The 72,089-nt window shown below is 38.2% G+C and overlaps 1 protein-coding gene across 2 annotated transcripts; it reads right to left on the bottom strand.

Moving 5' to 3' along the window:
• Positions 1-22,810: 22,810 nt before the first annotated feature.
• LOC131062607 (uncharacterized) lies at positions 22,811-28,959 on the bottom strand. 2 transcript variants are annotated; one of them, XM_057996304.2, is made up of 4 exons: positions 28,850-28,959; positions 24,568-28,188; positions 24,111-24,201; positions 22,811-23,176 (listed from the first exon to the last, which is right to left on the bottom strand). In XM_057996304.2, the coding sequence occupies exon 2, from the start codon at positions 28,007-28,009 to the stop codon at positions 24,725-24,727; it is 3,285 nt and encodes a 1,094-aa protein (XP_057852287.2). In that variant the 5' UTR covers positions 28,010-28,188; positions 28,850-28,959; the 3' UTR covers positions 22,811-23,176; positions 24,111-24,201; positions 24,568-24,724. The 2 variants fall into 2 exon arrangements, with proteins under 2 accessions (XP_057852287.2, XP_057852286.2); XM_057996303.2 differs by lacking the exon at positions 24,111-24,201.
• Between the last annotated feature and the right edge of the window lie 43,130 nt (positions 28,960-72,089).

Below are 72,089 nucleotides of genomic sequence, written 5' to 3' on the forward strand. Positions count from 1 at the left end.
AATTTTCAAAGGCATGATAGACCCAAGCTGCATGATATGCCCTATAATATTGTAGCGTCGTAAATTATACGCACTTGCTAGGGTGGTACAATTTCACACCTAGTTTAGCACCTGCCTTGGCGCATTTTGCATTTTGCATTGCATTTCCCCTTTAGAACTTAATTAATCAAATTAATTAGGTCTAAGGTTTTATTTCATCATCTTCCACATCATAAAGTTGGGCCTTTTCATTAAAGTGTGCCCCTTTCATTTTATTCTTCCAATACATCATTTAATCTAAAACCCTAATTAGGTCCTATTTTGAACTTGGGGGCTTGATTTCGGGGGTCAAAACATCTTGAAATCACCTGTAACTTTGGGATTCTCTCTAAAATCATCATATCCGACGGCCCTAAAAATTTGGTGAAAAGTTGTCGGGACTGTGGTGCCCGGTGCACATGGTCCCGGACATTTTTCCCGAAATTTTGGGAGCACGATCCAATCATAAAATAAAGCTTAACCCCAAGAAATTGGCGGGATATTCAATCTCTAGGTCGGCCAAAAGTTGAAATTAAGACCTAGGGTTTCATATATAAGAGCTCTCTTTCTTCATTTGAAAGGATCCGATTTTTGTTTTCCAGGACCCTCATATGCAGCGAAAGAGCAGATGTTTGAAAACTTCAACAACATTCAACATCCTTCTATCAAGCATTTATCAATTTCATTCATCTATTTAGGGCTTGGAAGACATTGAAGAACAATAGGAGATTACCGACTGAAGATTGGCTTGTACTCCTCCCTTGAGGGTTGGGTATGATTTCATGTTGTTTTCATGTCTTTGCATAAGCTTCAACATATCCTTTATTCATGCTTTAGATCACTTTGCATCTTGATTTAGAGCATTTACATTATCATTTACAAGCAATTAGGGTTTACTTTCTAGGTTGCTCTAGTTTGCTTTCTTGCATTTAAGGACCTTGCACACACACTAGGTCTGCATACACAATACATTTTACAATACAACTTGGCTATTTGTGGAGGTGGAAATCACCGAAGCGGGGGTTTGACTAAGGCAAAACCCTATATAGCCGCCCAAACACCTTTTCAGATATAAGTGCAGGTTTCGGGACTCGAACGACGTCGCAGGGTACAGATCCGGGAAGAGCAGACTGAGACAGAACAACACACCAAATTCCAGCCCAGAAAGCTAGGACAGGGGCGTGGGGCGCCCTGGTCCTGCCAGGACAGGGGCACTGGGCGCCCTGGTCCCTGGGACAGGGGCGCTAGGCGCCCTGGTCCTCCTGACAGACAGCATTTTCAGCATTTTTGACAACTTTCCCAGAGTGCAAAACAGCAGTTTCCGGAGCAGTTTCAGGGGCAGAATCAGGACAGTGGCGCCCGCGCCCCCGTCCTGAACATTTTCACTCAGATTTTAACTCCGAGTACGCATTTGCATTCTTGTCTTGTCCTTGTGCTTACAGCTTTCCATCATTTAAGTTCAATTCTGTAATCTTGTTATTTGTTCATACTTGCACTTTGGGGTTAGGGATTGAACTTGCATCATTTCATCTTTCAATTACAACAAAGGAATAGAAATCCTAATAGGTATCCCGTGGCTCTCTCTTCCACAAAAAGAAGTAGCCAATTGTGTGATACCTCTAGGCTCTTTCGTATTCCACAAGTGTGTGGTTGAAAGTGAGATTAGGGCATGTTTGCTTAGTGTCACTTTTTCTCCCACACATTTTGGTGAACCTGACGTGAACTCCAATCTTCTCTAATTCTGATTTATGTTTTCAAATTTGAGTGTTTTCAAATTCAAATTTGTATTTAAAAGTTTTTAATTTCTTGCAAGATTTAAAAATTTAGAGGAAATTTTTGCTAAAACCCTAATTTTTCAATTCAAAGTTGAACTTGTGGATAGCTTAATTGGGATCAATAATTTCAAATCTGATTTAGGAACTCATTTGAATCATAAATTTCATTTTCTAAATCTACATTCTAAGTGCTTGCATTGAACATTTTCTTCTATTTTGCATGTGTTATCATTTGAAAGAGGAAAATTGTTGTCATGATGCATTCATTTCATAGATGTGATAATGGGTTGGCTTCCCTTGTTTCAATTTTTCCTTCTCCTAAAGAACCTCCCCTCATCTATAACAACATTTTAGTGTCTAAAAGAGTTGCTACCAATCCCTTTGAGACTCTCCCATGCTCTAAGGATGAAGACTTTAAGAGTGATCTTGACAACTCTCCTAAAATGTGCCCTTCCTATTTAGCTATCCTAGAGGAAGAGAATGATATCATAAACACCTTTCTTAATGTTACTTCACCTTCCCTACATGATGCCTCTCTAAGTGAAAAGGTATTGATGGACATTGACTTATTTTCTCCTAAAGTTGGTCCTTCCAATGGGGGCATGTTAGTGCAACAAGAGGTTATGAACACTTCTTTCAAAGATCTCCTTCCTAAGCATGAATCTTTGGAGAAATATGTTCATGTTCCTCCTAAAAAACACTCCCTTCATGAGGATCCTTTTGTGCAAGAAGATGACATTATCCCTACATTTCCTAGTGATGGCATTTCCTTTTCCAACAAAATTCTCACTAGAGATGATGAATTAATGATAAATGCTTATCCTTCTCCTAAAGTTTGTCTTACCCATAAGCATCCCTTAGAGAAAGAAGATGAAATAATAAGCAATTTCCTTAATTCTCTCTCCCCTAAAGATCATATTGAATATATTTTGAGGAAAGAGGATGAGTTTAACACATCTATTGATGCTCTCCCTCCTAAGGATGAGGAATTAATAAACAATGTTATCTCCTCTCTCGAAATTGACAATACTTCAAACATTCCTTTCAACAACCTCACTATTTGGGATGAACCATTAGAAGAAGGTGTAGATTATTCTCTACCCCTAGCCAAAGGGGATGAAATCAAGATTGAAAATTCCCTTGATAGTTTCTCACCTTCCTTGAATCTCAATTATTCTCCCTCTCCTCAACTTGGTTCTACTCATAAGGAAACCCTAGTTCAAAGCAAGATGGTTAACATCTCTTTCAAAGATCTCTCTCTCAAAAGTGAGACTTTAGAGAGAAATGTTGATCCTTCTCCTAGAGAGTTTATTCCCCATGTAGATCCTTTGATGATAGAGGATGATATGACCTTTCCTAGTATTACTCTCCCTACTAGAACATCAATGCCTATTCCTTGTCTCTCTCCTAAAATTGATTTAATCCATGATAAGATTTTAGTGCAAGAGAAGACTATCAATAATTCTTCCAACACTTTCGTTCATTCCTCTAAACCATCCTCAATCAATTTGATACATGTGAATGAGACACCTAACAAACCTTTCTTCACTGTCCAAGGTGCTTGTCCTTCTCAAAATTCTCAACCTTTAAATAAGCCTATCTTAGTGGTTCAAGGTGGTTATGCTAATGATTCTTTTTGCACTCCTAAGAAACCTATTATTATTGTGCAAGGAGGTTACTCTACTAAGAGCCCTTATGAGTATGCTAAGCAACTGACTAGAGAGAGTTATCATGCGGTTGCTCATACCTATAACACAAGAAACAATAGGCAACCTAATCCTCCTCCAGTTATCCCCACTTCGCTTCCTCCTTCCCAACCAATTCTTCCGCAAGCTCCTCGTATTTCACAAATGCTTAGTAAGGACTATGATCTCATAGAACAACTTAAAACTACTCCTGCTAAGATATCCCTTTGGGATTTGATCCAAACTTCTTCTGCTCATCATGGAATGTTACAAGACGCCTTGAAAGATTTGAATGTTCCTCCACCTAATACATCTAGTAATATAGTATCTTTGGTTAACTCTGTGATGAATCCTAAAGCTCAAATTGTGTTTACCCAAGATGAGTTGCCTACTAGTGAAATTCAACATCAATATGATCCCTTGATGATTGTGGTTATCATAAATGACACTGCTATAAGACGAACACTGGTAGATAATGGTTCTGGCCTTAATGTGTGTAGCATTAATCTATTGCATAAGATGAATGTGGATACATCCCTTATTGAGCCTGACTCTCGTCCCATTCGAGGCTTTGATAATGTGGCTAAGTCTTCATTAGGTATTATCACCTTACCAATCACAGTGGGACCTGTTACTTTGCCTACTCCTATCCATGTTATGTCGGGAAATCTAACATACAACCTGTTATTAGGGAGACCTTGGATTCATGGTATGCAAGCTGTCCCCTCTACATTGCATAGACAAGTTAAATTTATTTATAACAATAAGACATATACCTTCATAGGCGATACTATTTTCCAAGCTTGTTTGCAAACATCTACTTCCAAAGGGAGTTCTTCTAAACCTTCCTCTTCTAGTGATGACTCTTTAAACAAGATACCTATGAACGAATCATCATCCTCTGATAGTCAAAATTCTTTGGATGAGTCTAAAGCTCCTGAAGAAGATCCTTCTCAACTTGAGTCTACACATGAAAAGGCTTTTGATCCTGAGAAGGTTCTCGCAGAAGACAATTGGGGATCTCTTGATTTTAATTCCACCTTTGTAGGTGAGTATAGGGTTTCTCCTAGAGATCTTAAAGGTAAAAAGAAGGAAGAAACTAGAGATCAATCAGTCTTACTTGAACCTATGAGCAATAATTTTGTGGCCGCTTCTCAAACTTCTTCTCCTCACACCTCTAATTATGAAGAGTTTGATTCTTTGTCTTATGAAAAACCACCTTCTCTTCCTGAAATGGCTGATCGTTATGGTTGTGGTTTTCACATTTTTGCTAAGCATGGGTATCATGGAAATGGTTGTGGCACTCATGAACAAGGGATAAAAGTTCCTCTAGAGACTAATTTTCACAATTATGCCTTTGGACTTGGCTATAATCCCTGCAAACACACTAAAGCATCTAAAAGACCATCTCTTAATGTGAATGCTATATTTAGTAGTGATGATGATCTCACTTCAACTAAATCATCTTCTACTTCTGTCAACTCTCATGCCCCTTATAAGGAAATCTTGGCGATGAACAAATCTCTTTATGACTCCCCTCAAATTTCTAAATCCACTTATGAATCTTTATCTCCTATTCATCATAAAGTCCTTTCCTCCAGGGATAAGGCTCTAATAAATTACACTCATCCCTCTTCTAAGATTTCTTGTGAATTTTCTTCTTCAATTTTTATCACTTTATACATGTTTTTTATCTCACTTATAGTTGAGCATTTAGCATGTCATATTCAAATACCTCATTCAATCTATCATGTCTTTAAATAACATTAATGGCTGTTATGTTGCTCATCATTATGTGACATTGGTAGCTCATTTACTGGGGGCTCATTGTCATTCATGATGGTACAATTTCAAGTGCAATCATATTTTTGAAGCAACATAATAGCCTAAATTTTCTATGTTATCTCTTGTTTCTATGGGGACAAGAATGATTTCATACATCTCTTCTTTTGCTTATGTCCAAATCTCTCCCTAGAAGATTGTGTAAGTCCTTCTCATTGTCCTTATCCTTGGGAGGCAATGATCTTTCCTTATTTTTATCTAAGGATCCACTTTTTCCTATTTTGTGGATGGTGTGGACTTTATTACTTGATGTTATGCCTTGTACGCATTTGTTGTTGTTTGTTCAAGGGTTCTCTCTTACAAGAGGTGTAAGTCCTTGACTACAACCTCTTTTGCACTTGGTAAAATACATCCATAATGAATTCACTCTCCCAATTGGGTTAAAAAGAGCATCATCCTTCATTAAGAATCACTTTCACCTCGCAAAAGAAGGAAGTATTGCATTCTCATTCCCTTCTTTGTCTTATTCTAGAAGATGTTATATTTGTCTAAGACAATTCCTCTCAGGGATAGATGTCTTTTGTACAAAGATCTCTTCTCCTCTAAGGATCTCCTTTACACATACTACAAGATATCCCTTTTCAACTATCTTATCCTTTCCTAAGGAGTGCAGAACTCTCTTGCTTGGATCTATGACATTGTTGCATTTTTGGGGTATCTTCTTGTGTGATGAAGGTAGGTATCCTTGTTCTACTTTTCTTATGACATAAAACTTACACTTTTTGAGCAATGGGTCATTCTCGGAACTAGAGCACAGACTCTTAGAGCGAGATGTCACGCTTTTGTACTATACATGTATAGGTTGTAGCATACTCAGGCATAGACTCCTATGAGGTGCTTCTAACCTCCCTTACACACACATGCACGAGGTTGAGTGGAACTAGCGGCATAAGACTAGACTTTCTCACTCTCCTCCCTTACATGGATCACCTAGACAGACTCTAGGGGCTAGTTTTCCATGTCCTTTTTCACATGGATCACCTAGACAAGATCTAGGGGTGAGAAGTCCGTGTTTTTCTCTCTCACTATTCTTCTCATGGATCACCAATGTGTGTATTCATGCTTTTTTCCTTTCTTTTCTTCTCTTTGCATTTTGTTTCCATTTACATCCTTCATCTTGTGTTAGAGAACTCTCAAATCCTCACACTCCTTGTTGTGTTGGAATTGAGATTTAGTCCTCTTTCTTACCAAATGATTCTCCATTAGTTTTTGATCTCATATCAAATCTTCTTGTGAGCATTTTTCATCAATTTTCTTTAACAATTCGAAGTGGTAAACATGATACCCTGTTTCAACTCACTAAAATTAGCAAGCCGAAACAGGGGGGGGCATATAGCTACCCTCGAATTTTCATCACCTTCCTTAGTAAGCATTAGGTGATTTTGTGATCTAACATGTGGTTTTGTAGGTTGTGGTTCCTAACTGTGTACTGCAGATACCGCTGGGGGCTTCGTTCGACAGACTTATGGATATATCCTTTTTCAAATAATGTTTACTTTTCTGTACTTTAGCTTGCATATGCACGTAGTGTTCATATGACCGCTAAAGTGGGGGCTAAATGTAGCATCGTAAATTGTATGCACTTGCTAGGGTGGTACAATTTCACACCTAGTTTAGCACCCGCCTTGGCGCATTTTGCATTTTGCATTGCATTTCCCCTTTAGCACTTAATTAATCAAATTAATTAGGTCTAAGGTTTTATTTCATCATCTTCCACATCATAAAGTTGGGCCCTTTTCATTAAAGTGTGCCCCTTTCATTTTATTCTTCCAATACATCATTTAATCTAAACCCTAATTAGGTCCTATTTTGAACTTGGGGGCTTGATTTCGGGGGTCAAAACATCTCGAAATCACCTGTAACTTCGGGATTCTCTCTAAAATCATCATATCCGACGGCCCTGAAAATTTGGTGAAAAGTTGTCGGGACCGTGGCGCCCGGTGCACATGGTCCTGGACATTTTTCCCGAAATTTTGGGAGCACGATCCAATCATAAAATAAAGCTTAACCCCAAGAAATTGGCGGGATATTCAATCTCTAGGTCGGCCAAAAGTTGAAATTAAGACCTAGGGTTTCATATATAAGAGCTCTCTTTCTTCATTTGAAAGGATCCGATTTTTGTTTTCCAGGACCCTCATATGCAGCGAAAGAGCAGATCTTTGAAGACTTCAACAACATTCAACATCCTTCTATCAAGCATTTATCAATTTCATTCATCTATTTAGGGCTTGGAAGACATTGAAGAACAATAGGAGATTACCGACTGAAGATTGGCTTGTACTCCTCCCTTGAGGGTTGGGTATGATTTCATGTTGTTTTCATGTCTTTGCATAAGCTTCAAAATATCCTTTATTCATGCTTTAGATCACTTTGCATCTTGATTTAGAGCATTTACATTATCATTTACAAGCAATTAGGGTTTACTTTCTAGGTTGCTCTAGTTTGCTTTCTTGCATTTAAGGACCTTGCACACACACTAGGTCTGCATACACAATACATTTTACAATACAACTTGGCTATTCGTGGAGGTGGAAATCACCGAAGCGGGGGTCTGACTAAGGCAAAACACTATTTAGCCGCCCAAACACCTTTTCAGATATAAGTGCAGGTTTTGGGACTCGGACGATGCCGCAGGGTACAGATCCGGGAAGAGCAGACTGAGACAGAACAACACACCAAATTCCAGCCCAGAAAGCTAGGACAGGGGCGTGGGGTGCCCTGGTCCTGCCAGGACAGGGGCGTTGGGCGCCCTGGTCCCTGGGACAGGGGCGCTGGGCGCCCTGGTCCTCCTGACAGACAGCATTTTCAGCATTTTTGACAGCTTTCCCAGAGTGCAAAACAGCAGTTTCCGGAGCAGTTTTAGGGGCAGAATCAGGACAGTGGCGCCCGCGCCCCCGTCCCGAACATTTTCACTTAGATTTTAACTCCGGGTACGCATTTGCATTCTTGTCTTGTCCTTGTGCTTACAGCTTTCCATCATTTAAGTTCAATTCTGTAATCTTGTTATTTGTTCATACTTGCACTTTGGGGTTAGGGATTGAACTTGCATCATTTCATCTTTCAATTACAACAAAGGAATAGAAATCCTAATAGGTATCCCGTGGCTCTCTCTTCCACAAAAAGAAGTAGCCAATTGTGTGATACCTCTAGGCTCTTTCGTATTCCACAAGTGTGTGGTTGAAAGTGAGATTAGGGCATGTTTGCTTAGTGTCACTTTTTCTCCCACACAAATATAAATTTGAAAGATGGACGGTATGTAGTTGGAAATCAGAGGCGTACAAACAAAGAAACACCAGACCGATTGAAAAGACCAAGTGCTCATCTTGTAGAAGATATCCCATGGTGCATGGCATGTAATTTGCCAATACACAAACCCAATGTGTAGTAGCAAAAGCCAGGAAGAATATGAAGATGTCTATGCTAGCTGCATGGAAGATGGATTCACTAATCACATGGTGAATATGATTTCTTTTTGAACTGATAGTGAGTCTGAGTATTCAGCCTCTGAAGAAAATAAAGCAGAAATAGATGTGGATGCTCAGAGATTATGGAGTAGCATCCATCATTAGGAAGTGTTTTTTGATGAAGAAAATAAGGAAGATTATAGGGTCAATGAAGATTATATGGTCAATGCTTCTAATGATCAATCTGAAAACATCAATATGAGGAGACTTTCTGAAGAAGAAATCAAAAGAATCATTGTGGCAGTTGTCACCCAAATCAAAAGTGAGTACAATTTGAGGCCGAGGGGTGCTTTTCCCAACCAAGGAAAACCCGATAGAATGTTCATAAAAGACAAGCAGCCAGAACCTAAGAAACAGACTCCTCCACCATCCACATAAGAAAAGAACAAGGTGGCAAAGACCACCCCCACCCAACAGTATGTGGCAAAAGGGAGCACTAAATTCAAGAAGACTAAAAAGGAGATCATTGTTGAAGCTCCCCCAAAAATAGAAATAGCTAAGAAGGAGAAGCAACCAAAGATGACAAATCAAAAGGAGGTTAATCCAAGTACTTTTACAACACCTTCTTTTGATATGATGTAAACATTAGCTCAGATAAATATTCATGTCCCTTTGTTAGAAATGATGATTAATCCCATAACATAGAGATAATGCTTTAGCTTTGATAAATGGAGTTCCTAGTACACCCCAAGATGCTTTGCACAACAATGTTTTCTTAGAAAATGAAAATAATTGTACACAAGGGGAACACTCTGGAACAATGCAAGCTCTTGAGGTCTATCTAGGGAATACTATCACTAAAATCTCTTTACAAGTAGATCATTTTTATATGACTTTGTTGATCAATGGTAGGCACATAAAAAATTGTATGATTGATTATGGGGCAGCCATTAATATCATACTTATGGGATTCATAAACAAGCTTGGGTTAAATGTTGATTGTAACTATGGGAGGTGTTATGCCATGGATAATAGATCCATACCTATAATAGGCATCCTTAAGGACTTAGAAGTCAAAATAGCAAATATTCCTGAAGCTGCTTACAAAGTAGATATAATAGTTGTGGATGTCCCCCCAAATTATGGCATACTTTTGTCAAGACAATGGACGATAGTGGTTGGGGGAAACGTTCAACTGGATTTATCATATGCTACTATCCTAGTTAATGGACAAAACGTTAGGTTAGAAAGAGAGTTCGGGTCTAATACTACTATTGAGCAATCTGAATTAAATAACATGGTGATGTTTTGTGACTTTGATATGGGAAACTTCAAAGTTGAAACTATTAAATCATCCTCAGAAATTCTAGACCCTGTAGAAACTGAAATTCAGAATATCCGAGAAGATTTATGGCATGTGTATTTTGACAGAGCCTGTTGTAAAGAAGGTTTAGGTGTTGGTGTGGTTTTTATTGCCCCTAGTGGAAGAACATTCAAGTATTCTTTCTAGTTGCTTTTTGAATGTACCAATAATGTAGCAGAGTATGAAGCATTGTTACTGGGTTTAAATCTTGCCCCTAAGCATGGGATAAAGAAACTGTCAGTATGGGGGGATTCAGAATTGATTGTATCACAAGTTAGATCAGTTTATTCTTCCAAGAATGATAGATTGAAGCAGTACAGATCAGTTGTGTGGGATTCATTAGAATTTTTTGATGCCTTCAACAATAGATGGATAGAGAGATCAAAGAACATTATGAAAGACTTCTTGGCAAGTGTTTCTTTGAAGAGTGATGATATCACCTTGGCTAGAATTTCAAAGGTGGAGGTAAAAACCAGGCTTGCCATACCTAATAATATCTACAACTGGCAAGTTTTTAATGATGATGATGACTTGTTAAGGTTATTGCATTGCATAGATGAGTTTGACAGTCAATAAATAGACTTTAATGCTTTTGTGGAAACTATAGATTGAAAGAACATCATTTTTGGGAATGAAATAGTGTAGCTAAAGCCAAATAAAATCCCAAAAGGATTGGTGGCTCTAGAAAGAGTGTTTGATAGTTAGGATAGTCAAACAATGAAGTAGTCCCCTATGAACAAAGCGTATCTTGAGGAGATTAACTTAGGAACCGATTCATCTCCTAGAAATGTCTACGTTGGTAGAAAGATTAGCCCAAATATCATATCCATGTTGATTACTTAGAAAATATAATCATGTTTTTGCATGATCATATGATGACCTGAAGGCTTACAGAGAAGACTTGTTCCAACATGAAATCCCTTTGAACCTAGCTGCTAATCTTTTTAGACAAAATCAAAGGCCAATCAACCTAGTGCTTAGACCCAAAATGCAAGAGGAGCTAATGAAGCTTAGAGATGGCGGTATTATCAAACCCATCAGGAATTCATTATGGGTTTCTAATCTTGTCCCTATCATGAAGAAAAATGGTGACATTAGATTGTGTGTAGATTTTAGAAATCTCAATGTGTCATCATTGAAGGATAATTATCCCCTCCCCAATATGGAAGCAATGTTACAGAAGGTCACAGCCTGTGAGTTGTTATCCATGATGGATGGATTTTCAGGATACAACCAAGTGAAGGTTAAGGAATCCAAACAATACAAGATTGCTTTCACTACCCCATGGGGAACCTATGTTTATATCAGAATGCCTTTTGGAATGACTAATGTTAGAGCCACTTTCAAAGAGCTATGGATGTAGCTTTTCAGATTTGATAGACATCATTATGGTTGTTTACCAAGATGATCTAACAACATTCTCCAAAAAGCAAAGGAGCACTGCTTGTGCTTAGAAAAGGTATTCATCAGGTTACTAAAATATGGGATTTCTCTTAATCCTAAAAAGTGTCACTTTGTTGTGACATAGGCAAAACTGTTAGGACATATTGTGTCCAAGGATGGGGTAAGAATAGATCCTGAGAGAGTGGTTTCTATTAACAAGATACCCATCCCCAAAACTGTGAAGGTCATCCAATCTTTCTTTTCCCAAACAAACTTTGTCTGTAGGTTTATATCTAACTTTGTTGAGATAGTAAAACCTAGTTCTAGGATGATAAAGAAAGAGGTTGTAATAGACTGGACAAATGAAGCTTTAGAGGCCTTTGTGGCTATCAAGAGAGCAATCAAACAAGCTTCTATTTTAAAGGCACTAGATTTTAGCAAGCCCTTCAAGGTTTTTTATTTTTCTTCATTCCACACTGTAGCTACTATTATGTTATAGAAGAACAATGAGGGGTATGAACAACCTATTGCTTTTTACAGTAAATCCCTCCAAGCAGCAAAGCTCAAATATAACATTGTGGAAAAGAAAGTGTATGCTTTGGTCAAGGTTGTAAAAAATTTCAGACCTTACCTTGAAGGCACCCAAGTCATAGCTTATGTGCCTAATGCTGTAGTGAAGGACATCTTTGTCCAATCAGAGGCAACAGAAAGAAGATGCAGATGGATCAACAAGATCCAAGAGTTCAACATTGACATCCAGATTACTAACTTGGTCTGAGGAATGGGCTTAGAGAAGCTTATGGCAGAGGAAAATCTAGAAGTTGCTCGTATAAACACTCTATTTGATTCACAGGACATCATCTGCAGTCTGCAAAGAGCCCCATGGTACAAGGAGATCATTCCTTTTCTCACACCAACCATATATCCAGAAGGTTTCATGGAAAGTCAAAAGAGAACTTTAAAGTTAAAACCACAAAAGTATGTATTCATTGCTGGAGATTTGTACTATAGAGATAAAGATGGTTTTCTATTGTTTTGTCTGGATGAACAACAATCTCAGCTTATGTTAAGAGAAATACATGATGGGGTATGTGGAGGACACTTCACAGCAAATACCACAACTCATAAGGTGTTAAGGGCAGGTTATTTTTGGCCATCTTTATTCAAGGATGCACACACCTATGTAAGAAAGTGTGAACCTTGCCATAAGTTTTCAGGTAAGTTCAAATATGCAGGAGCACCACCTCTCATACCCATGCAAGTAGAGGCTCCTTTTCATTATTGAGGTATTGATTTTATTGGAGAGATTACTGAGAAGTCCAGTGGTGGACATAAATGGATATTGGTTGCTACAAACTATTTCACTAAATGGGTAGAAGCTATCCCCATAAGGCAAGCGACCAATAAGGTGGTTATTGATTTCTTGATAAACAATGTTGTGACCAGATTTGGAGTACCGATAAGACTCATCATGGACAGTGCCATGTGCTTCAGATCCGAAGAGTTCACGGATTTTTGTAAATCATATAGGATTAGCATATCATATGCAACTCCATGCCACCCACAAGGAAATGGGCGAGCTGAGTCCAACAACAAGAGTATCACGAAGATCATGTCAAGAGAACACTTTAGAAAAACAAGAAAGATTGGGATTCTAAGTTGAAGATGGCAAAATGGGAAGATAGGATCACTGTCAAAACGGGCATAGGCATGTCTCCATTTGAGCTGGTGTATGGATCTAAAGCATGACTACCTGTGAATAACCTGCTGCCTATGTACAAGTTCATCCAGGAAAATGACATTGAAATGTTAGATTCATTGAAGGAAAGGATGGAGCTTCTTGTAGAGTTGGATGAGACCAGAGAAGATGCTCATAGGAGGAACCTAAATCTGCAACAAAAAAAGTAAGTACCTATTTGATAAGAAAGCATTAGAAATAAAATTTGAGATCAATGATTTGGTGTTGCTCTGGAATGCTAGAGCTCGAGATAAAGGCAAGCATGGCAAGTTTGAAGCCCTGTGGATGTGTCCATTTGTTGTTGCGAAGAAAAATGGGGAGGATTCATATTTCCTCATAGATATGAATGGTGAGAGGAAGGAACTACCAGTGCATGGACATTTCCTTACACACTTCTTCGTTTGATGTTTTTCCATGCACAATAGGTTTAGGGTTTGTAAATAGGTTATATTAGGGTATTGTAAATATTTCGACATTTTTTGAATGGTTTGTTGTCCTAGAGATCTAGTTCCTCACTTTAACCTAGTGGGTCAAACATCCCCAAGCTAGGGCCACTGCTGGAAATGTTAAAAATTGGTTTTATGTGTGCCCTACCTACGTGTTGAAACTTAGGGTTTAGGGTTTTCAAAAGGGGTTATATGCCTGTCAAAGTTCTCCCCTTTGTTTCACGGCTTAATCAATGGGTTTGATAAAGACGACATCGAGTATCTTTTGTAGTTCTACTTTGACAAGGAGAGAAATATGAGGATGCATCTTGTGAAGTTTATGTTTAATTGGTTTTGTATCTAGTCTGACAGCGAGGTTATGTACTACCACCTCTGGATTTAAGCCTGACATGTCAGCGTAAGATCAAGCAAAGTTGATTTGCATATCCTTGAGGAATTTTATAGTGTTTTGTGTTTCTTGATCTATGAGGGTCTTAGCAACAAGCACATTCTTTTGATTGTCTTCAATACCCATATTGATGGTGTCGATCTCTTCAATGAGGAGTGATGATATTTCCGATAGCGGAGGAAACATGGTAGGCAGGTCAATTCCCTCATCTTCTAGTGCTTGATCTAGGTTTTCACTAGAAGATACATCTTCATTTTTACTTTTTATGTGTCTGAAGGTGCCTTAGAGAGGTTTTCACTAGGGGACTTCTGATTTTTGTTTTTGTTTTCACTTTTGCGACTAAGGGAGTTGACTTGACTGCCAAAGTATGTCTCCCTGTCGAGTTGAATTCCATTCACAATTGTGTGATTTTCAAGGTCTAGCATATTCAATAATGTCAAGAGGGCATAGTCATCAGCACAAATGTCGAAAGCCAGTGGCCCTTGTTGGTCCCAACTGAGTTCTAGGTATACAAGTTGTAGGTCTAATGGGGTGAAAGGAGTGATAAGGGTGATGGTGTTTACGTAGGCATCGTTCAAAAGGTCATCGTGATATTTGAAAGGCACTTTGTGGAATTCCTCTTCATTAGATTTTTCGATGTCAAAGGGAGGGTTTGTCGAAGCACCTGCGATGGTGACCTTAGGCATTGGGGAGTAACCCAAGCCCTTGTTGTATTTGTATGATTCTAGTGAGATGGGTGCTTTCTTGCCTTGTTCCTTAGGTCCAAGACCATGTCATTTATAGCCCATCTTGTCTGCCATAGTTGATGCCTTGGGATACATTTCCTTATGAAAGTCTGTTGGTGCTTCATTTTCCTCTCTATAGAGCCAGGAGGTGACATTAGTTTCAAGATTATCTTCGTCAAGTGGACCTCACTGTTGAAGGGTGGTTTTCTTACACTTCATGGTAGGCTTCTTCTTAATCTCAATTTCCGTAGGCCTACTATAGGATTTTGGAGGAGGGGGATGTCCCAACCAACGTGCCAAAATGAAGAGGGGAAAAACCAAGACAAAGGTTAATTGCATAAACCAAAATAGTCAAACACAAACAAGCATTCAAAGTAAAACAAATAACCATATACCTTGCTTTCTCTTCTTCCTTCGATTAAGCTTGAAGTGGATGTGCGCCCAAATGCTCCACTTGATTTTCTCTTTGAGATGGTGGATTGTGGATTGCGATCTACTACACAACAAAAGGATTTGGATTCGATTTGGATGATTGAGTGATATGGCTTAGATGAGGCATGAATTTGGCATTATGAGGGTGCTATGAATGGATTTGAAGCTAAAATGGACAGCATAAACTTGCTCAAAAGGTGGATGATTTGTGAGGAGTGGAGACTTCAATTTATAGATTAGAGGGGGCCAAAATGGAGGGTCGAGATTGATCTTGAATGAATGGTTGGGATTGAAAGAAATTTGGAGAGGATTGAGAGGACAAAGTGGGAGATCCAAGAGATTTGTCATAAAGGCATTTCTTGTCTCTAAACTTCTCAAGTAGATGGGGAAGAGTTCCCCAAGTACATTGGAAAGAGAAAAAAGAATATTAAATTCCTTGGAGAGGGGGATGAGCCCACAATGCAGCGGTTAGTTGCGAGCCTCCTACATGGGAGGTCTTGGGTACAAACCTACTCGAGGCCTATGTGTCCCATAAACAGGTAATGGAGAGATAAGGTGATGCCTGAACATAGAAGACAAGACGACACAAGGAGATATAAAGATGTTATTGTCGAACAAACATGAGGATGAGGCCCCTCAAAAATGTGGTCTCACTGGTTCATAGTTCCAGTCAAAAGTGAATACTGCTTTGGCTATGATTGATCCAAAAAAAAATCCTTGGAAAGAACTAGTGGAATTAAAAATTCTAGAATAATAGATGTGCGGGAAGACCAAATGGAAAACACAATTAAAAATTCCTTGGGAAGAGGAGGCACGGGGAGATTCAAGGAATGTAACATTCCTTGAATGGACCAAAGTTGGTGCATTTAAGGTTTGGAAGGTGAAATGAGAAAGCCATTTATGGCAAGAGGTTGACTCACCCCTAATCATGATGATTAGGGGTGTGTAAATGATTAAAGGGATTGATTATGTGGGTTAATGAGGGATTAAGAGTGCAAGTGGCAATGTTAGGAGGATATGACATGAGGAGAGAGAATGAGTGGAAGAATATTAAATTAGAGAAAATGATAAGCATGATTAGAGTAGAATTAATTGGACTATATGATAGGATTAAAGAAGGGTGATTTGTAAGAATCAGATAATTAGCTTAGTTAATTGAAGTTAATTAACTAATCAAGGTTTAGAAGAAATAATGGAAACTGAAATGATTTTGATGAATAAAGAATAATTAATTTTGATAAATTAATCATAAGTGCTATAGTGGTAAAATTAATTTAATTTAATTTAATTAATTTTAAGAAGAAAGTGATTAACACAATTAAGTTAATTAATTATGTGGAAAGGCTTAAATTAATTAAATATTAATTTAATTACTTTTGGACATCTACACATGTATTCAACTAAGAGGTGGTCTATTTCTGTAGTCTGATCTAGTTCGTCTTCTCCACCTACTTCATCTTTCAAAAGATTAGCTCAAAAATTTTTGACTAAATTTTTCTCACCATTATTGGTGGACTTATCCCCATTGGAATTGCTCCCTTCATCATGAGCGACTGATTTCCCGTTATTGGCAGCACTTTCTTTACTCTTGTCACTAGTTCCTTTAGAGTTTTGTTTAAGCCCTTTCATACTGAGATGCAGCTTCTCAGATCTCCTAAAGAAGGTCCTTGCCACTTCGTCAGTGTCAACCATGTTAGAACCTTTTTTTCTTTCTCTCGATAGGTACCTCTATTCCTTCTCACTCATCAAACAAATCCACAACTGGTAGGACTATGGCCTTGATACCACTAAAATATTCCCACTTGTGCAGATAGGAAATTTTATCTAGTTTTGACAATGTTATTCTTTCATGTCATTAGAACTAAGCTAAACAATCTCAGAACCAAAGACTTAATAATTCTAAATCCAATACCAGCATTTATGGACAACAAAATTCATTAGTTTTATTTATTAATCAGACTAGAACAAAATTGGAACTTTTACCCCAACCCGCAATGTCTATTAGAAACAAAAGGGAGTCATCAACATACAGATTTGCAAACTTCCTTCCCAGGAGGACTTGAGATGTAATAAAATGATTTAGTGCTTGTGTTCCCAAGCGCAAGCAATGATTTACCTAAAAACTATCTCCGTCTAATGCAAGTTGATATTCCTCCAATTCTAAGCACGGGCATATCCTTCTTGATCAAATCAATTTGTTTATCGATTTGGGACTCTCCTCCTTAAGCCCAATATTCCTATGTTCCTCCCATAGTGCTCAATCACACCTTGCCAGTATATCAGTTCTATTGTATCACTCTTGGTCTTTTGCTTGTCACAAACAAAGGCAAAGAATGAGAAATTGCTTTCTATGTACACTGAAGAGACCCACAATTGCTTCCTAGTGAGACACGGTTTTGTCTTGATCCTGGAATTGTCTTGCTAGCTTGATTTGTTCAATAATTCGAGAAGAAGAGATATTAGATGGCTCAAAGATTATTAAGAATGCTTAGACAAAACGAATGTGAGATCTGGGTTTGTTGTCCACGCCCAGTCATTCACAAACGCAAAAAGATGATTATCCAAGCATACTGAAACAACAAAGGGCTCACAAATAAATAACATCCTATGTCATGTTAAAAGACATCGAACCAAGGTCGGCTAGGAAACAAAATTTACTAAACTAAATTAAACAAACAAGGGTCGACCTAAAACCACTATTGAGAATTTAAACAATTTCATGTGTTTAAAATTCCCAATCTTTATTAAAATGACAAAATAACAAAAATAATAAGGGTGTTAAGAAACATCGATGGGCCCCATAGCCCCCTAGATTGGGTTCATTACATAACATCTTATGAGTAAAATACTTAATGATACCTTAGGAGGGTGGTGGTTGTGTTACAAGATGTATTCTCCTAAGTTAACCCCCAAAAAGATGTATAAAAGATCAAAGACAATTAGAGAAAGCTCTAGAATGATACATAAAGACTCATTACTCATTTGAGTGCTCCAAATTCAAATGTTTCACCGTTGATTGTTTCTTTTAGGCTCTAGAATGAGAGAGGATGTGTGTATTCTAGAAGATGTAATGTTGAATTTTGTTGTTGCTAGGATATGTTGTTGTCATTGATGTCAACATATTCCTGTGTTCTTGTGCTCCGATGTTGCAGAGAGTTGGTTTGGTTGTTTCAGTTGGTATGTTGCAGATGTGCTAGTGCGGATTCGTGATTTCAGTAATGAAGTATCTTTAGTTGATTCAGTGTTGGTTTCATGATGCTATGTGGTGATTTGATTGAGTTATGGATTCTAGTATAAAGATTGGTTTTTCAGTGTTCAGTGTTGCAGTGTTCTAGTATTTGATCCATTGTGCTATGGAATGATTATATCTTGAGTTGCAGATTTGGGAGTGTTTGGGATGTTCATGTGTGTATTTTCAATTCATATGATTCGTGATTTGGTGCTCCGCAAGTTATCTTTCTAGTCCCAGTTGTTATTGTTGAGTGTTCCTGAACATTAGCGTGTTTATCGATGAAGATTTGATTAAGTGGTGTTGGTGCAACTATTGTGGATAGTTCTAACATGCTTGTTGGTGTTTCCTAATCGTGTCCTATTTGTTTTGTTGGTTCGCATTGATCACTGTGTACATTATTGAGGATCTTATGGGTCTGATGATGTTCTTCGTGTTATGCGACATTTTTGGTGGTGTAGCGTGTTGCAAATGATCTTGGCGAGATTTCTAGTGGTGTTGCGTGTTTGAGGATTTGATTTGGGTCCATGATATGTCATCATAGCATTGTATTGGTCTGATGGTTGATCTATGTATTGTGTGATGTAATTTTGTAATTAGGTCTTAAGGGTTGAGTCAACCTTGTAGTCAAGGTTGATGATTTGTATAAATAGGTGTTATATTCATGTAATTTACAGAGAGTGATGTATATGCGAACAAACGAATTCATCTTTCGGTGAAAAGTGTAGAGCAAAGAGTGTTGCAGAGTAGACAAATGTGCTTGACTAGAACTATCATCAAGCATTTGGAGATGTTATTCTTTCAATTCATTTAATCCAGATTGTTGTCCGATTTCTATAAGGCAGTGAGTCTTCCCTTAAGGTTGTAGCCTTTCTAGGTTTCTTATTTTGAGCAAGGAGCTCTAGGCAGTGTACCTGAATGCATGTGCATTCCCCATTGTAATATTTACACATACTAATGCAGAGTATCATCTTATTGTGGGTAGGTTTTCACCGTGGTTTTTCCCTTAACCGGGTTTTCCACGTCAGAGTCTTGGTGTTGTGTGTTGATGTTATTGTGTTTATCTTTGTTCTTACTATAGTTGATCGGATTTGAAGTTGTGCTTAAATAGTTAGATCCAATGAAAACCGATTCACCCCCGCCTTCCGCCCCCCTCCCCCTCTCAGTTTCCTTCATTATTGTTGTCAACAATTACTTCTTACATATGATGCTTATAAAAATTTCAAAGTATATCAAATGGATGTCAAGTTAGCCTTTTTGAATGGCGATTTGGAAGAGGAAGTCTACATTGAGCAATCAGATGGGTCTTCATTATTAGATGAAGGAGACATGGTATGCAGATTGAAGAAAGCATTGTATGGACTTAAACAAGCCCCTAGAGCTTGGTATGCTAGATTGGACAGGTATTTGATGAAGTTGGGATTTTGTAAAGGTATTGCTGATAGTGATTTATACTTTAAGGCTGATAATGATAACATTTTGATTGTTGAAGTTTTTGTTGATGGCATTATTTTTGGAGGAGATGATGATTTGAGTATGAGGTTTGTTGATGATATGCCAAAAAAATTTGAGATGTCTACGATAAGTGAGATGAAATTTTTCTTAGGATTGCAGATTACACAGACTGATAACGACATTTTCATTTCTCAATCTAAGTATGTGAAGGAATTGTCGAAGAAGTTTGGGTTAGTTGACTCCAAACCTGTTGGAACTCCTATGGTGATTGGATGCAAGTTGTCTAAGCATGATGAAGCTCTAAAAGTTAATTTGACCTTGTATAGATCTATGGTTGGTGGACTGCTATACTTGGACTCAGACTAGACTAGATATTATGCATGTTGTTTGTCTTTGTGCAAGATTTCAAATTGATCCTAAAGAAAGTCATGTTATTGTTGTGAAGAAGATATTCAAATACTTGAAGGGAACATTTGACTATGGTTTGTGGTATCCGAAGAATGATGATTTCATGTTATGTGCTTATATTGATGCTAATTGGGCAGGTGATGTTGATGATCGGAAGAGTACCTCTGATGATGCATTATTTTTGGGAAAGAGGTTGGTTTCTTGGATGAGTAAGAAGCAAGATGCTATTTCTCTATCTATTGCAGAAGCTGAATACATTGTTGTTGCTAGCAACTTTACTCAAGTAGTTTGGATGAAGCAGATGTTGAAGGACATTAAAGTTTTTTATGATGAGTCTACTGTTATATATTGTGATAATTTAAGTGCTATTAATATTTCCAAGAATCTTGTACTGCATTCTAAAACAAAGCATATATCAATCAAATATCACTTATTGAGGGAGAAAGTCAATGAGGATGAATCAAATTGGAGTATGTATCTACAAAGGATCAAATTGTAGATATATTTACTAAACTTTTGCCTACAAATACATTTGTATATCTGAGAGACAAGTTAGGGGTCTCTACCCCTCCTGATGAGAACTAGATACATAGAGATGCATCAATCCGATGGACTCCATAATCTTATCTTTTTATCCAAATTGATGAGCAAGTGCTACTCAACAAAAGTAATTAGTGTGTGGGTCAGATGTTCAGATTTGTGAGTTTGTTATAAAGGGAAGAAAAATTGTCCTTCTTAGAGGGAGAGATGCATTATTTGTATGTGTCTTTGGCATTGTTGTCAAAAGAGAAAAGAAGCATGTGAAAAATTGTCTTATCTTGGAAGCTTTGTGTGTATAATCTCAAAGGAAGATTGCTAGTGTTGATTTATTTCTTTGTATTGAATTGTTTTTCACATTCATATATTGCCATCAATGCCAAAGGGGGAGCTTGTTGGATATTGCTACTACTAGGATATGTTGTTGTCATTGATGTCAACATATTCCTAAATTCTTGTGCTCTGGTGTTGCAAAGAATTGGTTTGATTGTTTTAGTTGGTATGTTGTAGATGTGCTAGTGTGGATTTGTGATTTCAATAACGAAGTAATTCTAGTTGATTCAATGTTGGTTTCATGATGTTGTGGTGATTTGATCAAGTTATGGATTCCAATATGAAAATTGGTGTTTTTCAATGTTTAGTGTTGCAATGTTCTGGTATTTGATCTGTTGTGCTCTGGAATGATTATATCTTGAGTTGTGGATTTGGGAGAGTAGTTGGGATGTTCGTGTGTGTATCTTCAATTCAAATGGTTCGTGATTTAATGCTCCGCAAGTCATCTTTCTAGTCTCAATTGTTGTTGTTGAGTGTTATTGAGCATTAGTTGTTTATTGATGAAGATTTGATTAAGTGGTGTTGGTGCAGCTATTGTGGATGGTTATAACGTGTTTGTTGGTGTTTCCTAATCGTGTTCTATTTGTTGAAGTTTTTTTTTGTTATTCCCCCCTGCGCCCCCGCTCCTCCCCCTCCTCTTAGTTTTCTTTCATTGTTGTTGTCAACATGTAAAAAGAACAATAATGGGTGCCTTTAAATACTAACACATGGCATTAAATTTTACAAAACAAGTACTTAGTCAACTCAATGCTAGAAAATGAAGGACAATAGACAGCAAGAGTAATTCAAATTTTGCAAAGACTTGGATCAAATTTGCAAGCACAAAAATGGCCCTAGATGGGCAAACATTCAAATCAAATTGGATGCCAAATATACTTTGAGCCTGTACAAATAAATGTAATAAATGCTTAGATAAGATGAACGTATCTAAGTATGTGTGAATAAGGATAAGTTGTGCACTAAATATGTGAAGATATGTGTGTATAGGAATGAGCTCAACTTCACAAAAACTGCACCATTTGTCGATACATACAAACATAAAGACTTTTCCTCAAAATAGAAACAAACCTAAATGAGAGATGGCATTGGCATGGGCATGCAAATTTCACCATTACAAGTATATATAAATAAAGTCTTTATAATATATTTTTAGCCCGGTGGTCCTAAAGACACCACCACTCACTCTAGGGCCTGGGTTGTTCCATTTTGGGCGGTCCTGAGTTAATCATAATTTCTTTGGAAACTCATCAACAACGCCTTCAGGATTGATAAAGGATAGAAGTCCCTTCCAATATTTAGCTATCAATATCCAACTATCTTTGATAACGAAATTTGATTGCTGGTGAAAGAGAAAATCATAGAACAAGATCAGTACAATTTTATTAGTTTAATTGCATGTCTTTTATTCATCAGTTTGTGCTAATGTATCCGCAGTAGTGCCTTTATCTGGAGAAATGGACTCTCATACGATCCCTAAAAATAACAAACCCCTTTGGTTAACAAAATCACTGAAAAATTACTCGATACACTATTAAGGTAACTGCATACACCTGTTAATTGAATCAATTCAATCTATCACAACTAGTTCAAAGAAAACAATGGAGCACTATGCATGCCTGACTATGGCAAGATCTTAGCAAAAGACAGGATCCAACAAGCTAAATATATTTAAAATGCCTGAATATGCAATTTGTTCCTTGAGAATTTAAAACCCCGCCTTGGTTTAGATCATTGCAAAATGGATACAAAAATGCTCAAATCTTCTGGAAAGACTAATACAAATTATTCCCAAATGTGAAATTAACTCAAGACAGAGCAACATTTCAACATATAACAGGTTGAAGGAAAAAGGGAAAATTATTTTTAGGTTAGTCTTATCTTTCCATTGGCCGTACAAGTACATCTTGAAATTCCTTGAAATTGTCCAGGTGGCTGTACAAGTACATCTAGAGCTTCCTTCAAATTGTCCACAACATTTCTTCATGACATTCAGATCCTAATAATATCGCAAGGACCTGTCAAAAGTAATTTCAGGAATCAGCTAGAACTCTGCTGAAACGGTGAAAACTAAGGTTTGCTTGGAAACCATTCTTACATTCATACCCACTTATATACCGACCAAGAGGAACACAGTGATACGCACCTAAACTTCAAAAATATTTGTAACAAACAAAATTCTGTGAAACGATATCAGATTAATATGAACTTGTCATCATATGGAAAATAATACATGTATAATCCTGATGATGAATCACAAAATGTGATCCAAAATGTCAATGATGAAAACTTCTGCAGAGCTGAATCCAGAAGCATTCTATGTTCGCTATCATGGACTGAAAATACAATGTCTCTCAAGTATAATCCATTTCATTTGTACTGAATAATGACGAAAATCTCATCACATCTTCACTTCTTTCTGTCTAACGTATGAAGCACATTAATAAAGCAGAGTAATGATATCATCAACAAGGACAAATTTAAAAAGGCAATCCTAGAAGTTCATGAAAATATCTTATAACTTTTTGCAGACAGCAATACCCCTAGATCAGACCAACTAAAATCCATTAAAGATTTTGCAATATTTCAAAGAATAAATTTACTCAAGTATCATTAAATGAAAACCTTCATACACTCTTTCCAAAAGCATAGCAACAGAAAATAAGTGAATGTTACACTCTCCCCAAAAGCATAGCAACAGAGAATAAGGGAATGTGTTCCTCTTTATCAGACCAGGTTAATAAAAATCTTAAGAATGATGAAGCTCCGAGGAAACCGAAGAGCAATATCCAAATAAATAAAATATACTCCCATCCACGGGGGTCAATCTCGCTATATCAGATACATAAAATTTGACATGATTGAAAAGAAACAAAATATTTTGTTTTGTTTTGTTTCAATAAGAACATTATATAAATTTTGAGTACTTCATCTATCAATCCACTAACTTACTCAGCTCTAGGGTATTTGGAAATTGAGATACTCAGTACATCACATGAACTATCAAATCCGTACGTCCAGTGTCTAACAGAATGCAAAAGGTCTGCAGCAGAGACAAATTGGACCTTTTAAATAATTTAAAAACAGACGAAAGCATAAGAATCCAAGCAAAATGGCAAGAGAACTAGCAACCAAACTACTACAAAGTCTGATAGACAATGGTTTTGCCAGTTACAACTAAAAGAAGTCAGCTCTACAAAAGATCTTAGCTAATTTTGCTAAAATTATCCAGTAAGGAAGCTTGACATTCAAATTTGGATTGAGCCTCACTTGGAAGGCTAAGAAAGCCTCAGCTGCGGATGTTAAGAAAAACAAAAGAAAATATACACACCCATCAACACATTTACCAAGTTCACTATAGCAACAGATTTTAAGCTTTACATGTTTGATTCAAGAAATGACAATATACCTTACAGAAAGTTGCAGAATAAGATTTCTTCAGTGCAATTGTAGGAGAGGCTATATAGGACTTCCCAAAAGTGCGATGCAACCGCAAAAGAATAGTGCCAAAGAACCAACTCAAAAGTATAAACTGTGATGTGAATTCGTGATGTGTATATCCTTACTCAGGCTGCTTCTTCAAATAGCTGGTTTTTGTAGCAGAATGTCCAATCAAGGTCACCAGATGATGTGATATCCTCTGCAAATGTGGACTCTGCTTCTAAGCCTTGAGAAGCAGGACTTATGAAGGACCTTACTAATGACTTGGAGAGAACATTCTCCTGAGACAGACTAGAAGCCAATAGCACAGATGGATCTGACACGTTTGCATCGGCCCCCGTCATGTATTCAAAGGAACCAAAAGGTGCATCTAGTTGCAAGTCATTGCTGAACGGGCAAGAATACTCGAGATCCGTATTGTTTTCAGGGTTCAAGAGATAGTTTTCTCTGGAAACAGATTCAGTCTTATGTTCCTCCTTTCCACTCCCCTCCAAGGTCAAATCACAGCTATCCAATTCACTAAATTTGAAAATGCGGCTCATCAGTCCATCCCGCCATGAAATTCTTACCTGAGTAAAACCCTTGGAAGATGGAATGGGCATTTGAATTTCCTGTCTTAAATTATCCTTGTCCATTGAAGAAACCTCCGAATTAGAAGGTCTGCCTACTTCTGGACCGCCTGTGCATTCAGAAGGAAGAATTGCATTTGCTGAAGATAAACGAGCCCTGTGTGAATCGTTGCCTTGTGGGAACGTCTTGGGAATGAACTCAGATTGGGAACTCATAGATGGAGTCATCCCCTGGGACTCACAACACTGATATGGACCATTTGGATGGAACCAATACTGAGAAGAAATATCTATATCTGACTTACAACAAGATACAACCTGCGGACTAATGCCACATACTGAATTGGCCTCCATATTAGATATTTCTTGATTGTACTCAAGAGTGGAAATCCTTCGACCGTTTCGAAGTTCTGGTGTTAACCCAGATGGAGTAGTACAAACGTAATTTTGAAATTTAGAACTATTCCCCGATGGAGTGCTTTCAAGATTTCCAGTTCCTGTTGTTAACATAGGTGACAAAATGCCTCGAATATGTGGAACTTCTTGAACAAACGCGGTTGGAAGAACTGTACTAAGATTTTGTGTTACTGGAGTGACACGAGATGAAATAGTAGATTCATGATTTAAAGGTTTTGAAGAGAGTCCAGACCGAGTAGTAGCTGGAGTCAAGCCGTACAGAGAACCTGCTTGAGGAATTGGACTTGAACTAAATCCCGAACAAAAACTTCCATCAATCCCAGATAGTGAAGTGACTTGAGGACTTGGACCTTTGGAATTCGCATCTGTCCCGGATAGAGAAGTGGCTTGAGGATTTGGACTTTTCGAATTTGGAACGCTTGAAGGAGTGGTCTGAGTAAACCCGGGGGAAGAAGAGGCTTGGGAAGTTACATATTTCGAACTGATTGAAGAACTGGGTTGTGTGAAGCCCGAGGAAGGAGTGGCTTGAGCACCTGGCAGATTTGTGAGGTTTTTTGCATCCCTTGGAGATATCCACTTCACAGAGGCCGCCATAGGCACTGGATCCAACGAGAACCTTCTATTTTTGTCTAATAATATAGGTGTTGCTTCCCCTACAGTCAAAATCCCCCTAGGCCTACACTTCCTCCTGTCTCTGACCTTGCCCAGCACTGGAGCCATGACATGCCCTGCACCAAAGCATCTATGACCATCTTTAAGCTCATCCAAATTCTGAGAATGTATCTCTGGCGAGATGGAGGGCTGAACTGGAGGGGTAACCTGTGTTCTCTGCTCAGGAGTGGCATGAACGTTATGCTGAGCAGGAGTAAAATGCCCTCTGTTCCAATTTGAAGCAGGATTAGGAGTAAAATCTCCTCCTTTTCCATCCGAGTTGGAAGAAGGGGTAAAATCTCCTCCTTTCCTCAATAAGGTGGGAGCAGGAGTGAAATCACCCCCGTTTCCAATTGTGGTAGGTGTAAAAACTGCATCTTCTCTTCCCACTAATACATGTGCAGGGACAGGATCTTGGTACCTTCCTTTGAATCTAGTTGCGGGAGTAGCTCCTCCTTCCCCATCTGGATTGGAAGCAGGGGTAAAATCTCCTCCTTTCCTCAATATGGTGGGAGCAGGAGAAAAATCATACCCGTTTCTAACTGTGGGAGGAGTAAAAACTGCATCTTCTCTTCCCACAAACACATGTGTAGGGACAGAATCTTGGTACCTTCCTTTAAATCTAGTTGCAGGAGTAGCTCCTCCTTCCCCATCTGGGTTGGAAGCAGGGGTAAAATCTCCTTTCCTCAATATGGTGGGAGCAGAAGTGAATTCACACCCGTTTCCAACTGTGGGAGGGGTAAAATCTGCATCTTCTCTTCCCACAGATACATGTGTAGGGACAGAATCTTGGTACCTTCCTTTGAATCTAGTTGCAGGTGTAGCTCCTCCTTCCCCATCTGGGTTGGAAGCAGGGGTAAAATCTCCTTTCCTCAATATGGTGGGAGCACAAGTGAATTCACACCCGTTTCCAACTGTGAGAGGGGTAAAATCTGTATCTTCTCTTCCCACAGATACATGTGTAGGGACAGAATCTTGGTACCTTCCTTTGAATCTAGTTGCAGGAGTAGCGGAATGGTAATTATAGACTTTGTCAAGCAATTTTTGAGCAGGGGTTGCATAACAATTATTCAAATATACCTTTTGTAAAGGAGCGGTTTCAGGTCTCTGGAGGGCAGCAGCTGATGTGGGCTTGGGCGATCCAACCATTGGCAGACGAAGTCCAGCTTCTTGAGATCTTCCACGTAGGCTATCATGGCCTTCCTTGTGGTTATCATGCCGCTTTCTACCTGCCGATCCAAAACTTCCACTCCGGCTCTTGGGCAGATTCCCAGAGTGTAGACCACAATTCTTCTTCATCCCATTCCCATTCTGAGATGGCGTTTTTCCAAGTTGAAAAAACGTCCGAGAAAGAGCCTTGTCCTTCATCCCATATTGTGCGGAGCCACTGGATCGCTGTAACTCCTCTGACTTGTCGAGCTTAGAGCTCCGGGTGCAGCTAGTGCTCCTTGGGGTTCCAGTGGTCGGAGTGGGAGAGGGACTGCACTTGCGGAGAGGTAGCGGCGATGGTTGGTGATCCACCCCTCTCCCTCTCCCTCGCCTGGGGTTGGGGTTGGGGCTGGAGTTTGAAGTGGATAGGAGATCGTTGAGAGGCCTTCGTCCTCTGTCATTGCCCACTGTTGACGGGGGGGTTGCAGCCCGACCTCGCCGCTGCGTTGCAGAGGTATACAGACTCTCCGCGCTCCCACCATTGATCTTGTTGCCCTCGTTCTCTTTGTTCCCCGCAAGCATGGGAGACTTGCTGCGCGTTATGGGAGGAATTTTAGCCCTCATTTCAACATCCACTCATCCTCCCCAGTTTTCATTGCCTTTCTTCCCCCGATTCCAAGATCTTCTTTGGCATCCGGGCGAGCGCGGATAATGCTATATTTTTGAAACAAAAAGGGGGCAAGAAGCTCTACATACCAAAGCTAATGGACTTATAACGGTGATCCGCCTTATACAAATGCACCCTGATCACAATTTAATACAGTAAAAAATTTAGTAGCAATAATTCACAAATCCTCCCTAGTTGATAAAGAGATAAACTTCGTTAAGATTAAAAGAATCTTATTTTAGTACTAAGTAGAAACAATTTAGTACTAGTAATTCACAAACATTATTTTTGTGTCTGCAGTAAAGTTGCGGTACGATGAAGATTGCAGGCTACCTAGTGAAGAGAATATTGAACTCGGGAGGGTCAAGGGAGAAAGAAAAGTTAAAAAGTTTATGAAAATTTAGTGAGGTCTAAAATGGACGCGTATGAGAACATGGAAAAGAAATAAAATCGTAGAGGATTTCGGAAGGAATTTCAACGAAATATTAAATTTATAAAGAATATTATAGATTTTTAATGGTTTGACTGTGAAAAATTGTTATATGAATGACAAGAAGATAAAAACAGCTTTCAATAGTTAATGTAATGGTTAATCTTTTTTTCATAAGTAATTTTAAAGAAGGGATCAAAAAGTTAGTGGTGGGTAAAGCACATGATGTATATGGTGTATATATTGAAATGTAATCTTATTGTAAACTCATCAAAAGTTCAACCACAAGTCTAGAATCTACAAAACAAATCAACAACACCAATAGAGCTCTAAATCAAGAGCATGTAAACAAAATAACAAAGTATACCTTCACACACATAATAATTTGACTTTGTCCTTCTCTAATCCTTTGAGACAATGTAATAGAATTGCTCTCAGCATTCTAATGATGCAAGTATGATTATGAAAGCAATGAAGGATGCATACACTAGTTGTAGATATGATGAAATGGGAGAAAAAGTCTCTTATATAGAAATCTCCAAGAAAATCAAGGGCTAAGATTAAGCAGTTAAAAGATTAATGGCCATGATTAAGAGGTTAGAGGAGAATGGATAGGATTAAGAGGTTAAAATGAGATGGAGGGATGAGATTAAGAGGTGTAAAGAATGTGAATAGGATTAAGAGATTAGTTTGAATGAAGGGATGAAATTAAGAGGTGGGTTGACTTTTTGAGTTCAATGAATCTAGATATGTGAAGAAAGGACAAAGTGATACACTTGTCACATGACTAAAAATTTAAATTATGATCCACGTGAACAAGTTGGATGGCTAAGATTAGAAAGAAGATGATAAAGTAGTAATTAAATAAATAGGATCATTTATTTAATTAATAATGGAAAAAGGTGGGATTCATAATTAAATAAATAATAAATAATTATTTATTTTTAAGAAATAAAAGGCTAATGAATCTATTAATTAAATTTATTTATTTTTCTTTCAGTGAATCTATTAATTAAATTAAATTAAATTAAATTAAATTAAATTTATTTAATTAATGGAGGAAATAATGGTAAAATAATTAAATAAAAAAATAAATATTTATTTAATTAATGGAGGACATTTTTAGGTGTCAACATTTTGCCCCTCTTTGAGTCAATATGGTTTATTGCATTATTTCAAAGACAGAAAATTCAGGTGGTACATGCCCCAATATGCCCTGGTAGGGAAGTGGTATGCCCCCTCAACAGATTGGATGAAAAAATGGAAAATTTTGGGTAATCTCTTGATCGGAAGAAAAAGAAAGATTAGTAGGCTAAGATGTAGAAAACAGGGCAAATGGGAAGAAAAAGGGGACTAAGGTAATCTAGGAAAGACTAGGGGAGACCACAACAATGAGACATGGAGGGATTAGGACTACGGAGCCTATATATAAGAGGTTTGGGGTTGGTTTAGGTTCCTTTGCACCCTTCATTTTAGAGAGCACCTTGTTGTAGAGTAGAGAGAGCTAGCAGTGAAAATGGTTGGGGTTCTAGTTGTAGATTGCCAATTTGAGCACCTTCGATGGTTCAAGCGGCTAGAGGAGTTTGGTGAACCTGTATGTATCTAACCCTTAGGCCCTTAGGGAGTCATAAATGCATCATACATAGGTTAGAAAGTTGGATTTTACAAATGTGCAAGATGCTTGTTTCAATGCAATTATTACCAGAATCGACACATTTGGCCCAATTCTATGCAATTGCAAGATCTTGTGGCACAATTATTGTGCAACTATGCAATTGATTACTAATGCAATTGATAAAGTTGCACAATTGTCCAAATGCTATGCATTTTTTATGGATTTCTATGAAACTGTGTAAAGTTGCGATATTGTACTAGGAATCAACACATTTGATGAGAAATGGCATGATTGTTTGACATAATTGTGCAATTGATAAAACTATGCGATTGTTAGGGGATTTTGCACAATTGATGAAATTAAATAGTTGACCAAGTTTGATTGATTGATAGACTAATAGTTAAGTTTGCAATAGGTTTGATTGGTTGACACATTGGTTGGTTTGATTGCAACAAGAGCTAGATATGATGATGTAGTGAGAGAGGCACCCTTCGATGTAGAGCATGTGGCCCTTATTATCAAAGACTAACCATGATGTACTCGGCTTAACTGGTCTATCGCATGCAATGTTTATGCCTAATATTTTGGCTAACGTCTGATTATCGATTGCATTGGTGAAGAGATGGTACAATGAGCATTGCTCATTTCACCTACCTTAAGGTGAGATGTTAGTGATGGTTGAGGATGTTTAGAGGATCCTACGGATATCGATCTTTGGAGAGCGGGTCACTTATGATATTGCGAGAGGTGAGGAGGATTTGTGACAAGATTTTGGAGTTGAGGATTTGGATGCATGTGGTGGGGAGGTTAGTTGGAGGATGATGGTATTATACTATGTGTCGTTACCATCAATATTAGCAGGGGTGATTGAGGGTTGATTTATCAAGATAAGAGGTCACGTGGATTATCCATAGGTTGTGGGCACACTCTGGATCGCATGATCATTGATAGGGCTTGATTTGCATGGGGGTTGTGTCCATTGTCTCACCTCTACAATGACTTACATTCTTTTGTGTATCATGATGAGGCAATCTTAGCAATAGGGGTGACTCTACTACACATGTGGGCTTGGGAGCACATTATTGTGACTAGGTCAATGTGTGTGAGATGTAGGGGTGTTGAACATCCATATGTACACATGTATGGACACATCATGTCCCAACCAAAGCTGGGAAAGCTAGAAATTGGCCCTGAGTGTTAGAAAATGTGGATATAGTGATATGGAGACCCTATATAAACTATGAAGATTGGAAGGATGATGATGTAGAGTTTCCCTATGTGTTACAAACTTCATGTTTGATAGGCAAGACATCATATACTATTGAAATACATATACTAGGCATTGCGGCAGTTTGATCGAGTATAAGAGATTCTCCAAGGATCAAGTCGGTTTTCATAAACATATAGGGAGAGGATTTGGTGGGATCCTACTTTGTCTTATGAGGTGGTGATAGAAAAGTTTAGGGCCTTAGAACCACAACCATGTGACATGAGGTGAGATGTGGTGGATACAAGGATGACAATCAAGTTTGAGGCTTGTTTCACAACACACAACTTTCCTTGTTTGACAAGGCTAGGAGAGATAGTACCCAAATTGGATGAGGGAAGGATTCACAACCTAGGAGGTGGGTTAGGAGGAGGAGGGAGTAGGATAACTAGGGAGGAGGGGAGGTGGTATTGATAGTTAGGTAGGAGGAGGAGATGGAGTCCAAGGGGGAGGGATTAGATAAGTAGCGACCCATCAGGTGGTGGTGCTTCCACTACCACCTAGACCACATGTGAGATCACTAGGGTAGTCATAAGATGATAGGGATGGTCGCATAATCACTTTACAGGAACAGGTGGTAGCATTAGAGTTATAGGTGGTAGCACTATAGTGATAGGTGGCTGGTAAGGATGCACAAATTACAACTCATGTTTTGAAGAGGGACATAACCATTTCATAGCTAGCTTGAGTAGGTAGAGGTAGCAATATTAGGAACCATATTTGACCTTGTATAGGAGGTTATGCAGGTTGGCTGAGAGATGCAGTACTTGAGGATGTTGTATGAGTAGGTAGTACCACCTGGTATACAAACTCTCTGCATCACACCATTGATCCTATTGCCCTTGTTTTCTTTGTTCCTCGCAAATATGGGAGACTTGTTGTGCATTATGGGAGGAATTTCAGCCCTCATTTCAACATCCACTCATCCTCCCTAGTTTTCATTGCCTTTCTTCCCCCGATTCCAAGATCTTCTTTTGCATTTGAGCAAGCATGGATAATGCTATATTTTTTAATCGAATTGGGGGCAAGAATCTCTACATGCCAAAGCTAATGGACTTATAACTATGGGCTACCTTATACAAATGCACTCTAATCATAATTTAATATAGTAAGAAATTTAGTAGCAATAATTCACAAATCCTCCCTAGTTGATAAAGAGATAAACTTCATTAAGATTAAAAGAATCTTCTTTTAGTACTAAGTAGCAACAATTTAGTACCAGTATTTCACAAACATTATTTGTATGTATGCAGTAAATTTGTGGTATGATGAAGTTTGTAGGGTAGTGAAGAGAATATTGGAGAAGTTGGGAAGGTTTAAGGGAGAAAGAAAGTAAAAAGTTTATTAAAAGTGAGTGACGTCTAAAATGGAATTGTATGAGAACATGGAAGAAAGAGCTTACCTATATCTTTCAAGGAATATAATCTTAGAAGATTTTGAAGGGAATTTCAATGAAATGGTAAATTTATAAAGAATATTATAGATTTCTAATGGTTTGACTTTGAAAAGATGTTATATGATTCAGAAGAAGATATAAATAGCCCCCAATAGTTAATGTAATAGCTAATTTCTTCTCCACGAGTAATTTTAAAGAAGGGATTAAAAAGCTAGTAGTGGGTAAAGCACATAATGTAGATGGTGTATATAAATAATAAAGTATACCTTCACACACATGATAAGCTTGATTTCGTTGTTCTCCAATCTTTCAAGGCCTTGTAGATAATAGAATTTCTCTTAGCATTAAGCACTAGTACAAGATGGCATAAAGAAATGGAGTATGGTTGATTGATGATGCAAGGATGATGCAATTATGATGATGAAAGCAATAATGGATGCTATGAAGGCTCTAAGAAAATTTCAACAAAATAGATATAGACACTAGTTGTAGGTATGATGAAATGAAAGAAAAAACCCCTTTTATAGAAATCTCCTAGAGAATCAAGGGCTAAGATTAAGTGGTTAAAAGATGAATGGCCATGATTAAGAGATTAGATGAGAATGAATAGGATTAAAAGGTTACAGTGAGATAGAGGGGTGAGATTAACAAGTCAAAGTAGAGTGAATAGGATTAAGAGGGTTGAGCCCTAATACCACTTTGTCTCGCCGTCATGGTCTCCCCTAGTCTTTCCTAGCCTACCTTAGTCCCCTTTTATTCCTTTTTGCGAGTTAGTTTTTGCATCTCAGGAAACTAATGTTTCTCCTTCTTCCTATTGAAAGATTCCCCAAAATTTTCAAATTTTTCGTTTAATTTCTTGAGGGGGCATACCGCTTCCCTACTTGGGGCATACTAGGGCACGTACCACTTGATTTTTTTCCCCTTTGAGATAATGTAATTGAAACAATGTGATAAACCACACTGTCTCAAAGATGGGGAAAACGTTGACACCTAAAAATTTCTTCACTTAATTAAATAAATTTTTATTTTCTATTTAATTATTTTACCATGATTTCCTGTATTAACAAAATAAATTTTATTTATTTAATTAATTTATTAGCCTTTTTTCTTAAAAATTAAATAACTATTTATTATTTATTTAATATTGAATCCCACCTTTTTCTATTATTAATTAAATAAATGCTTCTATTTATTTAATTAATTTATTATCATTTTCTTTCTAATCCCAACCATCCAGCTTGTTCACGTGGATCTTAATCTAAAATCGTAGTCATGTGACAAACATCTCACTTTGTCCTTTCTTCACATGTCTAGTTCTAGTTTTGAGTTTTTGCTACTTGTTCTAGTTTTGAGTTTTTTTTTGCATTGGAAGCAGATCTAGGGTTTCAGAAGTTTTTTTTGTGCACCTAGGGATAAGCCTTTTTCTGAGCACTTTGGGCCTAAATGGACCTCACCATCATGCTCAGAAGGCCCAAAAAACCCTATGGTCATATAAAGCTTGATCATTTTCGACACCTGAGCCTCTGGGGGTATTTTTTGTTCTGTACCAGGGCGTACGACCTTGGCATGCAGTTCGAGAAATATTTTTTTGCTTTTTTAAGGCATGCAGGACGAAATTTGTTTTTTTTTTTTTTTTTTAAAAAAAATCCTTCAAAAAAATTGTGCAAAAAGTTTAAAAAATAAAAAAATAAAAAAATTGGGTCAACTCACGGTATGCAGGGTACCGTGGGCCCCCTACCTTGTAGCAGGCCCGTACCTGCACCACCATCGGCCCTGACAGGTTGGGCCTTTGTTGCCGCCGAACCCCGTCCATTGGCCACTTCCCCGTCGGCCCTGATAGAGCGGGCCTCGCCGCCGCCGGCCTCCACCTCATCCGCCACCGCTGCACCTCCTGCCCACTGCCCGACCCTGCCACCAGACAGCCTCCCTCTTGCCTTTGTAGGGGAGGTTGGTTTTTTCTTCATATCTTGAGCATACGGAGTTGTTTTTTCAAAAACGAATAGGCGTCGGAAAGCTGGTTCCAAGCCGGAGCTCATGGTATTGGATTTTTTTTCCAATTTTTCTGTTTGACTATACTTTTTTCCAGTCAAAGTGGGGTCACTTTTCTGCACTTCCAGGACCATAGAATGCGCATCTGAACTCCATTTTTTGAAAACTTTATATTGTTGGAAATCTTGTTCTGTGTACTTTCCATTCATATGAGTTTTCTTTCCAGATTCTTCTCTAGGTATATTTTATTCAGTTTTTTGTTTTTCTGTACTCTGGTGAATATCTTGGATGTTTCAGGTCTTGGGATCTCCTTCTCTGAGTAGGATGTCTTATTTTTTCCTGTTCTTTCTATTTCCAGTCTTCTTATCATTGTAGCATTTTATTTATGTAAACGCATTGAGATAAAGTGCCATCATGTATTGTATACTTGGGATCTTGCACATCTTGTGCCTTATTGTACATGCACTACTTATAAAGTGCCATGGGGGGGTTGATGTTTGCCTTTGTTTGTCATATACCTTTGTCACGTGAGTGTTCCTTCCACGACATTTGCCTCATGATGTGTGTCAAGTGAGTGTTCCTTCCATGACACTATGTACTTTCTCTGCACCTTCAATATTTCTAGTTCTTCGTCATGCAGTTCTTGTTTACCGTCATTTTCAGTGTACCTATCCCTCTCCCTTTTTTAGCATTATGGGGAGGTTTGTCCTGTGGGTTCTAAAGCTTCCTTGGTTTGATTGATTAGCTCTTCAGGATTTGGTGTTTCATGCCATCTGTATCTTCGAGTTTAGTTGTTTGTCTTGTTTGCCATCTGATTCAAGTAGTGTCATTTGAGGGAACTCATGCAGATTACAGTCTTCTCTACCTAGTCATGTTCTATTTCAATGGAGGTTCTTCAGATCAGCAGTTACTCCTCAACAATGTTTGCAGCTATTTCATGCTTCAGTGGTGTTCTTCTTTCTCTTCCTTTGTTCCTATCTTCTGGAACACTCTTGTTTGGAGGCTTCTTAATCCTTCACTTGAGCTTTCATCTCTTTTTGGAGAGGAGTTTTTTTCCCAATAGGTTTTCTCCTTTTTCTTCGTTTCATAGAGATTTCCTTGTATTTGGGTACCTGATCAAGCCATGTTGTTGGGACCCATCTTTCCTGCTTTCAGTAGTTGTTCTAGGTTTTATCTTCTCCCTAAGTCTAGCTTAAGGGGGGGTGTTAGAGTAATTGGGTCTTTACTTGATTAATTAAATGACATTTGTTTAATTAATTAAGTTCCCCTTTATCTCTTTTACACTTAAGTAACATTAGGTGCAGAGTATTTAATTCTTTTATTAATTATTATGTGCAAGCCTAGGGTTTTCCCTTTTAGGGTTTTTTGACCTATTAGAGGTTGAATTCTTTTCTTTGTATCATTATTCTATCACACATTTTTTTGTGAATACAGAGCTCTCATATTCTTGAGCATTTTCCTGTGTCTATGATTTTCTCTGTTGCTTTCTTGCTTCTCCTTGTAATAGGTTTATTCAGCTTATAGAGATCATTTGGGCTCATGTGGTGTTGTATTTCTCAACTCTCACACATAAAACTATGCAACTATTGGGGATTTTGTGCAATCAATAAAATCAAATAGTTAACCAAGTTTGACTAATTAATAGGCTAATAATTAAGTTTATAATAGGTTTGATTGGTTGACACTTGTTTGGTTTGATTGCAAGAGGACCCAAATATGATGATGTCATGAGAGAATCATCTTTTGATGCAAAGCATGCAACCCTTATTGTCAGAGATTGACCATGACATTCTTAGCTCGACTGGTTAATTGATTTATGCCTAAGATTCAGACTAACCTCATATTATTGACAACATTGGCTAAGAGATGGTATAATAAGAATTTCTCTTTTCACTTGTCTAAAGGTGAGATGTCGGTGATGCTCGAGGACATTTGGATGATCCTACATGCATTGGTACCATTAGTATTAGAAAGGGTGATCAAGGGATAATTTGTCTAGATAGGAGGTCAAATGGATTTTCCACGGACTAGGAACATACTCTAGAGCACATGATCATGGATGAGACTCAATTCGTATGGGGGTCACATCTATTGGCTCACCTCTACAATGACTTACATTCTTTCGTGTATTGTGGTGGAGTGAGCTTAGCAACATTTGTGACTCTGCTACAGTGTTGGCATTTTGATAATGTTTTGTACTTAGTTGAGGTGGTTGTTGGTATGTTTAGTTGTGATTGTCATTGATGGACACACACTTATTTTATGTATAAGTTATTCTCCACTGGTAATATGTGTTGTATTGTTCACACCGGTATTATATGTCATTATATGTATAATCTTTGTTTATAGAAGACTATAAGTGTTTTACAGAAGAAGCTTACCGGTCAAAGCATGACCGAAGACCTCAAGCGGTATGAAGACATCAAGTGGTATGAAGACCTCAAGCAGAACGAGGACCCCTAGCGGCAGTTAATTTTTTTTATCGGAACACTATGTTCCAGTTTATCAGTCTTTGTTTGTTTCCGAGTAATCGATATACTATATTAAACTAGTAAACCTGTAAAGTGTGATGAGTTATCATCCACCAACACCAATGCGGTGATTCAACTAGTAAAACTTGTAAAGTGTGATGAGTTATCATCCACCGATACTTTGACGGTGTTTCTGTGTTGTGTTACCAAATGTGTCTAGATGCCTTGAACCTAGGAAATTGTAATTGTTATAGAAGCATCGTATGATAGAGACTGAACATAGAAGACTGAAGTAATGTTGCAACATTAACAGGGAGCAGTCAAGGATCTAATCAAGCATTTTGTGCTACTTTCTAGATCATTCGCTTGTTGATTACTAATCTCTTCAACAAGTCTAAAACCCTTAACCGGGTAGGCCCAATCAAGCCTATTGTAAATCCTCTAACAAGGTGGTTCACAGTTGTGGATTTGAAATCCTTTAACAGAGTAGTCTTTAACAAGACTTATCTCCTAACAGAGATTGTGATTCCTAACAGGATCTGTTCTGGTGAAGAACATTGTAAGGCCTTAACCAGTCTGACCTTAACCGGTCTGGTTACTATTTTGTAGATAGTTGACTAGTGAGTTTTACTCACCGTGGTTTTTCCCATTTGGTTTCCATGTCAAAATATCTTATGTTATGGTGATTGTGCTTATATGGGTGAATTATTTATTTGCTATTTGGCTCATCTGTGTTTTAACCGGTTTGTTGTTTAAACTACTATACCGATCTGTAGTAAAATTGCTTAAGAGTTTGGTTAAGTTTTTGGGCATACTAATTCACCCCCCCTTAGTATTCATCAATTGGTATCAGAGCCAACCTTTCTCTAAGTTTAACCACTTGAAAGGAGATATGGGGGAATACAGCATGAGGGAAATCACTCACCGTTTGGCTGAATCTGAGAGAGCCTATGATGAACTTAAGATCAAGTATAAAGCCTCTTTAGCCAAAAGAAGAGAGCTTGCTGAGCAAATGATGGAAATTATTGAGAACAACTCTTCTGATGAAGCAGACATGGATACCCTAGTCCAATAAGTGGAGAAACTGAATGAGTCCAAAATTAACCTAAGGAGGGAGTTGGAAGGACTGACTATCAGAATGAGTCAGGAGCTAAAAAACATAAGAAAAGTTGAAGATCTAGTGAAGGACAAGGAGCATGAGATCTTTAAGTTAAACCAAGAAATTGGCACCATTACTGCTTATCTGCAAGAGGGTAAGGAAGAGAAAGAAGAAATAAAAGGAGAATTCAATGCGGCCATTTCTCATAATGAAACCTTGATGAAGACCAATGATGCTCTTTCCAAGGAACTTGCTGAGACAAAGGATATACTTGAAAAGTTCAATCGGAGTGCTACAAAGTTGGACCAAAAGCTAGAATCAATGAAGCCATTAGAGGATACCTCTAGATTGGTTTCTCTACATATGAGGAAGGTGAAACCTCTAGAACCAAGACTAATGCACTAAAAGAGAAACCAGTACCTAAGAACAACAGTAAAAGAAAAGGTAAGCCAAAGTTCAAACCTGTATGCTTTAACTATCATAAGGAAGGACATACTGCCAATGTGTGTAGGAGTAAGACTTACAATAATTTTCCTTACATGCAAAATAATGTGTACAACTACAATGCTAGAACCGGTAGATTTAATGGTCATTGTTATGCATGCAACAAGTTTGGGCATAGATCTTTTGAGTGCAGATCAGTTATGAACAACCCTGGAAGTTATGCACCAAGATCTAAAGGAGTTGTCCCAGAACCTCCTATGAACCGGAATCCAAACCAGTACAGAACCTATGACCATTGGTCAAATGGTTATGGAGCGGCAAACAGTTGGAGACCAACCTGTTTGATCTACCGTGGTAGAAATCACACTGCTGCAACATGCAGGAGGAAGAATGGAAATGTGAACACCAGACCATGGAGAGCACCTGGTATGGTATGCTATCACTGTCACAAACCAGGACATATTGCCAGAACATGCAAACTGAAAAAGAATCTACTGGAAGACCGACCGGTCGATCCTGAAGGTAAAAGGAAGGTCGATGTTGAAACCACTCGGGCTTATATGAACAAAACTTGGAAGAAGAAGTCTGAAGAGATGCCACAAGATGTACCCGTTTCTGCACCCAGTGTGGATACCTCTGAACTGACAAATTAAGCTTCGAAAAGCTTAAGGGGGAACATATCAGTAACAATGTTTCAAACCCCCGGTGTATATCGGTAAAGTGTTTTTATTGGTATCGGTTACCTGTCAACTGACAGAAGAAATGAAGTGGTAAAGTTAGGGTTTGTACCCTATCAGTGATGCATTTATTATGGTAGGTAGGAGAATGTTTAAAAGTGACTTTTATCATCATTTTTACTTACCTATTTTCAAAGAAGAATTTTTCTAGCTTGAGCAGCGCAACAAGAGCGATTCATCTTGCATTCGAAAGAATCCAGAAAGAAATCTTGCACAAGATTTTGCAGCCATTTCAAGCTATCAGTGTGGAAGTCAGATCGGTAAAGTAAGCTCTTGGAGAAGTGTGTTGTGCTCGACATCGGCGAACCCTAGTTCAGAGTGAAAAGGTATTTTTCGTCGAATCACTCATCATTCAAAATTATTTAGACATGGCTTTTGCATCCAAAGCCTCTTCTATTTCTTCTGCACTAGAGGAGTCATCTGAATCCCTTAGGAAGAAGGTGAAATACAATGCCCTATCTCAAATTCTCGTCAGAGTCATTGTCGAAGGGGATGTTTCTGGTTATATTGATTTCAGACTGGAAGACCTAGGGTCTTTAGTGATTCACTTCTAGTTAAGTTTGTTCTGTGGGAAAGATAAGAAGATTAAACTAGAATATAGTGTGATCGAGAAGAAGAAATTTCACAATGCAGTGTATTTTCTCAAAGAATTCATAGATGATCACATCAGAATCATTCTCAGCAGGGTTCATGGTGACAAAATGTATCTTGAATGAACTCATGATATCACACCTGAGGCAATCTATGCCATGACCGGTTTCTACAATGTTGGAGAAATCCCTATTCCTCGCAAGGTCACAAAAACCAAAGTGACAGAGCTCACCGGTTCTATGAGCAACAAGAGGGCAATGACTGTTAATACCATTAGAGATGATTTGGTGAAGTATGCATGCATGGTAATCGGGTATGGAGTATTCTATGCTAGCAGAATGAACTCTGTTCCTATAGCTGTGGTGCATGTCGCTTATCGGATGATCAAGGAGAATGCAGAGTATGACTTGTGTACCTGTATCCAAAAACAACTCATGGAGAATCTGAAGTCCATCAAAGAGGACAAGTCTCTGAGGTTCAAATTCGGTCAACTGCTTGTCAATTTGTTTTTCTATTTTCAAGGGTATTTTCCAGGAGTCGATGATGTTCAATGGTTAAGTGACCTACCAGTCACAAGACAAATCAAGGAGAGTCTGCAAGCAATAGGATCTACTTATTCAAAGACTCTGAACAGGTATTTTGATGAGTTCAAATTGAAGATGAACCAGAGAACAAGAATATCAGGTGATCTGGTTAAAAAGTATGAAGATGATATCTGTTTCACAATCAAAGTGGATCATTGCATAATGGAAGTGGTTGAGCCTAGACAAGATGAAGTTGAGCCTATGGGCTATGAATTGGTAAATGATATACTCACAGGGTATGCCTCTACCATACTTGCTTCACCACTTGATCCAAAAAAGAAGAGGACTGATACTTACTAAGAGAAGATCAAACCTACTAAAGTACCAAAGCAGAAGAAGAGGAAAGTTGTGCCATCGGCATCGGCACCGGTTACATCTGTTGCCAGTCCTAAAGTGACCAAGAGGTCACCAACCAAGAAGAAACCGGAGGCTATTCCACCAAAGCTATTTGAAAGGAAGAGAAAAACCAACAATAACACACTAGGTTCAAAAGACATTGAACCGGAGTTAGAAATGAAGAAGACAAGGCAACCAAGTAAGAAGACGAAGACAACTAGTAATGTACCTGCAACCTTTGCACCGGTAAATATACATATTGCTTCTTACCAGCCTATGACACATTTTTAAAGGATTATGAAGAATATTAGAATGAAAATTCTTGATGATCTATAAGATTATTTTGATGATCTTAGCGATATTGAAAAGGAAGAGATAGAGCTAGAGGTCATTAAATATTTGTGTGATAATGATCGATCTCCAACCAATACTAAGTCTATTGTTTCTAATTCTTTATATGATTATTTGGATAATAAATGGCGCATTGTCATTGAAAAGGAGCAAGAAATTAGGGAGCAAATTTTTGCTCAATATTTTCCAGATGCCTCTAATTCTAAATTATTTGAGCTTCTTAATCAGTAAAAAGACATCTTCTTCATGCGAAAGAGAAGACTTCAGTTACTTGGAGGTAAAGTCTCTGAGGTGGAAAAAGACACCCATCTGCAGGCTAAAGCAGCTGTCAAGATGCAGAAGGTATCCAAAGCAAATCGACGGGCTGAGCAAGAGCTTGACCTATCTACATATAAACCAGATGAAACCTTCAATGATCAGGGAGAAAGAGTAACTAAGCAGAATGACCCTATTGATGTGGATGCACTAGATGTTGAAGGTACTCAACCAGAGGAAGTAGATAAGGAGAAAATGGAGAAAGAAAAGGCAGAGAAAGAAAAATTGGAGAAGGAGAAAGAAGAAAAAGAGAAGGTCGACAAGGAGGCTAAGGCAAAAGAAGAGTAGGAGAAGAAGAGACAAGAGGAGATCAAATCAAAAGGAGGAAAGACTCCCAAGGAAACTAGAGAGCAAGATTAGACTAAACAGGTTGATCCCACCGATCGCAGTGATCTGACTCTTGCCCATTTCACCGGGTCAGAAGATGAAAATGAGCTACTTCGAAGCATTCAACTGGCTTAAGAACGATTGGAGGAAATAAGGAAGAAGAAAGAAAAGGATGTTATCCAATTTTCTATTGATACTCTCTCGAGATTAGTCCCTGATTCCACTCTTCCCAGTACCGATCCTTCAATGGCGCAGCTAAAACTCCTCTGCACTATAGTAGGTGATCAAGTGCAATCTTTAGAAGATGTTGCCCAGGTTTCTGCAGAGAAGAAGCATGAAAAAGCTCTGAAAGTTGCATTAGTAAAGCAAATGGATGAAGACAGAGCAAAACTAATTAAGTAGAAAGATGATATAAATTTAGCTCTGGGTGAAGGCAACATACTCTTGAGAAAAATCTACCAACCTCACCTATTTTGTGATGATGTTTTAAAAAAGAAAGGTCAACTCCAATCGGAACTAAAGTAGTATGTGGAGACCTTCAAAATTTCTTATGATTCTTTCACTGTGTATGGGCAGATAGTAAAGACTTTCAGTCAACAGATAGCCAAGATTGACTCTGAGATCTACAAGCGGAAACATGATCTGCAGGAGTTACAGATGTTGTTGCTACCGAAGTTGCAGATTCTTTAGAGGTGCTTTCTGAACATGGAAGCTATCATTGTTACTCAGGAGATGAGTACTATGGATGCCATGGAGGAGATAGCCTTTCAGATGAAGACTCAGAGTGAAATTGTGGCCTCACTCCTAGACACTTGGTCCATAGACATGAAGGCATTCCTGAAAGACTTCAAATTTATTTTTGAGAAGTTTTTTTTTATTGTCATAACCTTATACTCTATTTTCATGCTAATGTAATATGATTTTGCATTACTTTGTCATTGTTGGCAAAGGGGGAGTAGTATGAATTTTTTTATGGGGAATAGTATTGAGTTTGCACATGCTTATAATTTTTTTTGGCAAAGGGAGTAGTGTATATGCTTAGGGGGAGTAATTTTGATTATGACATCTATTTTTGTTTTGGAGGCACTTAGATGTCAAAATTTTCCTAAGTGTTGCCATCAATGCCAAAGGGGGAGATTGTTGGTATTTTGATAATGTTTTGTACTTAGTTGAGGTGGTTGTTGGCATGTTTAGTTGTGATTTTCATTGAAGGACACACACTTATTTTATGTATGAGTTATTCTCCACCGGTAATATGTGTTGTATTGTTCACACAGGTGTTATATGTCATTGTATGTATATTCTTTGTTTATAGAAGACTATCGGTGTTTTGCAGAAGAAGCTTACCGGTCAAAGCATGACCGAAGACCTCAAGTGGTATGAAGACCTCAAGCGGTATGAAGACATCAAGCGGTATGAAGACATCAAGCGGTATGAAGACCTCAAGCAGAACGAGGACCCCTAGTGGCAATTAATATTTTTTGATCGGAACACTATGTTCCAGTTTACCAGTCTTTGTTTGTTAATGGGTAATCGGTATACTGTATTAAACCGACAAACCTGTAAAGTGTGATGAGTTATCATCCACCGACACCGATGCGGTGATTCAACTGGTAAAACTTGTAAAGTGTGATGAGTTATTATCCACCGACACTTTGACGATGTTTCTGTGTCATGTTACCAAATGTGTCTAGATGCTTTGAACCTAGGAAATTGTAATCCAATCTCATTGGACTGCCATGAAATCATCTTCCTATTTAAGGACATCATGTCTAGGGTTTTAATGTGTATGTGTGTTGAAGTGTGAAGTTGTTAGAGAAGCATCGTATGATAGAGACTGAACATAGAAGATTGAAGTAATGCTGCAATGCATTAACAAGGAGGAGTCAAGGATCTAATCAAGCATTCTGCGCTACTTTCTAGATCATTCACTTGTTGATTACTAATCTCTTCGACAAGTCTGAAACCCTTAACCGGGTAGGCCCAATCAAGCCTACTGTAAATCCTCTAACAAGGTGGTTCACAGTTGTGGATCTGAAATCCTTTAACAGTGTAGTCTTTAATAGGACTTATCTCCTAACATAGATCTGGATTCCTAATAGGATCTATTTTGGTGAAGAACATTGTAAGGCCTTAACCGGTCTGACCTTAACCGGTATGGTTACTATTCTACAGATAGTTGACTTGTGAGTTTTACTCACCGTGGTTTTTCCCATTTGGGTTTCCACATCAAAATATCTTGTGTTATGGTGATTGTGCTTCTGTGGGTGAATTCTTTATTTGCTATTTGGCTCATCTGTGTTTTAATCGGTTTGTTGTTTAAACTACTATACTGGTCTGCAATAAAATTGCTTAAGAGTTTGGTTAAGTTTTTGGGCATACTAATTCACCCCCCCTCTTAGTATTCATCACTACGCATATGGGCTTAGGAGCACATTGTTATAACTAGGTTCATGTGCATAAGATTCAGAGGCATTGAACAACCATACGCCCACATGTATGGAGACATCATGTCCCAGCCTAATCCAGGAAAGATAGAGTATTGGTGTTGGGTGTTAGATTAAGTAAATATAATGATATAGAGACCATATATGGACTATGAGGATTAGGAGGACGACAATGTAGAGTTGTCCTATGTGTTCCAAACTCAGTGTCTGATAGGCTGGATATTGTATACTAATGAAAGACATCTGCCAAGTCAAGTATTGAGGTAGTTTGGTCAAGTATAGGGGATGGCCCAGGGATCAAGTAAACTCACACAGATTGTCAAGGAGAGGATTTGGTGGGGTCCTAATTTGTCTTATGAGGTGGTGGTAGAAAATTTTAGGGTCTTGGCACTCTAGCCATGTGACATGAGATGGGATGTGGTGGATGCAGGGATGATAGTTGAGTTCAAGGCTTAGTTCGTAGCACATAACTTTCCTTAATTGACATGACCAAGAGATCTAGTACCCAAATTCGATGAGGAGGATCCACAACCTAGGAGGTTGGTTAAGAGGAGGGAGTAGGATAACCAAGGAGGAGGGGGAAGTGGTGATGATGGTTAGGGAGGAGGGGGAGATGGAGGCTAAGGAGGAGGGATTAGATAAGCATTGATCCAGTAGGTGGTATTTATTCCACCACTACCTAGACCACATGTGATATTTCTTGGGCAGCCATAGGTACAACCATAAGATGATAGATATGGTCACATAGTAGCCTTATAGGCATAGGTGGTAGCGTTAGAGGTATAGGTGGTTACACTAAAGGGAAAAGTAGTTTCTAGTGATGCATAGATTACAACTCTCATTTTGCAGAGGGGTACAACCATTGTGTGGCATGGGAGAGTTGAGACTACACTTGATCAAGTAGAGGTAGTAGCACTAGGACCCACAACTAACATTGTGCGGGAGGTTACGCAGGTTGGTCGAGAGGTGTATTACTGGAGGATATTGTATGACCAGATAGTACCACCAAATTAGATGATAGGGATATTTGCACAAAGCTCATATGGTCAGTCATATAGGGTACGGATAAAGAGTGATGGGGTTATGGGGCCACCACCCAAGTTAGGAGGTGCAGGACCTTCAAGAGCTCAACAACAAGCAAGACTAGCTAGCTCAAAGGGTGAGGGCACATCATAGTTTCGTTAGGTCCTTTTTGTACCATTTTTTGTCATGGATACTTGGTATAATGTGATTTTGGAGGCTCCTGGTAACCATTATGTATTTGACATCATTATACTATGACATTGATTATTTTTTGATGTATATGAGATGACACTATTTTTGGCGGGAATCTATATGATGTGCATGTTCCTATTATGGTTTCGATGAATACATTATGTTATGATTTCTTTATTTATTATTTATGATGATAGATGACTTAAATGACTTATTATGTGATTGGTTATATTCCATGATGATCTATATGTATGAATGCATGGATTTAGAGATGGATGTGTGGTTTATTATGGTTGACTCTATGTTATGTGATGGATATGATGTACTTATGATGGATTGACCTATTTTGATGCAAGATGTGATGCTATATGATTATCTATATGATGTTATGGACTAACATTTGGTTTTGTAAGTAATGGAGATGTAATGGATGAGACGCACCTAGTACTTATGTTTTTAGTGTGTCATTGTGTTTAGCCATTTGGAAAAGGACTAATTAGAAGAGAGAGGAAGAAAAAATGATGGATAATTGATGGCTATAGAAGATGTTATAAATAAGGGTCTTTTGATAGATAGAAAGGGTGAAGGTGGTAGAGCCTTGTGTTTAATATAGTGTTATATCATCATGGAGCTTATTTTGGAAAATAGATACAAGAATATAGATATGGGTAGACCTAGATGACTCACATACCCTTTGCAAGGAATGAATACATTGTCAAGAAATGAGGAATGTTCTCATTCACACTAGACTCATAGGTCCTTGAAGATCATAGGTAATCATGTCTTTGGACAAGTCATAAAATTACTAAAGAAACAATCCACAAAAACAACAAGTGATCATGCCCAATCATATCTCCTCTAGTTTAGGACATCCTTGAGTAGTATAAGAAACATGTCATTATGATCAAATCAATGAAAGAATAATACTCAAGAAACTATACATAACAACATCCATTATATCTTCTTGCCAAAGACACGTGCTTCTTGTCTAGGTAGGTAGCTCGATGGAGGAAAGGTATATCCTGATGAGGCGCTATAGATAATGTTAAAAGTTGATTAGGCAATGGGATTGTCATGTCATAGTGAAAATTCTTGGTTATATAAAAGGATGATTTGATTATAGCTTTTTTCCATGTGTTGTTTGAAGAAAATGCCTTGGTCCAAGAAATGGATGCTTTATTGTGGAGAAAAGGTGAGCATTGTGGATGAAATTTTTTATTGTGATTGTGAATGCTTGTGGTGAATGAAAACAAAGTTCCTCATAAAAGGATCCAATTCCAACACTATGTCAAGGATTGATGCCCCTAATTAGGGATGGGACATGTTTATTATGGATGGAGAAGAGGGTATGAATTTGTTTAATATGTGGTGTTGGAGATTGATAAAAATTTGTAGAATAATAGCAAGACATGGTAGGGATGGTTGATTTTATTATGATGTGTAATGAAGGATTTATTGTGAATGATGATGGGATTGATCGACTAGAATCCTAAAGGAGGGAGGAGAAAAGTCACTACACATAGTGCTTCTTGCTAGGTTTTCACCATGGTACTTATCCAAGGTGCCACTGAAGCAGTTTTCACCCTAGGATGGATCATTTCCCTAATTATTTTCAATTTTTTTTGTATTTTGACATAATCTAGAGCACTCTAAAGGGATAAGTATAAAACTTGCAAAGGTGCATGTTGCTGATACGATATTCCAATTGTTCACCTTTTAGAGTAGCCAATTGACATGCCCTAGATTCATATACTATTGTAATGATGTAGGGGCCTAGGTTCAAATTCACCCTTTTTCTCTCTATCTTATTAATTCTTTGGATTTTCTTTAAGGACAAGTTCTTCAATCTCAAATACTTTTGTCTTGACTTTGTGATTGTATCTTTGGCAGATGTGTTATTGCAAGGCTCAAAGATGATTAAATGTATTTTATCTTCATTCATCCAATAACTCTAATTTCTAAGTCAACAAACTTAGATAATCTTCATCATCAATGAGATCATGTAAGGAGATCCATAAAGAAGGTAACTCGACCTCAAAGGGTAAGATAGGTTAAGATCCATAGACACGGAAATATTGTGTGGAATTTGTAAGAGTGTGAACATTGGTGTAGTAGGCCATAAGGTGGAATTGAGTTAGATGTGCCAGTCATGGCCAGTCTCAATGATCATCTTGTTAAGGATTTTCGGGATGGTTTTATTAGAGGCCTCAACTTGATCGTTACCTTGGGAATAACATGGAGTGGAAAAGTGATGTTAGATATATAATTTTTTACATTCATGAACATCCTATTTTTTGAATGGATGTACATTATTTGTGACAATGGGAATGGGAAACCATACCAGCAAAAAATATAATTCAGAATAAACATGGCTATTTATTTTTTGGTAACATGTGTTAGGGGATCAACTTTGATCCACTTCCTAAATTACTTAGTGGCGGCGATGATGAATTTGTAGCCATTGGAAGGAGGATGGATCTTAGCCACAAAGTTGAGTCCCCATTGACAAAAGAGCTAAGATGTATCGATCAATTGTAATTCTTAAGGTGGTGTGTGTATCAAGTCTCCATGTACTTGAAACTATTTGTGTTTCTTCACAAAGTGATTGGCATCTTTTCCACAGTAGGCCAATAGTATCATATCCTCATAAGTTTATTGGTCAGGGTTGGGCCACTAGAGTGAGCCCCACATATACCTTAATATACCAATTTTAGGGCAGTTTGGCCTCATCATCTAAGGAGAGTACCATCTAAACCTCTTCAATATAGGGCATCACCAATTATGACATAATGAGAGGCTTGGTGAATGAAGGTTCTGTATTCATTGTTTTAGATGTTGGGTGTGAGTGTGTTGTTACGAATGTAGGTGTAGATGTCACCATACTAGGAAGAATCAGGACCGTCGATTTCACATACAAGCTTAGTGTGAGGTACACCATATGTGTGAATCAGGAGTTGTTCCATAAAGAACTAAGAACTCACAACACATAGAGTTATGTGGAATATCCAAGAGAGATGAAATAGTAGCCATGGAATCAACAACTTTGTTATTAACCCTTGGGATTTGCCCAAAATTTATCAAGATAAAGTATTTCTTGAAGTCATTAATCATGAATTTGTAACACATTAGTTTATCAACCTTTTTTTGATAATCATCATTCACTTTTCAAATGGCCAATTGGGAATCACCATAAACTTGTAGTTCCTAGATTTTTCATTAAACAACCATCTAATACTTGTAATGAGTGTCTTATATGTTGCAACGTTGTTTGTGCAAGGGAATACCAATCCGTATGATTTAGGAATACAATCCCCTTATGGAGTGACAAATAATATATCAAAACCTACTCCATGTTGTATAAAGGACCCATCAAGGTAAAACTTTCATTGTTATATATGTGTGACTAAAAAGATCGATTTATCTGGCAAATCTAAAATCAATGGATAATCATAAATAATGAGTACATCCGCGAGTTGATTTGCTATATATCTTCCTTCAATGGTTTTTATTTCTACATATTCAATGTCAAACTCACTGAGGATCACAACCCATTTTGCAAGTCGTCTTGTTGGAACAGGTTTGTTGAGTAAGTACTTTAGAGGGTTGATCTTAGCTATGAGATTTGTTTGATGACTAAGCATATAGTGTCAAAGTTTTTGCAAGGAAAATACAACAACAAGACATGTACATTCAATATAAGTGTAATTAAGTTTATGTCCTAATAAATTATAACTAATGTAGTAGATAGCTCACTCTTTTCCATCATAGTCATGTTGTGCAAGTAAAGCTCCTAATGTTGTAGTTGTTACCGATATGTACAGGAGAAATGGTTTTCCCTTAATTAGTGACATGAGAACAAGAGGGGATATGAGATAGTCCTCTAACAGTTGAAAGACATGTTGGCACTTGTCATCCCACTTGAAAGTAACATTATTATGTAGCAAGTGAGTAAAAAGATGTAACTTGTCAACTTTTTTTTTTTAATGAATCTACAGATGGATTGTATTTTGCCTTGATGAGATTGTATCTAATTGATCTACTTAAGAGGAGGAATCTCAAGTATAGATTTTACATTTTCCAGATCAACCTCTATTCCATGACAAGAGATAATGTATCCCAAGAATTTCCTGTAGACTCAAAAATATCACTCTCATCACCTTTAGTGGCAATTGTGACATGTGGAGCCTCCCCCATGCTGCTTGGAGGATGGGTCTGCCAACTTGTCCTTTTGTCCACCAAAGAAGTCCATGACAGCTTCTTTGGAAGCATTACCAATCTTGCCAATCTGATAGGTTTGCAAACGCAAACACGGTGCGGAGACATCCATATGGTGCGCTGCCATCCCGCCAGCAGGTGGTCATTGGGACATTACGACCTGCACCAAGAAGGAATCATAGCGCGACCACCAACATCCAAGTTCGTCCCTTAGCCTATATCCTTGGTTTTGGGACACTTCCAAAGGATCCTTTTGGAAGATTGAAGACTTGCTCTTGGAGATTGAAGCTCTTGGAGATACTACCACCATTGTTGCAGCATTGTCAAGCTACCAAGTTCATCAAGCACACTAACACTTGCCAAGCATTAGGGGAGTAATCTAAATCTATCTTTCATTTCCAACATCTCATTTACATTCCAATTATCAAATAGCATAGTATCATCTTTGCATTCTTCTTTATCATATTCTTTATCCTCTTCCTTTCTCGCAGCTATCTGGGGTTGTTCGTGGAGGTGGAAACACCAAAATTGGGATCTAACTTAGGTAGGCTCCAAAACACAACCCCCAACATTTTCTCTCTTGCATGTGTGTAGGCACAACTTCATGGAGTGGAGACCATCTTGCAGGAGGCTTCATAGCATGGCCTGGTTGTGATATTCCTTCATCCTTTTATCACTCTCCTCATTCCACTTTGTAATATGTGTTATTCATACATTTTAGTATTGTTTAGCTAATCTGCAAGTTTTTTCAATGCATCCTAAGCTTTCTGCTTGGACTTTGTACTCCGTCCGTACATGACAACAATGTGCCACACTGGAGTCCCTTCTTTGCGCACTCATCCTATGGATAGAGGCTCTATAGAGCTATCTGGAGACGTCTCTCAGGTGTCTAACATTCTTTGCATGATTATGTTATCCCCTAGCTCAGCATTGTGCCTGTTCAAAGAGGTAATCAGAAGGATAATTTGTCCTTAAGGATTCATCATCCTTGAGGTGACAAATTCCCTCCATTACATTTTGGTGAACCCGACATGAAAGGGGATTTGTGTGTGTTTTATTTTTCTAGTATAGCTTAGTTGCTTTATTTATTTTCCTTTTCCAAGTTTAGCATAGTTGTTTTACTTTTCATCACACTCATTTAAAAACCTTAAAAAAACAAACAAAAAAACCAGCAAATATCTTTTTCCCTTTCACATTTTTATCTTAAACACATCAAAACAAAACAATCCTACATATTTTTTGAGATACTTGCATAGGTGCCCCTGTTCCGTGATCTAGTTGTCGATCAACTTATGATATTTACGACCCAAACTACAATAGGTGTTGTAGTTAGGAGGTCATCTAGGAGGAGCTTCCCTCCTGATCGCTAAAGTACTCCTCTACCCGGTGCCTTGTAGGGTGAGCAGTCATCTGATCCCAATGAGTTCTTGACCTCTCACAGTCTGAAATCTATTCTGATTGGGGTCCTTCTCCATCTAATTCGCAACCCAACTCTCCTAGGAGTTCTACCATGTCTTCACCTCCTACTATCGATCACGATTCCATTGTCTCTATCAATTTTGAGCAGATCAATTCTTTAGAGAAGAATCTGATATATTTTTAGGGATTCCTGAATTGAGAGAATGTCCTCCCCTAGGCTAGGAATGCCATTAGCACTTTGAGAGACATGTTGATATCAGATAAGAGAGGGTTGTAGATGATGAGAGCCCTCTCCATGATTGTTAAAAACCATTTGCCCCTAGCCGAGGTACCCCTTGTGGATACCTAGTTTGATCCATTCAGGTCCTAGGTCGGTGTTAGCATCCTAGGGTTGGGAACCTGCATAGTAGATTCCACTATTCTAAGTATCCGTGCCTCCTTTGTTCCTTTAGGTTTCATGGGTATGGCTAGTGACTCGACTGCTATTTCCATTGTTGCCCATATTGTAGTTGTCTCTGCCAGTACCACATCAGTCGGCATGTCGTCTGGCGGGAGGTGGTGTAGCTCCACCACCTCCTCCTCCACCTACAAACCCGGTTCTGAATACCATACTGCAAAACATGGGCCAGCTTCAGTTGCAACTCACTTCTCTAGCCTTTGCTTCTGGCCAACCATCTGCACTCATGTACTATAGGAAGAGCACTTTAGACATCACTATCTTGAATACCATCCTTCCAACGACCACCAAGTCATTTAAGTTTGATAGGTTCAATGGTAATGGTGACACAAACACTCACATCAATTCATTTATGACCATGTGTAGTGACTATCACAATCTGGACTTTGTTCTCCTTAAAATGTTTGCTCATTCCCTCAAAGGGACAGTGTTGGAATTGTCCAGTTCTCTACTTGACCACTCCATCCACACCTTTGACCAGCTAATGGAATTCTTTCTCAAGAGGTTTCAGGCTAACATAGGTAGCAAGGTCACTATATCTGACCTTGTTCATTGGAAGCAGAAACCAAATGAGAAGGTGACGGATTTTATCTCACAATATCAAGCGATCTCAACTAAGATCCCCTTTGCCCTGCCGGATAATGACTTGCAGCATATGTTCATAGGCAATCTGCAAGTGACAATGAGCGAGAAGTTATTCTTGAATCATTATCAGAACTTTGCCAACATGTGCTCTGCCTTGATCGATTATTAGCACATTGTGACACAATTCAAAGACTCTTCTTCGAACCCTTGTGGTGGGTCTCAGAGGAATAAAGTTGTGGCTAATGTAGCAGCTACTCCTCTGATAGGTGCCTCTCAATCTTTCCAAAACCGAGTCTTACAAAATTGAATGACTCTTATTTGAGTATCATGTAATGGTTGTTGTGAGACAACCTGATCACCCTACCTGAGCCTAAACCTCTGTCAGATAGCCAACCCTACCCCCGTTGGTTTGATGGGTCAAAGTATTTTCATTACCATTGTGTGCCTGGTCACGAAAATGAGAGATATTATCATCTTAGACACATTGTCCAAGACCACATCGACAGTGGGGCTATCAAAGTTGATGTAAGAAAACACAAGTCAAACAAGTCCGTGAATAAAACCAACAGTGACTTGTAGATCTATACCAACTCATTTCCTCTGCACTCGACAAATGTGATTTCTACATCTGATCTAGCCTTGGAGGGTGGTCCATATGTCAACATGGTAACCGTCACCCCTATAGTCTCCCCCCTGCCCAGAAGGGGAAGGTGTTTGATGTTCTTATCTCATTCACACCACTTGATGCCCCATATTGCAGAGAGCTTGCTCCTCTCTATATCCCTGCTCGATTGAATAGTCAAACTGTCACGAGTGTGATGATTGACCTCTCCAACAAAGTTGATGTCATCACTAAGGAGACACTCTTTGTGAATGGATGGAATAGGCTGGTTTATGACAAGTGTTGCACTACCATGCGGACCCACCATGCATTCTCTATCAATCCATTGGGCAACATCACCCTGACGGTTATGGTAGTTCCCAAGGCAGTGTCCTCAGTTTTTACTATCATTCCTGAGTCTGATCTCTTCTGAGTCAGACTCAGGATCCCGTGGTTGATCTCCATGGAGGTGGTTCCTTCCATGGTGCACAAATGCTTAAAATTTCCTCATGAGGACGCAATTCATGTCGTCTAGGACATTGGCTATCGATTGTTGATCGCTCGTGGGGACTTCTCTTTGGATCACTTTTGGCTTGCCTTGATTGGGCCCATGCTTCCCCATGGTGACCTTTTATACCATTTGTATTACAAATACAAGATGGGGAGTTGGCTTCTACATTGGCGCAACCTACCATACCTTTTCTGCATCCTGCATCAACTTCTTTACCCAAGATCCCCGTCTTAGAACAGGTTGTGCCTCATGTCCCTCCATCACAGAGGGTCGGGGATAACCCACTCCCACATCGAGACCTCTTCGTCTGCCTAGGACCATGCAGGCCCCAGTGGTGTCCTCTATTCCTACGACTGCACCTAGTGCAACCAATGGAAAGGCACCTTCAATGTCGAAGTCCACAACTCGTCCACCCTTTGAGCTTCCCATCATGGTCGCTATCCCTAGGCCATCTCACTATGTGAAGGGGAAGTGCTTGTCTTGGGTTCCTTCATCTTTGCTTACATCTACATCGTAGACCATGTTGACACCTCCTATCCCCCCTCCCACTCCTCGAGCGACATGAGGTTGGGCACCCGTCGCTATGAGTGTGGTGCCCGTTCAGGATGTCCCTCCTGCTTCATAGGTTAGGCCTCCTCCTATCCTTGAGCCAATCTTGGAGGCCTCTCTTATGGAGCATGATGCTCCTGCTTTATCTTAGCCTATGCTTGGTGGTCCCCACCTCCATCAAAACTAGCATGCATGTGACTGTAAACGGTTATGACGGGCCCAGGCTCTAGCATGTGATGTAGCCTTACAATCCACTGGTGCATCCTCCAGCGTAGTTGTTTTGGATCATGTTCCCTCAGCGGCTCTCACTTTTGCATCAGTTTCAGTTTTGCTTCTAGCTGCTCCTGAGACCTTTGATGAACCTCCCCTTAACCGGGTGCGGGTTTTCATTTCTCCCTTTTTGGAGTTGCCTCTTATCACTTCTTTTTCAAATGTACCTCCCTTGTCCCAAACCCTTGACTTGGAACATATGCAGGTGGTGCCTAGTATGAATTTGTCTATGCCCCCTGATTTGCAACCACTCTAGCATACCAGTTTTCCCAGGTTCCTTCATCCTACTATGATGGACAGGAGACCTGACACTCCTATCCTTTCTAAACACAAGCTTAATAAGGGCCCTGTCCCAAAATTTTGACGATGCAAATATTTGTAGGTGTGTTCCTCCACCCTTCCTCTACCTGCCTCAGTGCCTACTAGTTTGCCTATTTTTGTTTGTATGATCGAGAAGGCTTCACCTTCTCTTGAGTTTGTCATTGCCCCTCTTGCAGAGGCCGAAAATCATGTTCTTGTTTCATCTTCTCCGAGCGCGTCACCTGCTTCCTTCTCTAAGGGATGCATGTTTTATTTGTTGGAGGAGATCTCGACACTATCTACGATCTTCACAAGGTCATTGACCCTCTCCTCCTTCGAGCTTGCAAACGTCGATCTTGATGCAGCTTCATCCCTCGCTCTTGCTGTGAGTGAGGCACTGGGGACCGCTCTGGCTGTCATTCCTCTCTGAGATCATCCTCCTTCTTCTCCTTATGACCTAGATTGGGAGGAGGAGGCTCTCCTTGAGGATAATGATCTTTTGTAGTAATATTATTAGCACTTTTCTTTTTCCTCTCCATCTGCTTGCATGTGTGTGTGATTGTGCTCCCTTGTGCTTGCTTTATCTATTTGTTACCTCCCAGAGGACCCAGGTCACTCTGTAGGTACTTGGATATAGGAGGTTGACTGTTTTTATCCATTGTAATCTTCTAGAGGACCTGAGTTATGATGGTATGATGAAAGAATAAGTATCTAGTAGAATATTGAGAGGGGGGGGGGGTGAATCAGTATATTGAAAAACTGATAGAAAGTTCCCAAACTCAAACTTAGTCAAACAAAGTAAACATATCTCAGTCAAGATCAATATTCATAAGAATACTTGACATCAACCAGTTTAACTGTTATGACAACTTTAACAGTAAACAACTTCAATCTTGTAAACATCAACAATGCTTAATCATAACTCAATGTATTCAACTCTCAATGCTTCTACTTAACATGCCTTATCAGAAGTTAACCAAATCAACAAATAAGATCTCAACCACAAAAAGCATTTACCACTTGACACAAATGTTTATACGTGGAAAACCCAAATAGGTACAAACCACGACGAGATGAGACTCACAAGGATAGCTATTTGAACTCTTCTAAAGTTTGCCTTGTTAGGAGACAAGCCTGTTAAAGCTTTACAATAAGTCATGTTAAGAACTAATTCCGGTTAGGAATCACCCGATTAAGGGATTTACAAATAGACCTTGATGAAAATCACAATACCATGTTAGGAGTAACCTCGCTAGAGGATTTAAGAATCCAAGCTAATGGACCACCTTGTTAGAGGATTTAATGAGTAACCAAGATTGTTAGAGCTTACTCGGTTAAGGGATTTAACTTTTGCTATAATTGTTATAAAACAACAGGTTTTCTTGATCTGTCTTAGTAGTACTACATTTGCTTGGTCAGATCCTTCTAAGCTTCAATCTGCCTTCACTCAAAGTGCAGATCCATTCACTGGTTAGGCAACTACACACTCAACAGGTTTTCATCAATCTTGCCAACAACCTTTACAAACAACTTCATCGACCTTAAATAGAAATCAATTAGGTCGGTAACACAACAAAAACCTAATTCTAATCATTGAGAATACAAACAAGTTGGTACAATATTGATTGTTAGAAATCATGACAATCTCTTCACGTTCTTCAAGAAAATTCCAACCACTCCATGATCACCGCTTCATCGGACTTTATAACTCATCACGCGTTGTGCATTAGATGCAATCCACTTTTCTCCTTCCCTAGACAAAAAACAAATGTGCCAAAACAATTTGAACATATCCTCATTCAATGATCACACATGTCTCCATCATTATCGCTTATCAGATAATAAACCATCAAACTTGATCGATTAGGGTTTAACAGCGATAGGGTTTACCGGTTACATTACATAGAAATGTTTAACCCTTTACACCGGTTCATCGGTTCAACTCACAAACTTTACATACCGGTTTACAACATCTTCTACAAAGCTCTTCTTACCTATTACTAGCCAATATCAAAAACAACAATATCAACAATAACATGAATACCATTACCGGTTCAATTGACATAAATGACAACATATCATTAATGCAATCTTTATGTAAAATACCGACAAACTCAAAATTCCAACAATCTCCCCCTTTGGCATTTATGGCAATACAAATATCAATGCCTTTGATTGCTTCTGAGATTGGTGAATAGGAATCCTAGTTTACATTACCAAGTATTCACCTTTCTCTTTCTATCTTTAGCCTGCCACTGGTTCACCTAATCAGAAATAAAATTCTTCTCCTCAATCACATAATTCTTCTCCCCCTTTGACAACAATGCCAAAGTGAAAGTAAAACATGTAATTCTTATCTCACTTTGCATCAACATTATTCTACAACTTGATGCTCCCCCTGTGGAATACATCAACTTCTTCATCAATCCATGTAAAATTCTGAAAGTGGTTCAGGGACTGATGCAATCAACATCATGCTCAACTAACTTCATGAAGAGGGACAACCCCCAATTGTCTTCTAAGATACTTGAAAGTGGTCTTAGGCAGAGGTTTGGTAAAGATATCTGCAAGTTGCTCCCTGGTAGAAACATGCTCCAAGATAACATCTTTAATTTAAACTTTTTCCTTGAAGAAGTGATATTTCAATTCAATGTGCTTAGTCCTTGCATGCAAAACAAGATTTTAAAAAATGTTTATTGCACTTATATTATCACACAAAATCTTTATTGGTTATGAGATTTCCATCTTCAAACCTTCCAAAATGTGCCTCATCCACATAGCTTGTGTGCAATTCATATAAGCTGCTACATATTCAGCTTCAATAGTAGATTGTGAAGTGCAACTCTGCTTTTTACTACATGAAACTAGCCTTCCTCCTAGAAAGAATGCTCCACTGGTAGTACTCTTTCAGTCATCAATATTTCTTGCCCAATCAACATCTGTGTATGCTTTGAAATCAAAATTTCCACCATATGGATACCATAATCCATAGTCAATAGTACCTTTCAGATATCTAAAAATTTTCTTGGTTGCCATCAGATGTGCCTCCTTTGGATTCTTTTGAAATCTAGCAACAATACCAACTGCATGGGCAATATCCGATCGACTGTGAACAACATAGTGTAATTTGCCAATCATTGACCTGTATTCCTTTTCATCTACAAACTTCGATGCATCTTCCTTGGACAATTTACAACCTGTAACCATTGGGGTTCCAACTGGTTTACAATCACTCATACTGAAAATCTTCAAAACCTCTTTCACATACTTGGATTGAGTAATGAAAATACCATTCTTCATCTGCTGTATCTGTAAGCCTATGAATTTTTTTATTTCCCCTACTAATGACATCTCAAATTCATTCTTCATTTCATCCACAAAACAATTACTCATGTCATCATTACCTCCAAATATAATGTCATCTACAAATACTTCATTGACCATTATTTCATCTCCTTTAGACTTGAGATAAATGTTGTTGTCATCACTAGTTCTAGCAAAGCCTATCTTCATCAAATGAGTATGAAGCCGTTCATACCATGCTCTGGGTGCCTTCTTTAATCTATACAAGGCTTTATGCAATTTGCATACCATGTCTTCCTTATCTATCAATGCATAACCATCAGGCTACTCTATATAAACCTCTTCTTCTAGTATCCCACTCAAGAATGCAGACTTAACATCCATCTGGTATACCTTGAACTTCTTATGAGCTACAAATGCAAGAAATGTTCTGACACCTTCTAGTCTTGCTACTAGTGTAAAAGTTTCTCCATAATCCTCTCCTTCTTCTTGCACATAACCTTTGCATACTAGTCTTGCCTTATTGCGAACTACAACACCATCTTCATTTAATTTGTTTCTGAACACCCATTTAGTACCTATAACATTCTCATTTACTGGTCGAAGTACCAGGGTCCAAGTGTTGTTCTTCTCAATTTGATCCAACTCCTCCTCCATAGATTTCACCCAATGATCATCACCAAATGCCTCCTTAGCACTTCTAGGTTCAAAGGTGGAGATTATGCAAGAGTTCTCTCTTATTCTCCTTCTAGTTAGTACACTGACATCCTTATCCCCAATTATATGTTCAGGACCATGATTTAGTCTCACATACCTAGGAATAACATTATCATTCTCTTCAGGTTTAGCTTCTTCATTATCATCTTCCTCTGAATTTATTTGTTTTGGTTGAACAAGTACATCAGGATTTGCTTTATCGGTTTTTGATTTAATAGTTTTAGGTTCCAAAAGAAAAATGCAAGGATCTTCATCCTTCTTCTTAGAGTTGGTTCCTTTTGAAATTTTAGGACATTCATCACACGAACATCAACACTTTCAACAATTTTCTGTGTCCGGTTGTTGAAGCATTTATATGCCTTACTCTTGGTGGAATAGCCAAGAAATATGCCTTCATCACTCTTAGCTTCAAACTTTCTTATGCAATCACCTCTTTTAATAAAACATTTGCTTCCAAATATCTTGAAATAGGTAACATCTGGTGATCTCCCATACCAGTACTCATATGGGGTCTTGTCCTTACCTCTTTTCACCAAAACTTGATTCATTGTATACACAGTTGTACTTACATCTTCTTTCCAAAATGTTTTTAATACACCTCCTTATATCAACATAGTCCTAGTAGCTTCAACCACTGACCGATTGTTTCTCTTTGCTATACCATTCTGTTGTGGTGTCCTTGGTGCAGAAAGCTTCCGCTTGATACCATTATCATCACAATATTTAGTGAGCTCCATAGAAGTGAATTCACCACCTTGATCTATTCTTAGACATTTTATCTTTTTGCCACTCTCTTTCTCAGCTAAGGCTCTGAATGCCTTGAATTTACCAAAAGCTTCATTCTTATCCTTCAAGAATGTGACCCACATCATCCTTGAACAATCATTAGTGAAGATCATGAAGTATCTATCACCTTGAATGCTTCTTATTCTTATTGGTCCACATAGTTCTGTATGAACCAAATATAACAAGTGCTCTACTAAGAAGGACTTGCTCTTAAAAGTTGAAGAAGTCATCTTTCCTAGTTGACATTCTTTACAAAGAGCATTAACCAGTTTGTCTAGCTGAGGCAAACCTCTTACTGTCTTAGACTTGCTTACTTTAACAATATTGTCAAAATTTATATGAAAAAATCTCCTATGCCAAAGCCAACTATCATCTATTTTTGCAATCAAACAATTGCTAACTTTAGGATTGAGATGAAATAGATTACCTCTGGTTTGTTTCTCAGTTGCAATCAATTCACCTTTGTTGTCAAAGATTTTGCACATTCCATTTCTAAACTCCAGTGGGTATCATCTATCATTAAGTTGTGCCACACTTAAAAGATTGTGCTTTAGGCCTTCAATCCAATAGACATAGTCGGCACTGCTCTTCCCATTTAGAGAAATAACTCCCTTACCTTTAACCATACAGGGTGAGTCATTGCCAAATCTAACAACACCACCATCAAATTCCTTTAGGGAAAGAAATTTGCTCTGATCACCGGTCATGTGATGTGAACAACCACTATCAATGATCCAATCATCAGAGTTATCCATTCTGGATACTAGTGCCTTTTGATCTGATATTTCTTCCTTAATAGCTACAAACACAATATCTTCACTAGCATCATCATCAAATTCTTCACTTGTAATACCACTGTCAATAGCTACAAGATAATCTCTCTTGCCTTTACCCTTGTATTTCTTAAATTTGTCTCTCTTGTATTCATTTTCACCATTAGAGTAATTTGCTGCTATATGACCAATCTTGTTGCATGCAAAACATTTTAAGGGTAGCTTACCTCTATATTTACCAGTGCCTCTAGGCAGTCGTTTTGCCAACAATGCTTCAAGTTCCACTAAGTTGTCTTCATCTTCAGCATCTCCGTTGGATGTAGATTCATAGTTATGGCCGATATCTCTACTTCTTCTCACATATGGGTTAGAGATAGAAGCTCTAAATGCAAATTCTAATTTCTGTACACTACCATCATAGCCATTTAGTTCAAAAGCAATAAGTTTGCCAATAATAGAGTCAAGAGTTACCTTTGTCTTGTTAATGGATTTCAGCTCCTGGATAGCTGCAACTTGGATAACATAGACTGGTAGCAGGGTTCTCAATACCTTACTGATTATTGTGGCATCTTCCACTTTCCCTCCTGCACTCTTTATCTCGCCAACTATCTCTTTAATCCTTTGACCGTACTGCTGGATATTCTCACCTTCAGACATTCCCATGTCATCAAAATTTCCTCTTAAACTCTCCTCTTTGGCAATCTTAACATGTTCATCACTGCTATAAATCTCTTCTAATTTCTTCCATACTTCATATGCAGTTTCAAGACCATGAGCATATACATATTCAACATCTGACAGGGAACTGATAGTAACTTCTAATGCCTGGTGATTTTCTTGTTGTTCTTTCTTCTGATCATTAGTCAGGGGTCCAATAGGTGTAGTATACTTATTTTCTATATGATCCCAATACTGACTACCAAGACTCTTAATGTAAATCTTCATTCTATCACTCCATATTCTATAGTTATCTTTGTTGAACTTCAAACCTTCTTTCTTCATCATGATATACAAGATATTTTCCTCAAGCTGTTAGGCTTTTAAATTAACAGGACCCGAGAAGCTTTGATACCAATTGATGGTATGATGAAAGAATAAGTATCCGGTAGAATACTGAGAGGGGGGGTGAATCAGTATATTGAAAAACTGATAGAAAGTTCCCAAACTCAAACTTAGTCAAACAAAGTAAACATATCTTAGTTAAGATCAATATTCATAAGAATACTTGACATCAACCGGTTTAACTGTTATGACAACTTTAACAGTAAACAACTTCAATCTTGTAAACATCAACAATGCTTAATCATAACTCAACATATTCAACTCTCAATGCTTGTACTTAACATGCCTTATCAGAAGTTAACCAAATCAATAAATAAGATCACAACCACAAAAGCATTCACCACTTGACACAAATGTTTATATGTGGAAAACCCAAATAGGTAAAAACCATAGTGAGATGAGACTCACAAGGATAGCTATCTAAACTCTTCTAAAGTTTGCCCCATTAGGAGCCAAGTCCGTTAAAGATTTACAATAAGTCCTATTAAAAACTAATTTTGGTTAGGAATCACCCAGTTAAGGGATTTACAAATATGCCTTGATGAAAAGCACAATACCCTATTAGGAGTAACCTCGCTGGAGGATTTAAGAATCCAAGCTAATGGACCACCTTGTTAGAGGATTTAATGAGTAACCAAGATTGTTAGAGCTTACCCGGTTAAGGGATTTAACTTCTGCTACAATTGTTAGAAAACAATAGGTTTTCTTAATCTGTCTGAGTAGCACTACATTTGCTTGATCAGATCCTTTTAAGCTTCAATCTTCCTTCACTCAAAGTGCAGATCCATTCACTGGTTAGGCAACTACACACTCAATAGGTTTTCATCAATCTTGTCAACAACCTATATAAACAACTTCATCGACCTTAAATAAAAATTAATTAGGTCGGTAACACAACAAAACCCTAATTCTCATCATTGAGATTACAAACAAGTCGGTACAATCTTGACCGTTAGAAATCATGACAATCTCTTCACATTCTTCAAGAAAATTCCAACTGCTCCATGATCACTACTTCATCGAACTTTGTAACTCATCACACGCTGTGCATTAGATGCAATCCACTTTGCTCCTTCCCTAGATAAAAAACAAACGTGCCAAAACAATTTGAACATATCCTCATTCAATGATCACATGTGTCACCATCATTACCACTTATCAAATAATAAACCATCAAACTTGATTTGTTAGGGTTTAACAGTTGATGGGTTTACCGGTTACATTACATAGAAAGGTTTAACCCTTTACACCGGTTCACTCGTTCAACTCACAAACTTTACATATGGGTTTACAACATCTTCCACAAAGCTCTTCTTACCGATTACTAGCCAATATAAAAAACAACAATATCAACAATAACATGAATACTATTACCGGTTTAGTTGACATCAATGACAACATATCATTAATGCAATCTTTATGAAAAATACCAACAAACTCAAAATGCCAACAAGTTACTCCATAAGTACTTAGAAATAGGGGATTTTCTTTCACACACATTCCTCTATTTGTTTACCTCCTCCTTCTATTTGTCATATCTTGCTTTTCGACATTCGAGGATGATGCAAAGCATTGGGGGAATTCTTTGCTTTCTTCCATGTTGACCTGAATTATTTTTTCTCTTTGTTTTCATGCATCTTTCTTTAGATCCAAGAAACTTGGTCCTATGATGATACACCCATCTCATAGTGATACTATATATCTTTTTGCCACTGCTATGGGTTCTGACGCCAAACTATCGGATCCCCCTATCCTCTTGCATTGCATCTTTTGATGTTGTCGACATCTATGTGTGACTCTCTCTTGGTGTCATTCCATGGAAACATCTCACTAGGTTGACGTGCCACAAATCTTCTCCTCCTTAAAATGACATGCCTTCCATGCATATCATTCTAATGGGGGGCATCATATCATCATTTCTGCATTTGTGCCTTTATTTTTATTCTTTTTCATGCGTTTCCTTTATCATGTGCACCTAGGTGGGGGCCAAACCACTTGATCTGTTCCAAAGATCGCCTACATGGGGGCTAAACCATCTTTCCAATCTACAACATCTTTCTTGCCTTGGTAGAGGCAAATTTACTATGTTCCAATTCCGATTGCTTTATCACATGGCAATCTAGCATGTCACTACACATTTCGACTAACTTATCTTCCCTATCGCATGATGATCTAGTGCCTCGCTACCCATGTCGGCACATCATTCCACCCTATCATATGGTTATCCATATCGACATTCCAATTTGCCCTATCATATGGTTATCCATATTGGCGTTCCAATTTGCCCTGTCATATGGTTATCCATATTAGCATTCCAATTTTCCCTATCATATGGTCATCCATACCAGCATATCACACCCTATCATATGGCTCTTGGCATGGCACATCATGCTAGCCATATCGGTGTATCTTGTACCAATGGCGGCGGTCCTATCTGGCATCTTTTTCATCGGGGACTTTCCTCCATAGCGAGGCTTATTCTTGTTGTGTTCCAAATTCTTTATCATAATCATCCATCAGGTTAGACTACAACTAGCATGTTATTGATGTTCCAAGTACCAATTCCCATTCCAAAATTATAGCATCATATCATCGAGGGAAACTTCTTTTGATCAACAAGCATCTGCTTCCCTATCACGATATTTTTTCCTCTTCACCTTTTCTATCTTTCCTACTTTAGCTTCACATCTCTTAACAGAGACATGCTTGCTAAAGTGGGGGCAAAATGTAGAGTAAAAAATATCACTCTCATCACCTTTAGTGGCAATTGCGACATGTGGCCTCTCCCATGCTGCTTGGAGGATAGGTCCACCAACTTGTCCTTTTGTCCACCAAATAAGTCCATGACAACTTCTTTGGAGGTGTTACCAATCCTGCCAATGTGACAAGTTCGTGGATGCAAACGTGATGCGAAGACATTCGCGTGGCGTGCTACCATGTCGCCAACCTACCAGCTAGCAGGTGGCCATTGGGATGTTACGACCCACACCAGGAAGGAATCGTAATGCCTCCCTACATGGCCACCAACATCTAGGTTCATCCCTTAGCCTATATCCTTAGTTTTGGGACACTTCCAAAGGATCCTTTTGGCAGATTAAAGACTTACTCTTGGAGATTGAAGCTCTTGGAGATACTACCACCATTGTTGCAACATTTTCAAGCTACCAAGTTCATCAAGCACACTAACACTTTCTAAGCATTAAGGGAGTAATCTAACTCTATCTTGCATTTCCATCTCTCTGCAGGTCACCTTGAGTCACATAAACAACATGCAATGTGGTCGCTATTAATGCTTTCTTCATCTTCTGTTGACCTGCCCTAAGGAGATTGACAACCACCTCATTAAACTCTCTGCAAGTACCAACTTCTGCATATCAAATTTCATTCTTGGCCACTTCGGATTCACATGTCTTCATCTTCAGCATCCAAAACATCATGTCAAGCTCGGTCAATCACCACGTAGATCATTTTGCCTATCGGCATGCAAACATCTTCTTATTCAGCATCCAAGTCACTTGGTTAATCCTAGTCAATTGTCCATGTGGACCTCTGAGTCTATTAGCTTCCAGACATGGTAGCAAAGTCAGTCACAATCTTCAATTCTATCAGCAAAATACCCTTTCATCTTTCCAATAAGTGTCCTCTGATTTGCTTCATACATGCCACGTCATTGGGTCAAACTTGGTCAATGCCCATGTGGACTATTGGACTACTCAGATCCATTGAAATACTTACTATGGCTAACCTTTGTGTTATACGCCTCAAATGTATGTTCTACTCATGTGGGATAAGCTTCTCTTATTCTCAACAAGCCTTCCTCTTTCTTTGTTAGCCTGCACCACATTAGCATAGTTTCTTAACCCATGCAGGATAAGGTTTTCCTCTTTTGTCTTTGATTTTCCTTATCCCACGAGTCTCTTATCATCATTTCTTGGTCATGCGGGATAAGTAGACTGACTGACATCATCCTCATCTCATGCGGGATAAGCATCCTCAAGGAATATCCCTTTGATTTCTTATCCCATGAGACCATTTCTCTCCAAGTTTCACTACATGGGATAAGGAAGTACCTTTACTTTTGTTATCCCATGCGAACCTTGTGTAGCCTCTTACTTTGTGCAGGATAAGGTTTTCTTCATGGGATGCTTTCACTTTTTGGCCCGTGCAACATTTTGTGTGCATCTAAGCTTGTGCGGGATAAGGGAATCCGTAATCTTTCCTTTAGTTTTTGTCCTGCGCGACATTTGTTGGTCACTTTTGACACCATGGGATAAGAGGGAACATCTCTCTGCTTTGACCTCTTTTGACTATCTTATCCCAGACAAATATCTTTGATAACTTTTGACAACACAGGATAAAAAGGATCACTTTGTTCAACAAACTTAAGTTATCCTGTGCGACATTTGTTGGTCACTTTTGATATTGTGGGATAAGAGGGACCACCTTGTTCATTGAACATAAGTTATCCCATGAGCCATTCAATGCTCAACCAACATGCTATGGGATAAGGGGAATGCCATTTTCTTTTCATCAGAGTTATCTGCACGGTCTCTTCCCTGCAACATGGAACCCACAGATACACGTGGGCCAAATAACTGCTACCATGTGGACATCATGACATGCCAAGAACAAAATATGACAGTGATTGTTGCCGACATGACCGACATGTGAAGACAATGAATCTGGTCGAAACACCTACAACACAAACGATGTGTTATGCACAACTGCTGCCTACATCACTGCAACCTCCAAGCCAAACGACCACATATTACAATAGTTTGGTCTATCAACATAGTGGGAATAGTGTGCAGGAGCACCTCATGACTAAGATAATAAGAGAAATAAAGGGTAAAGGACACACATGAGAATGTGACCTTTCAATCTATGTAATAGGGTAGTCTTGTTTGTTTGATGTTTGATTTGTTTGTAATAAACCCCATCTTGTTACCCAATGACATGGATTTGGCAAATTGATAAGCCACCATGGGCATATAGGCCTAGGGGTATTTGGTTGAGTATTTTTATAGGTGTTTATGTGTTGGATATGTCTTAGGAAGGTTTAGGACATGTTGAAGCACCTCTAGGTAGGCGGATTTAACATATGTCAAAAGTTGCTCAAACTTGTTGACAACTTTTAATGACAACTTTTGGTTGCAAATAGAAACTTCCTTCCAATGATCACCTTAGTTAAAAAGGTGGTTGATAACCATTGAGGAAGGCATAAAATGTCATCCCCAATCATCATTGGGAGGGGGGAATGACTTTGTAAACTTTTGGCATCATTGAAGTAATATATTTATGAGAATTTCCTGCAATTCCGTTATTCTACGTAGTGTACCGTATTGTACGATCATTTTGGAGTTAGGAAACTAGTGGGATGTGTTAGAGTGGCCATTAAAATTTTAGTTGCATCATGTTTGAGGTCCTAATTTTCCAAGACAAGGAAGAAATCGACAAATTTCTGGAAGTGTTCTAGATTTGACAGTTTTGTGTAGGGTTTTGCAAAGAAATGGCCTTACCTTGCTGATCCTTTATTGGTGGTTCATGGCTTTGGAGGGGATGAAAGTATGGCCAATTTATTTTAGGATTTTGAAGGCCTTTTGCAGGTTAGGACTAGTTGGAGGTGAGGGTTTGGTGCATTAAGGTGGGCAACTCAATGTGGCCACCGGTAAGTGTAAGCAAACAGGTCTCACATCATGGGTTAAAGGTCTGATCATGGACTAATAATTACGAATTGGTGTATTTGTAATGGCTTAAGAGTATTCCTTGAGTTGTTTTGGTGAATTAAGATCTGTGTCTACACACTCCTTTGTAAATAGGCCTAATTGGGCTATACCAGTCTCCTAACCAAAGTAGGGTTTGGATTCTTGTGTTCCCTACTGGTAAGAACCCTTAGGATATATTTTGTAAATCCCAAAAGGGTATCCAACTCTAGGATTTTTTGTCTATTATTTTGGAGAAATAAAGAGTTTAGTGTGGAAAACCGATTTGGCGAGGCTACTAGGTTTTGTAGACCTTCTTGTAGCTGTTACCCAAACCAGTAGAGGGAACTTGAATTCAATGATTGAAGGAGGTCTCCCTGACGTAGGGGACTTCAAATAAAACCTTAAATAGCCATTGTTGCATTAAAGGAAGGGACCAAACCATTGTTGATCATAGGGTCCTTGTATCGGTCAATGAAAGAGACCTTGCACCGGTAGTCTTTTGTTTGGAAGAAAGGGATGTGGGACTTGTCAAACTTATATTCTTTAACCCTTGAGAGTGTTGTGTGATTTATAGGGTCCTTGGTGTGTTCTTGGATTGGGGGAACCTATCCTATACCGGTACTAGGACATCTGCATCAGATTGGTATTAGAGCATAGGAGGAATCCTTTTGGGAAGAAGAATAGTACATGTCAGTAGAAGAATTAGAGGGTGAGGCTATAAGAATGCCTCCAAAGATGACAAATGTGGAACTTTCCAGGATGGTGCAAGTGAAAAGAGAAGAAAATGATTGACTTAGAAGGTTGATTGAGAACTTGGAAGGTAGGCTGGAGAGAGGACCTAATGGCTCAGAGGAAGTGGGAGAAGAAGAGGAGAACCCACAAGGGCAGGAAGAAGAGGAAGTTCCTGTAGAGTATATGTACCTGGTCCATGCCTTGAAGTTTGTGGAGAGGAGAACCATGAACCAGAAATCAAACCTTCCTATTTTCAGTGGGAAGATGGATGCCGATGGAGTGATGGACTGGATAGAGTCCTTGAACAATTTTTTTGAATATGAAGACATTGCTGACAACTAAAATATGAAGATTTCCAAGTCAAAAATGCAAGGAGCAGCCCTGACATGGTGGAATTTTGTGCAAGGAGAAAGAGTGAAAGAGGGAAGAGGAATGATCACCTCTTGGAAGAAGATGATTATAGAGATCAAGGGAGTATATGTACCTGAGCAATATGAAGTCCAATTACACAAGAGAAGGCAGAATCTTAGATAGAAAGAGATGGATGTGTGTGCCTATAATGAAGAATTTCAGAAATTGAGTATAAAGTCTCAGAAGGTTGAAGATGAAAGTGAAAGAGTGGAAAGGTATCTAAATGGCCTAAGGTGGAACATACAAGAAGAGTTGAACCTCTTGTGCCCTAACACTATTTATAAATTATATCAATTAGCATTAAAAGTAGAGGAGAAGCTCAAAATAAGACAAGAGCAGAACAGTAGAGGAAGGGGTAAGCAACCAAGAGGAAGGAGCAACTTTTGACATATGTTAAATCCGCCTACCTAGAGGTGCTTCAACATGTCCTAAACCTTCCTAAGATATCTCCAACACATAAACACCTAGAAAAATACTCAACCAAATACCCCTAGGCCCATATGCCCATGGTGGCTTATCAATTTGCCAAATCCATGTCATTGGGTAACAAGGTGGGGTTTATTACAAACAAATAAAACATCAAACAAACAAGACTACCTTATTACATAGATTGAAAGGTCACATTCTCATGTGTGTCCTTTGGTCATGTGGCCATAGGAGCAGTCATAATCCAAGAAGGCAAACCTATAACATTCTTTAGTGAAAACCTCAATGAGGCAAAGAGAAAATATTCTTCTTATGACCTAGAAATGTATGCACTAGTTGAGGCATTGAAAAAATGGAGACACTATCTGCTACCAAAGGAATTTGTGGTCTATACTAACAACCAAGCCTTGAGATTCATTAATAGCCAAGAAAAGCTAAGCCATAGGCATATGAAGTGGGTAGAATCCCTACATGCCTATACATTTTCCATAAAACACAAGAAAGGAGTAGCCAACAAAGTGGCTGATGTACTGAGTAGGAGAGTGCTAACCATATCTAAAATCCAATTAGAAAGCATTGGGATTGATGCAATGAAAGACATGTATGTTGCAGATGAGGACTTTAAGGATATTTACAAGGCATGTATTGAATTTGGTGAAAGGTATCATGTGGAGTTTTTGGATTTTCTGATCCAAGGTGGACTTATTTTCAAAGGTGGGAAATTGTGCATACCAAAGTGCTTAATGAGGACTAATATCATCAAGGAAATGCATAGTGGAGATATGGCAGGTCATTTTAGTTTGGACAAGACACTTGAATTGATAAGAAGGCACTACTTTTGGCCCAAATTGCAGGTTGATGTAAGAAAGTTTGTAGATACATGCACCATTTTCCAAAAGGAAAAAGGAAGAAGTACCAATGCTGGTCTCTATCAACCCTTACCCATTCCCTCAAGACCTTGGGAAAGTGTGTCAATGGACTTTGTAATGGGTTTACCTAGGACCCAAAAGGGGTTTGATAGTGTATTTTTGATAGTGGATAGGTTTAGTAAAATGGCACATTTATTGCCATGTAAGTCCACTAGTGATGCATCTTATATAACATATTTATTTTTTAGATAAGTAGCAAGGATTCATGGACTTCCATTGAACATAGTGTCTGACAAGGATGTCAAATTTGTTGGCCATTTTTGGAGAACTCTATGGAGGAAACTTGGCACCAATCTGTCCTTCTCATCAACCTATCATCCACAAACGGATGGGTAGATAGAAGTAGTAAACCGGTCATTAGGGAATTTGTTGAGATGTCTTACAAGAAAGCATGGTGAAAAGTGGGATTTAATCTTACCTCGGGCTGAGTTTGCCTACAATGACATTGTAAACAGAAGCACAGGGAAGTCACCATTTTAGATTGTGTATGGGTTGCATCGAAGAGGGGTATTGGAGTTGAGAAAACTACCCCATATGGATCCCATAAGTGCAGATGGTGAGAGGTTTGTTGAATCCATAAAAGAAGTTCATGAGCAGGTCAAAATACAACTTCAAAATTCATCAGAAAAATACAAAGAACATGCAGATCAGAAAAGGAGAGAGGTACAGTTTCAAGTTGGAGATTTGGTTTGGGAAAATTTGAAGAAGGAAAGGTTGCCCTAGGGCAAACACACTAAGCTCATGCAAAGTAAAGTAGGACCATGCAAAATCTTGAAAAAGTTTGGCACCAATGCTTATGAAATTCAATTACCATCAGACCTTGGCATATCTCCTATTTTTAATGTTTGTGATCTAACTCCTTTTAAAGGCAACTCTAATGTAGGTAACTCACAACAGGTCCTAGAAGAAGTAGCAGATATATATTTTCCCAAACATGTGCCACCTAAACTTGAAAAAGTGTTGGATACCAAGATTGTAAAGAAGACTAGGAACAATGAGTACAAACAATACTTGGTCAAATGGAAAGGAAAACCAGACTCTGAAGCCATTTGGTTGAATGAAGATCAGATCAAGAAGCATGGCACTACATTACATGACCTCATCTTAAGTGGACTTGAGATTCATTCACCCCAGGAGTATGGTGCAGGAGCACGTCATTGTCACAACCCTCCTTTACCACCCTTTTTTTTTGTTTTAAATTACAAAACTCTACTTATATTCTTTGGATGAATTATTGAATGAATATTGTAAGGGAATAAAATAATAATAATAATAATAATAAACCCCACACACATGGAAAATGCATATATATTTTAAATTAGTTACTTAATTTCCCTCACATTAAGGCACATGTTGTAGGAGGAATAAGAAGCTTCTAGAGGCTTCTCCACCTCCTTGCATGTAACTCCTCCCACTAAGCCCAATTAATTTGCATGGAGGCCAAATTGGGAGAGAATCTCATTTTTTTTAATTTAAAATTAGGTAGTGGGAATTTGAAAATTGCTTTATAAAATAGGTACAAGTTTCAAAAGAAAAGCTAGCTATTCCATAAGAAAATTCTGCAATTTCTCCTTTGTAGTCCATTTTTCATTTGCAGCCAAGGTTTTGTTGGGAGGATTTCTCTTCAATTTGGAGGATCAAGGAAGACTCTACACCATTTTTTTTGCAAGCATCCAGGTTCCTTCAAGCTTAGTTTGTGCATCTTGTTCTTGTTGTAGATTAGATTAGATTATTTTATGGAAAAGAAATTCATTCGTGAAATTAGTTTCAGACTTTGATAAGAATTAGATTAAAATGTTTTAAATTGTTTATTCATTGTTTGGATTCTTGATTTTGGAAAATAAATTGTTGATTCATTATTCAGATTTTGATAAAATTTAGTTCAGATTTGGAGTAGATTAAAATGTTTGATAGAAAGAAAAATAAATTTGTTGATTCATTGTTTCAAACTTTGATAAAATTTAGTTTTAAATTTTGGAGTAGAATAGAACAAATTGTTGATTATTAGTTTCAGATTCTTGATAAGGAAGTAGATTAAATTTGCTTGACAAAGAATTAGATTCACTGTTTTTTAAAAAAAAAAATAATAATGTAATATTAAATCTAGATCCAGATTTAAATTGTTCCTCTTATTCTTTTTTGATTCTTGCTAAGAAGAACCATCTTTCATCTCTCTGGTTATTGTTATCCAAATCTCATTTAAGGAGTATTCTTATTATTATTTTCTTTTTGAAACTCTCTGTGGATTGAACAAAGAGCTCACTGAAATTACCAGTCGAATAAATCCTCCTGGACTCTGAGAATAACCCTGGAAACAAACCAATTTCCTGAGAAGTCTGAGAACAACTCCCTTCCTGTAATGGCTGGATAAATCTTTCTCTCTCTCTCTGTGATTCAGATAAAAATATATATATATACATTAAAAGTCTGGTTTCTGTAAGGAGACAAGCCAAGAAATGCTCAGTTATTTTACCTGTTCTTACCTTCTTAAATAAAAATTATCCTTTGTAAAGAATTTGAAACCATATATATATATATATATATATATATATATATATATATATATATAAATATATATATATATATATATATATATATTTATAATCCTAATGTCAATTTACAAATATTAATGTTGCATTATCAATCACTGCATTCGGCACAGACCCCAAAAA

This window comes from Cryptomeria japonica, chromosome 6 (genome assembly GCF_030272615.1).
Source record: "Cryptomeria japonica chromosome 6, Sugi_1.0, whole genome shotgun sequence".
Lineage (NCBI taxonomy): Eukaryota > Viridiplantae > Streptophyta > Pinopsida > Cupressales > Cupressaceae > Cryptomeria > Cryptomeria japonica.

What these genes read in the sequence shown, in the direction of transcription:
- LOC131062607 (XM_057996303.2), bottom strand. Translation starts at nt 28,009, where the DNA reads ATGAGGGCTAAAATTCCTCCCATAACGCGCAGCAAGTCTCCCATGCTT.